This window comes from Carettochelys insculpta, chromosome 6 (genome assembly GCF_033958435.1).
Source record: "Carettochelys insculpta isolate YL-2023 chromosome 6, ASM3395843v1, whole genome shotgun sequence".
In the NCBI taxonomy this organism is placed as follows: Eukaryota; Metazoa; Chordata; order Testudines; family Carettochelyidae; genus Carettochelys; species Carettochelys insculpta.
Window position 1 is genome coordinate 121953897 of NC_134142.1, and position 67676 is coordinate 122021572.

At 63.5% G+C, this 67676-nt stretch overlaps 3 protein-coding genes across 7 annotated transcripts; all 3 read right to left on the reverse strand.

Annotated features, from left to right (window-relative positions):
• Positions 1-1228: 1228 nt before the first annotated feature.
• On the reverse strand, positions 1229-22922 carry PITPNM1 (phosphatidylinositol transfer protein membrane associated 1). Of its 2 annotated transcripts, XM_074996087.1 has the most exons (24): positions 22810-22922; positions 21248-21340; positions 20905-21119; positions 20424-20545; positions 19170-19385; positions 16984-17298; positions 16114-16209; positions 15812-15919; positions 15119-15180; positions 14748-14992; positions 14013-14202; positions 13658-13765; positions 11749-11909; positions 11221-11408; positions 9359-9529; positions 8988-9137; positions 7782-7930; positions 7466-7576; positions 6667-6783; positions 5270-5418; positions 3408-3557; positions 3128-3311; positions 2563-2691; positions 1229-2271 (listed from the first exon to the last, which is right to left on the reverse strand). In XM_074996087.1, the coding sequence occupies exons 2-24, from the start codon at positions 21323-21325 to the stop codon at positions 1999-2001; spliced, it is 3687 nt and encodes a 1228-aa protein (XP_074852188.1). In that variant the 5' UTR covers positions 21326-21340; positions 22810-22922; the 3' UTR covers positions 1229-1998. The 2 variants fall into 2 exon arrangements, with proteins under 2 accessions (XP_074852188.1, XP_074852189.1); XM_074996088.1 differs by lacking the exons at positions 20424-20545; positions 20905-21119; positions 21248-21340; positions 22810-22922 and having other exon boundaries at positions 19174-19193.
• Positions 22923-25167: 2245 nt separating this feature from the next.
• CDK2AP2 (cyclin dependent kinase 2 associated protein 2) lies at positions 25168-34806 on the reverse strand. Of its 2 annotated transcripts, none has more exons than XM_074996089.1 (4): positions 34569-34806; positions 28181-28281; positions 27966-28098; positions 25168-27107 (listed from the first exon to the last, which is right to left on the reverse strand). In XM_074996089.1, exons 1-4 carry the CDS (start codon positions 34771-34773, stop codon positions 27040-27042), a joined length of 507 nt encoding a protein of 168 aa, XP_074852190.1. In that variant the 5' UTR covers positions 34774-34806; the 3' UTR covers positions 25168-27039. The 2 variants fall into 2 exon arrangements, with proteins under 2 accessions (XP_074852190.1, XP_074852191.1); XM_074996090.1 differs by lacking the exon at positions 34569-34806 and adding an exon at positions 34168-34555.
• A 10303-nt stretch (positions 34807-45109) lies between these two features.
• Positions 45110-54908, reverse strand: LOC142014904 (calcium-binding protein 2-like). 3 transcript variants are annotated; one of them, XM_074998162.1, is made up of 7 exons: positions 54594-54908; positions 50867-51037; positions 48950-48980; positions 48412-48546; positions 47594-47703; positions 45625-45772; positions 45110-45175 (listed from the first exon to the last, which is right to left on the reverse strand). In XM_074998162.1, the coding sequence occupies exons 1-7, from the start codon at positions 54906-54908 to the stop codon at positions 45150-45152; spliced, it is 936 nt and encodes a 311-aa protein (XP_074854263.1). In that variant the 3' UTR covers positions 45110-45149. The 3 variants fall into 3 exon arrangements, with proteins under 3 accessions (XP_074854263.1, XP_074854264.1, XP_074854265.1); XM_074998163.1 differs by lacking the exon at positions 54594-54908 and adding an exon at positions 53115-53156; XM_074998164.1 differs by lacking the exons at positions 50867-51037; positions 54594-54908 and adding an exon at positions 53115-53156 and having other exon boundaries at positions 48403-48546.
• Positions 54909-67676: the final 12768 nt, after the last annotated feature.

A 67676-nucleotide genomic window follows, 5' to 3' on the forward strand; every position in this document is an offset into this window, starting at 1 on the left:
CATGCTGAGTAATTACCCAGTGGAACCATTCACCCCAGGGCACAGGCAGGGGGTGCTCTTATTTTTCCTACCCAGGTGCAGAATAAATTTTATTCTGTGCACAGAGGTCCGTGCGTGTGTGCACCACCCACAGACACACGCTGCCGGCTGCGAGTGCTTTGCTAATCCACTGGGTGGCCCCTGAATCTCTCCTGGGAGGCCGTCCCAGCACTCAGCTAACAGGGAATACCGGTCACGGTGCATTCTCCATGCTGGCTGTGTTTAAATCAAGCCTGGATGTTATTCTACAAGCTCTGTGCTAGGGGGTCGTTCTCTGGCTTGGGAGGGGGTGGGGCACCACAGGAGGTCAGAGCAGCTGCTCACAACCATCCCGTTTCCAGCCTGGGACGCTAGGATTCCTCCTCCTCTGTGCAGACAAGGGCTAATCAAGATTGCAGCTGCGTCGGCGGCAGCACCAGGAGATTGGCATCTATCATAGCAACAGATGCCACGGTGGCGTTATTCATGGCACTGCGCCCTGCAGCCTGTGGCGCTCAAAGCAAAGACCACCCCCCCGCCCCCAGATCACAGCCCTGCACCTGCTCACTCAGTAGCCAGCGGCACAAGGAGCAGGGTTCCCTGTCAGCTGAGTGCTGGGGCGGCTGCCCCAGAGGGGGTCAGGTTCCCCCAGCTGGTTAGCAGAGCGCCCTCTCTATGCATCTATGGGTGGTGCCCATCCGCACCTGCCTTGGTGCGCATAAAATTTATTCCGCCCCGGACGGAAAACACAAGAGGGAGCCCTGGTAAGGAGCCAGCCCTCCCATTAGCTTGGGCAGTTTTGTGACGGTCACCGACGCCAGTGAATACCCCCCTTGTGTTTAGCGGGACAGACGCTCTGGGGCAGAACCAGTTGAGAGCATTTCTTTCGGCCTTTGCACCCACTGCCATGACGGACAAGGCCCCTGAGCCAGTTAGAACCTTTGTGGGGGGTGAGGGGGTTACATTCCCGGCTCACACATTTCCTTCCCCTCCCCCCACAGGGACCTGCCACCCCTCCCCCTCCAGGTGCCCACAGCTGCCCCCTCCCCCCACCCCAGGAACCAGCCTAGCCTGGGCGTACCAGTCTCCGTTTATTTTTAATTTTTTTTTAATCCCACTTTTACATGATTTTTTTTGAAAAAAAAAACAAAGCTCCATAAATCCCTCCAGCCCCTCCCCCACCAGGCCCCGCCTCCTCTGGGCCTGGCCCCTCCCCTCCCACCTCACTCACTCGCGGACGCCGAGGGAAATAAATAAAGAGCCCCTGGGGGGAGGTGGTCGGCGCCCACCACTCAGGCCCAGCATCAGCCACAGGACGGGGCTGGGGGGCTGGTCTCTGCTCAGGGGACTGGCTCAGGCAGGGCACAAGGGGCTACCCACAGACAGGGCCAGCTGGTTCCTCCTCCCAGGGCTGTGATGCTGCCAGGAGGGTCCAGAGGCAGATCTGGGCCTGGTGCAGGGGCAGGCGGAGAGAGGTCCAAGCCCTCGTTGCCAGCCCTGACTTCCCCTTCCCCGGGGAAGCCAGCCCCAGGCCCCCCAGGGCAGCCACCTGCTCCCAGACAGAGCGGCCTGGGCCACGAGGGGGTAGCAGGGCTGGGGGAGCAGAGATCGGCGGGGTGGGACTGAGGGGCACCAGCAGTGCTGGGGCGTGGGGGAAGCCCAGGGCTGGGGAGCAGGGGGCTGTGGTGTGGGGAGGGGAGCGGGGAGCAGGGAGCTGCAGGTGTGAGGAGGGGGGGAGCAGGGGGCTGTGGTGTGGGGAGGGGAGGGGAGGGCAGCAGGGGGCTGCGAGGGGCAGGACGGCCTTGCCCAAGGAGCAGGGGGCTGCGGGCAAGGGCAGCCCAGGCCGTGCCTGGTGCGGGGGACCTGGCGCCCTGGGCACAGCTGGGGCCCTGGCCTGGGGCTGCAGCGCGGCTCGCGGTCCCGGCGGGCGCTGCCTCGTCTCCTGGTGCGGGCACGCAGCTGGCGCCGCTCGCTCCCGCCTCACTCCTCACTCTCCAGCTTGAGGCTGATGCTGCGGGCCTTGGCGCGGGGGGCGGCCGGGGCTGGGGCCGGGGCCGGGGCTCCCCCCTCACGCTCCACCTGGCTCTGCCCCCGCGAGCGCAGCAGCTGGCTCTGCTTGCGCAGGAAGTCGACCGGGGCGGGGCAGCCGTAGGCACCTTTGCCCAGCGTGGGCCGGGGCGTCCCCTTGGGTGAGTGCGCCAGCGATACCGCCTCCAGCTGGGCCAGGTGCGCCACGTAGCCCTCGGACAGGAACTGCAGACAGATGCACGGACCCCGCATGGGGACAGCTGGAGGTGGGAGCACGGGGGCCCAGCCCCCGCTGTCCCCGGTGCCAGACCCGCCCCCGGGGCCATGGAGACCTCTGCCCCACACCAGTCCAGCCACGTGGCTCTCAGCCCCCTGGAAGGGAAGGTCCCCAAGTCCCATTCCCCTCCTCCTGGCCAGGCTGGTGCCGCTGCCCCCTGCAGGGGAAGGGAGCATATCCCACCCTCCCCTCCCCTCCCGTGGGAGCTGCTTGCTGTGCCCTCCCCAGGGTTCGCCTACCTGGCACTGGTTCTGGAACTTCTTGACGGTGCGCCCAACAATGTAGATCTGGGCGGGCAAGAGCCCCAGGGAGCTGTAGACTGAGATGTCCTTCGTGGAGCCGTAGCCAGCCACGATGGTGACCTCCGCCTGCGGCACAGGGCTCCTCAGCCTCACGGCCCCTGAGCCCTGCCCCGCCCCTTGTGTGGCCAAACCCCAGCCCCACGCCCCCGCGCCACCAAACACCACCCCCGAGTCCTGCTCCCTCGTGCCACCTGAGTCCCACCCCCACACTAGCTCCACCCCTTATATTCCACCTAAGCCCCGCCCCTTCATACCACCTAAACCCCACCCCTTGCCACCCTAGCCACTCCCCCTCATGCTAACTCCGCCCCCTCGCGCCAACAAAGCCCCTCCCCACACTTTGCAAGCCCCATCCTTTGTGCAATCTGAGCCCTGCCCCCTCACACTGCCTGAGCCCCACCCCCGTCCCAGCACTGACTAAAGCTGCCACTTCCCACCCTGCCTGAGCCCTGGCCTGTCCCGTCCCATCCTGTCCCGCCCCAGCGCAGGGCGCGGGCCCCACCTCGGTGCGCAGGCTCTGCAGGAAAGCAGCCTTCTGGCGCAGGGGGTCGTGGGTGAGGCCGTCACAGAAGGAGACGACGCCGTGCGGGAAGTTGTGCTGCGTCAGCCAAGCCACCACCCGGTGCTTCTGCATGTCGGGGCGCCCCGTTACATAGATGATCATGTACCCCGAGTCCTGCCAGTGCCTGGGCGACACCACACAGCCATCACGGGGGGGGCGCTGAGGGCGGCTGGGGGGCGGGAACTGGGGAGGGGGGGTCCGGATGGGGCGGGGCACCTACCTCACCACGTCGACGGCGCCTGCCCGCACCTTGGGGTCGCTGCCCATGATGGAGACGCTGGCGGTGAAGGAGCCATCGATGCTGAACACCACCGCCTCGGTTCCGCGAGCCACCACGGTCAGGAAGGCCTCGGCGTAGCTGTGGTCCCCTCTAGTGGTTTTTCGATTTGTCCAAAGTGTTCAGTTAAGTCTGGGTCCCCACCAGGCCGGAGGAGGGGCCTTGGTGGATAGGCTTAGCCTTACCCCCACCCCACCCCACCCCACCCCAGCAGCACTCACAGCGCCCCACTGCGCAGCTCCAGGGGAACTTCCTGAGTCCCCCTCACAGAATCCCAGGGCTGGAAGGGACCTCAGGAGTCATCGAGTTCAGCCCCTGCCCAAAGTAGGATCAACCCCAACTAAGTCATCCCGGCCAGGGCCTTGTCAAGCTGGGACTTAAAAACCTCTAGGGATGGAGACTCCACCAGCTGTCTAGGTTACACATTCCAGTGCTTCACCACCCGCCTGGGGACGTAGTTTTTCCTAATATCCAACCTACATCTCTCCCTCTGTAACTTCAGCCCATTGCTCCTTGTTCTGCCATCTGTCACCACTGAGAACAGTCTCTCTCCATCCTCTTTAGAGCCCCCTGCAGGAAGCTGAAGGCTGCTATCAAATCACCCCTCAGTATTCTCTTCTGTAAACTAAACAAGCCCAAATCTCTCAGTCTCTCCTCATAGGTCTTGTGCTCCAGCCCCTTAATCATTTTCGTTGCCCTCCGCTGAACCTGCTCCAGCACATCCACGTCCTTTTCATACCGAGGGGCCCAAAACTGGACACAATATTCCAGATGTGGCCTCACCAGTGCTGCATAGAGGGGAACAACCACTTCTCTAGATCTGAAGAACTACTTCATCCATCCCCACATACTCTTTCCCGGGCCTCTTCCCAGCCGGGCTCCGGCTCTTTCTCTCTTGCTGCATAAGCAATAGCCAGTACTTGCCATTTCAGCGGTGACAGACACAGGGGTGAAAGAAACTTATTTCTCACAGGTCCTGCCCTATTCCAACCCGGGTCCCTGCCAGCTCTTTAAATGGCTCCCTGCTGGCTTTTGCCACAGCTCAGCCTATTCTCGCCACAGCTGCACAACAGCAGGCACCTGCCTACTTTCACCTCTAGATCAGTTCGAATTTTCACAGAGGAGAGGAGGGGGCATTTCTGTCCTGTGGAAAGTCCTGGGCGTTTGTTTTCACCAAGAGAATCTGGTGCTGCAATACACCTGGGCCAGGGAGTCTCAGGGACCCAGCGGGACACAGGAGCCCCAAGTACCCCCCCCCACATACAAGGATCTCCCCTGCCCCGATTGCAGGAGCCAGTTCCACAAGCTGTCCAGGGCTCAGAGCACAGGGGGGGGCCCTGGCTTGAGCCACGCCTGCTCCCCCCTTCCCAATCCCCACAAGCTGTCCAGGGCTCAGAGCACAGAGGGGGGGGCCCTGGCTTGAGCCACGCCTGCTCCCCCCTTCCCAATCCCCACAAGCTGTCCAGGGCTCAGAGCACAGAGGGGGGGGCCCTGGCTTGAGCCACGCCTGCTCCCCACTTCCTGATCCCCACAAGCTGTCCAGGGCTCAGAGCACAGAGGGGGGGGCCCTGGCTTGAGCCACACCTGCTCCCCCCTTCCCAATCTCCACAAGCTGTCCAGGGCACTCAGAGCACAGAGGGGGCCCTGGCTTGAGCCATGCCTGCTCCCCCTTCCTGATCCCCTTCCCAAGCCTAATTTCTGGGCCTTCCTCTCGGGGCTTCCTCGTACTGTCTCGCCCCTCAGTACGTCCTTCTCCTGAGGCCCCTCTCTGGGCTCACACGTCGGCAAGCAGGGCAGAGTCTCACCTGACCACCATGCGCACGGGGTATATACCGATGCCCAGCACCTTGTCGGGTGGGATAAGGAAGACCAGACGCCCGCTGCTGCTGGTCACCTCGGTGCCGTAATGCAGCCACTTCCCCGACAGCGGCTGTGTCATGATGTAGATGTCCACCTGGGGGGAGACGCACGGATGTGAACGTTGCCTGGGAAACAACAGCCACCGCGTCCCCGACCTGCCTGCTTGTTTGGGGTCCGAAATCAGCCAAAGGCCGAGCTTTCCCGGGGGGCCGAGACCTCTCGCCCAGAGGGCCTGGCTGCCAGAGTCTCTGATCCGGTCACAGCTCAGCTACACCAAAGGTGTCAGAGATCGGCGGCTGGGGGGAGCCCGCCCGACTGCAAGGACCTGTCAGGTTTGGTGTGTGCCCTGGGGGAGTCACCAGGGCTCTCGGGGAGCGGGTGGTTGAGAGATCCCAGCACCAGGTGTGACTCTGGAATATGAAGAGAGAGGATCCCAGTCTGGGCTAACTCTGAACCAGGCTGGGGGCCACCCCTCGCTCTCTGCTGTGGGGCCACCCGCCGCCGCCATCTCCTGAACACTGGCGGAAGCAGCGGGGGAACGCAGCAATTTAGAAAGCGGTCAAGGGAACCCATTCCCCCTGGAACTGGACATATCCAACCGAGGTCCCTCTGGGGACCCAGAGGTAGCAGAGCCCCCCCACCCCTGGGCAGCCTCTCTCCTCGGCCACGGGCCCAACACCAAGAGATGAATGAAGCCGCAGGCTCCCCAGCAGAACAGCCGCGCTCCCACCCCAGGGATGGCAGGAGTAGGGGTGAGCGTCCGTCTCCCCCTTGCAGAGATAACTGAGGCTGGACCCCCACCATGCCCGAAGAGCGAGCAGGTCGTTTGCACTCTAAGCTGCTGGCTCTGGGCCCCGGCTGTTCCCAGAACCCTGGAAAAACAAGCAGCTCCCGGGAGACCCCCAGGAAGGGGCGTCCAACGTGCAGGTGGGGCGGAAGAACTGAGGAGGCTGATCACAGGTAGGCAGCCCCAGGGGCTCTGCATCGACCCCAGAGGTGCGCTCGGACCGGAAGGCCGGCCGTGTCTCCGCTCGGGCGCCGCAGCCGGGCACTGGGAACAGCGAGCGTCCAGCTGGGAGAGACGCCCTGCGCGCTGAGCACCGCTGGAGAAGTCTCCAGGGGCTCAGGACAAGGGGCTCCCACGTTGCTGCCCAGCGGCAAACACCGGCTGGTAGATTTCAGCTTGACGCTCAAATCACCACCCTGGCGAACTCAGGACTCGGCGTCCTCCGTGCAGGCCGCACCCGCTGGGGTGGCCAGTCCCTCAGCCCCTTCTCCCGGCACCCCCCGGCACCAAGGAGTCACATGCCCAACCCCTGCCTGTGCCCCCCGGCGCCGGTACCTTCTCCCCGGTCAGCGTCACCACGTCCAGGGGGCCGTACATGAAGCGGCCGCTCAGCACCTGGGGCCGTCCCTCGCACACGACCACGTCGCTGGCCCGGTGGTTGGACGTCACGTTCTGTGGGGCGGGGTGGGGCGAGGGGTCAGTGGCTGACGCTCCCCCCCTCCGTGGGCTGCTGGGGTCCCTGCCCTGCGTCCCACCTGGAGCGACCACATCAGAGCTCCCTTCCACAGCCCCGGGTGCTAAGAGCCCAGCTCGGCCCAGCTCAAGGGCATCGCCGGGGCACCGCTGACTGGGTACCGGGCTGATAATGCACCCAGCCACCAACCTCAGTGAGTCGCTCGCCAGCTCCCAGCCCCTTCCCCGCCAGCCCCACCTGCCCCCCCACTCATCCATTATCCACTGCCCACATCTACCCTGGCATCAGCCCCTCCTGCCCGGATCCCTACAGAGGCACAGCCCAGTGCCCCCCCCGGCATCCCCTCCCCACAGCCCAGAACCCACCGGCATCCCCTCCCCACTGCAGGGGCACAGACCGGCTCCCCCCCGCAGCATCCCCTCCCCCCTGCTGGGGCACAGCCCAGCGCCCCCCCCGGCATCCCCTCCCCACTGCAGGGGCACAGCCCGGCTCCCCCACCAGCATCCCCTCCCCCCTGCTGGGGCACAGCCCAGCGCCCCCCCCCCGCCATCCCCTCCCCCCCTGCTGGGGCACAGCCCAGTGCCCCCCCCCCCGCCATCCCCTCCCCCCCGCTGGGGCACAGCCCAGCTCCCCAGTGCCAGGCCGGCTGAGGCCTCGCACCCGGATTTTCACTTGCGTGCGCTTGCGCTGCCACTTCTCTCGAGGGATGGAGGGGCTGTAGATGGAGCTCTCCTCGCACTCCGCCAGCTGTGGGCGCTCCTTCTCGATCACCTGCAATGCACAGCTGAACCTGCGCCCCCTGCCAGCGCCAGCCCTAATGCCACAGGGCGACCGCCCACCCTGCCCCGGGCAACTGCCCGCCCTGCCATGGGGCACCACTCCAAGACGCTTCCTCCTCCACACTCCCTATGCCCTCTGCGTGGCAGACCCTGACCCAGCCCGGTGCCCCCTCCCTTCCCAGCTCCCCCACGCCCACCTGGCGCAGGATGAAGGCCACCACGTCGGAGGACTCCCAGTAGCTGGCGTGGAAGAGGTGAGGCAGGGTGATGGTGGGGAAGGCGGTGAGCGCATCGGGGCAGTAAAGCGAGTAGTCAATGCGCTTTGGGCCCCACCACCGCTCCAGGACTGTGGGGAGACCGGCGTCAGGAGAGCCCAGACCCTGCCCCTCATCTGCCACCTGGGACCCCCCCACCCCAGATCAGCCCTGCACCCCACTCCCCCTGCCCTGGTACCCCCATCGCAGATCGGATCTGCACCCCACTCCTCTCACCCTCGTACCCCCATCCCAGACCGGCTCTGTACCCCATCCCCCCGCTCTAGTACCCCCATCCCAGACCGGATCTGCACGCCACTCCCCCCTGCCCTAGTACCCCCATCTCAGACCGACTCTGTACCCCACTCCCCCCTGCCCTGGTGCCCCCATCCCAGACCGACTCTGTACCCCACTCCTCTCACCCTGGTACCCCCATCCCAGACCGACTCTGTACCCCACTCCCCCCTGCCCTGGTGCCCCCATCCCAGACCGACTCTGTACCCCACTCCCCCCTGCCCTGGTACCCCCATCGCAGACCGGATCTGCACCCCACTCCTCTCACCCTGGTACCCCCATCGCAGACTGGCTCTGTACCCCACTCCCCCCTGCCCTAGTACCCCCATCCCAGACCGGATCTGCACCCCACTCCCCCCTGCCCTGGTACCCCCATCACAGAATGGATCTGTACCCCACTCCCCGCTGCCCTGATACCCCCATCCCAGACCGGCTCTGTACCCCACTCCCCCCACCCAGACTGACCATGAACCCCAGATCCTTTGCCCTGAGTACCTCCACCTTACATTGGCCCCAGACTCCGCACCCTCTGTCCCTCTCTCAGAGCAGCTCCATGTCCCCCATCCTCTGCCCTGTACCCCTACACCAAACCTGCACTACATCCTCTCTCCCCGCTGTGTGGCCCCAGCCCTCGCACCCAACGCCCCCGATCCTAGACCCTCTGCCTTAGAAGCCTCCCCAGACCTGCCTACCACCCTGACTGCACTGCCCTGCACCCGCCCAGTCCACACCTGCCCCGTACACAGCAGCTCCCACCCCAGACCTAGCCTGCGCCCCCACACCCCCTGCCTTGTACCCCCCCACATCCCTGGGGAGGGTCAGTGAGGAAATGGACGGGGCGGGGCCACCACTCACTCTTGACAACCTCGTTGGTACTAGAGGGAGCCAGGGGCTCCCCGGTCTCACTGCCTTTCCAGAAGCCCCCGAAACTGCTGGTCGGGGTGGTGGGCGCCGTCAGCTCCAAGTCGCCCAGGAAGAGGGTGGAATGAGTCTGCAGGGCCTCAGCTGTGCCGGGGGGGGGAGCAGGGTGAGCACAGCAAGGCCAGGGACTCTGCCCCCCACCAGACAACTCCAAGGGATCCCCCACTCCTCCCCCCCCTGCCCACCCCAATGGGACATTCCAGAGGGAACCCCCTAACCGGCAGGGCCCCTCCTTTTGCCCCACGACATTCTCACCAGCCCCCTGGGGCCCCTGCGCTGCCGACGAGCCTGCCCCCGCCCCTTACCCAGCAGTGGCGAGGTGCCGTCGCCCAGCGGGTATTTCTGGTAGCGGGGCACGCCCAGCGGGGGCACGGCGTGGAAGGCTTTGGCCAGCAGGGGCTCCAGGCGCGAGGCGCAGGGGTCGGCAGCGTGGAAGAGGTTGTAGATCTGCTCGCAGGCCGGGCGCATCTGGGCCACTGCGGGGGGGAGGGGGGAGGGGGTCAGCCCTGCCCCCCGGGGGTGGGGGGGGGTTGCGAGCAACGCAAGTAGGAGGGCAGGATCACCCAGGGAGGGGCAACCCTAACCCTTCAATAACCGCGGTGCACTGCCCTTTCCCCTGGGAAGGATCCCAAGTGCTTCTTATAACCATAACAATGGCATGAGAATCTTCTGTTCAAGATTTTGTATGAACATGCCGTGTGCCTCAGTTTCCCCTTGATGCCGCACTGTCGCCTCGGGGCTGGGACAGGGCAGTTTATTGCCTGTGGTGGCCTGGAGATGCAGACCCTAGATGGCCGCCTGTCTGGGGTCAGGCCCTGGCCAGCGGAGACTCCGTGAAGACAATGGCAAATCCAGTCAGTGGGATGTTTGGTACCTAGCAACTAACGAGGGTGGCTGGCCCATCACTCCACAGGAAGCCAGCTGTGTTTGGAGAACAAAGCCCTGTGGCAGCCAGCTGAGGAGCTGGAGTGAGGGGGGAGCCCAGGGGACGCACTGCTTGGTTGGGAGTCTGGGTAACTCCAACTTTCTTTTCTCCGCGTCTCTGGGCTGCGTTCCAGTTGACCACTGAACCCTGCTGGCTTGATAATGCTGACAGAGGAGTGCAGTGCTCCCGGGGGGCACACGTCTCCTGAGATCCACTACAGCAGGGACCGCAAGACGTGAAAGGGGGGAGCAGGTTGAGGGCTTTGGCATGCGGTACAAGGAGGCAGTGAAGCACCCCCCCCACGAGCAGGGAAACCCCTGGGGGTCTCTGGGACGGTTGCAAGGCTGGGGGCAGAGCTGGGGGCCTGTGGATCTGACAGTAAGCAGGGCCTGGCGGGGTCGGGGGGGGACCCGTCTCCCTCTGCTTGGTGCTGGGCGGAAGCAACCTCAGCTGGGCGGCGTGTCCAGTTCTGGGCAGTGCCCTTTGGGATAGCTGTGGTCAAGAGGGTGCAAATGGGCCTGCTTATCTGTGAGCAAAGGATACAATCAGGGCAGCTCTAACCAGGAGGGTAAGAAATTGCTGTCCACCTCCCCTGAGGCAGGAGAAGCCCCAGCAGCTGATTCAGCAGCAGGGGAGAGCTAGTGGAGGGTGGGACCTGGGTGGGCCCCCCCCGGCCCCCCCTGCCCAGCCCAGCCCTGCAGCAGGGGGGATGTGCCGGAGCTGGAGTGTAGCAGGGGCTGCCAGTTTCTGATAGGGATGAAAGGGTTACACTGCTCCTGGGACAGAGCAGACTCGGGGTAGGCCCAAGGACCAGCTGCAACCAACCCAGAGCACTGCATCTGATGAAGTGAGTCTGTGCTCACGAAAGCTCATGCTCAAAACTTTTCTGTTAGTCTATAAGGTGCCACAGGACCCTTCGTTGCTCTAACCCAGAGCACTGGCAGCCCAGGGACTGAGTAACCCACGCTGAAATGGGGAAACAGGGACCCTTTACCCTAATGGAGCGCTGTGGGACACAGGGCGGGTGGGTGGCTTGGGGGCCCCTCACCCTAAGGGATCTGCTGGGGGAAGCACTGCGGGGTGTAGGACAGGCTGGTCTGGGGACCCACACCCTGAGGGATCTCCCAGGGGGACTGCTGTGGGGCGCAGGGCAGGAGGGTGGCTGGGGGCCCCTCACCCTAAGGGATCTGCTGGGGGTGTGCTGTGGGGCGCAGGGCAGGGTGGTGGCTGGGACTCACTCACCATCCAGGGCTGGCATGACCGTCTTGCGCAGCGCGAGCACCAGCCCCAGCGGCGAGCCGAAGAGGAAGAAGCCGGACACCTTGAAGTCGAGGCGGGCGGCCGCACCCTCACCCCCGTCCGGCACCGAGCCCGAGGAGTGACTCCCACGCCGAGGCTCCCCCTCCCCGTGCGCGACGCTGGCCTGCAGGCTGCAGAGCACAGGGGCCAGTGGGCACCAGGCCGGATACAGGGCCTTCCCTCCAGCGCGCTGGCTGCGATCCGGCCCTAGGGCAGGGGGCTGGCTCGGGGGGCAGGCACTGGACATGGGGCCTTTCCCCTTCAGGGACGCTGGCTCCGACCCAGCCCCGTGGCGCGGGCTCGGGTTGTGCTCACGTCCACATCTGGCATCACATCCGGAGTCGCCTGCCCCGTGAGTGGGGTGAGCTGGGCCCTGGGGCCCACAGGCCTTGCACAAAGCTGGCAGGAGCCTCCTTGGGGGGACTGTCCCCCTCCTTTCCCTCCCCGCTCCGTGCCCCCCAGTGCACTCACCTGCACAGGAAACTATGCTGCTGGCGCACGGAGTCCGTGTCGCTGGGCTCGGGGGGCGCCGGGAGCGTTCCTGGCTCAGGGCTGGCCCGGTCCAGCCCCCCTGTGCCCTCGGCCAGCGGGTCCTTCCTAGCGCCCAGCTCCGGGGAGATGGGGTCCGTGGTCTGCGCAGTGAGAGAGCAGCGCCCGGCTGGGACGGTACCACCGTGGGCACCGCACCCACGCGGGGCCAGCGCCAGACATCCCCTGTGGGCACCGCACGAGTGCAGGGCCAGCGCCAACCACCCCCCCACCGGGGGCACCGCACCCGCGCAGGGCCAGCGCCAACCACCCACCGGGGGCACCGCACCCGCGCAGGGCCAGCGCCAACCACCCACCAGGGGCACCTCACGAGTGCAGGGCCAGCACCACCCACCCACCGTGGGAACCGCACCCACGCAGGGCCAGCGCCAACCACCCCACTGGGGGCACCGCACCCGCGCAGGGCCAGCGCCAACCACCCACCGGGGGCACCTCACGAGTGCAGGGCCAGCACCACCCACCCACCGTGGGAACCGCATCCACGCAGGGCCAGCGCCAACCACCCCACCGGGGGCACTGCACCCGCGCAGGGCCAGCGCCAACCACCCCCCCACCGGGGGCACCGCACCCGCGCAGTGCCAGCGCCAACCACCCCCCCACCGGGGGCACCGCACCCGCGCAGGGCCAGTGCCACCCACCCACCCACCGGGGACACCGCACCCGCGCAGGGCCAGTGCCAACCACCCCACCGGGGGCACCGCACCCGCGCAGGGCCAGCGCCAACCACCCACCGGGGGCACCGCACCCGCGCAGGGCCAGTGCCACCCACCCACCGGGGACACCGCACCCGCGCAGGGCCAGTGCCAACCACCCCACCGGGGGCACCGCACCCGCGCAGGGCCAGCGCCAACCATCCACCGGGGGCACCGCACCCGCGCAGGGCCAGTGCCACCCACCCACCGGGGACACCGCACCCGCGCAGGGCCAGCGCCAACCACCCCACCGGGGGCACCGCACCCGCGCAGGGCCAGCGCCAACCACCCACCGGGGGCACCGCACCCGCGCAGGGCCAGCGCCAACCACCCCCCCACCGGGGGCACTGCACCCGCGCAGGGCCAGCGCCAACCACCCACCGGGGGCACCGCACCCGCGCAGGGCCAGCGCCAACCACCCCACCGGGGGCACCGCACCCGCGCAGGGCCAGCGCCAACCACCCACCGGGGGCACCGCACCCGCGCAGGGCCAGCGCCAACCACCCCCCCACCGGGGGCACTGCACCCGCGCAGGGCCAGCGCCAACCACCCACCGGGGGCACCGCACCCGCGCAGGGCCAGTGCCAACCACCCCACCGGGGGCACCGCACCCACAATGGGCCAGCGCCAACCACCCCACCGGGGGCACCGCACCCGCGCAGGGCCAGTGCCAACCACCCCACCGTGGGAACCGCACCCGCGCAGGGCCAGCGCCACCCACCCACCGGGGGCACCGCACCTGCGCAGGGCCAGTGCCAACCACCCACCGGGGGCACCGCACCCGCGCAGGGCCAGCACCAACCACCCCCCCACCGGGGGCACCGCACCCACGCAGGGCCAGCGCCAACCACCCACCGGGGGCACCGCACCCGTGCAGGGCCAGCGCCAACCACCCACTCATCATGGGCCCCTTCCCTCCCCATCTCAGGCAGCCCTCGGTGCCCTGGACCCATCACTCCCCACCCCAGAGCTGTCCTCTGCAGGCCGCTGCTCCCTCCACACCACCTACAGGACCAGGGTCAGGGGCCGCCCAGCAGCCTGGGTCTGGGCAGGGTAGGGAGACATGGAAATGGGGGATCCCACGGAGGGGCCCCAGAGCCACCGCAGCTCCATGGGCAGAAAGGGGCCCAGGCACTCACCAGGCTGCCCCGGCGGCTGCTGCTCCGGCTCCCTGCGGCGCCCGCCCGGCTCTGGCACAGGGCGTCGAAACCCAGGATGCCCCCCACGCAGTCACCGATCAGCACCACCTGCCGGAGCGGGGCTGTCAGATCTGGGAGGGACCCCCCACCCCAAAGCCACAGCCCCCGGCTCTAGCCTGTCTCACGGCCCCCCCCCATGCCCTCCAGTCTGCCCCCTGCAGCCAGAGACCCCCATCCTCATGTCTTCCCTCCCTGTAAGCCCCCCGCTGGATCCCCACAGCTTCCGCCCCACTCGCCTCCCAGCCGGGCCTAGAGCCAGCGAGCCCCCACCGGCCTTTGCGAAGCTGCCCCCCACCTGGCCGCAGAAGCCGGTGCCCTCCGGGGAGCGCAGGAAGGCGCTGTGGGCCTGGTTGGCGCGGACGATGGTGGTGGCCACGGCGTGCTGGTAGCTCCCGGAGGACGTGGCCAGCAGGGGCAGGGCGGCCAGGGGGATGTGGTCCTGGCTGCTGGACAGACTGTCCCCGTCGTGGCTGTAGGGGCTGAGGCTAGGGGAGAGGGGCAAGTGGTGAAAGAGGGGGCGGCTGCTTGCAGACCCCCCTCCCAGTGTCAGTGTTCCCTGTGAGCTGCGCACTTGGACGGCCACGCGAGGGAGTTTCAGGCGCTGGGTTGCACAGTTCTACCGGTGGCGGTGCGCATTCGCACCTGCCACGGCGCGCAGAACAAAACTGATTCCACACGAGGACGGAAATAACTCCCCAGGTGGCTAATGAAGGCTGGGGGGCACCTCGCCCCTGCAGCCCCATGGCACGGCCCAGGCAGCTGGGAGGGGCTTGCTCAGGAGAGGGAGCTGGCGCACAGGGGCGCCAGGCGGCCGCTGGAGCTCTGGACTGAGCAGGGTATTTTGGGACCCATTCACAGGCAGAGGGGTAAACACCACGGTGCTCCGGTAAGAGCCAACGTATGGGACGAGGAGGGGTCAGCCTGCAGGCCGGGCTCCCCGAGATCACAGGGGGGACAGACAGATTCCGATAAGGCTGGGGCATCCCCCCCCGCCCCCAAGACGCCCCCAGCGGCTGGCGAGCGGACGCACTTGGAGACCAGGGCGTAGGCAGCGGCGCAGATGGGCGGGCAGGGCACCAGACGCAGAGCCACGTGGCCCAGGGCCTCGGGGAAGTGCACGCGGGCGACGGCGTCCAAGGTGGCAGCCAGGGTCTGCACATCAGCCTGCTTGGAGCCCGGCTCGCCCGCCCCCTGGTCCAGGATGTTGCCACTGTGTAGGATGAAGAAGAGGGCGTGGATCCGGCAGGCCTGCGCCACGTTCTCCACGGAGCCGCCCTGCGGAGACACGCGTCAGTGGGGGGCGCCCGCCCGGCCCCCTGCAGCTGGGCTGGGAGCAGCCAGCTCTGCCCCTGCAGGGTCGGGGCTGTGTGGGGAGGGCAGGGCCGGTGGGTGGGCACACACCTCGGCGAAGCTGGCCCGGGTCAGTCCACCGCCGTTGGGCTTGGCCGAGCCGGTCCCGTCCCCTGCATGGAGGAAAGCGGGTCAGCGTGCCAGCAATGGAGATGCCCTGGGAGCTGCGCCCACTGCCCGGCCCTGCGCGTCTCCTGCCACCTTCACGCCAGCCTGGTCTGCTCCGCTAACCCCGCCCCCCCGCCCCCGTGTGCCCCTGCACCCCCACCCCCCCTCCCCACCTGCCTGCCCCCATGTGCCCCAGCACCCCCACCCCTCCCCCACCCCGCCTGCCTGCCCCGTGTGCCCCAGCACCCCCACCCCCTCCCCCGCCCCACCCGCCTGCCCCCGTGTGCCCCAGCACCCCCACCTGCACCCCCTTGCCCACCCCACCAGCCTGTCCCCATGTGACCCTGCACCCCCACCCCCTCGCCCGACCCACCCACCTGCCTCTATGTGCCCCCAGCACCCCCACGCTCCCCTCCCCCAACCCACCCGCCTGTCCCCATCTGCCCCAAGCCCCACCACCCTCCCCCACCCGCCTCCATGTGGCCCAGAACCCCACACTCCCTTCCCCCGACCCACCCGCCTGCCCCCATGTGCCCCCCACTTCCCCTGCCTGACCCCACTCTCCAGCTGCCCTACCCCATCCTACCCACTTGGCATCCTGCCCCCCGCTCCTAATCTCCTCCCATCCCCGCTCACCCAGCCCCTCGTCGAGCTCGCCCGGCCGCTCCAGCGTGTCCAGGAAGTCGTTGGAGTTCCACTTGGTCATCTCCTTGGCAAAGACCTCGTCGCTGTCCGACAGATCCTCTGGGGGGAGCAGGGTCGTGAGCCCAGGCCACCGCCCCCAGCACGGGGACGTCCCAGACAGACACGCCCCAGCAGCGGGGGACCCCCAGCACAGACACCCCAGGAAGGCCGGACCCCCCTTGCACACCCATCGGCGGAGAGAAACGGGGGGGCCCCACGTGCACCAGCCACCAGGAACGGGGTCCCCCCTGTACCGTGCGCATCAAAGAACTCCTCCTCCGAGCTGTTCTCTGAGTCCCGGGCGATGTTCTGCATACGCCACTCCGAGAGACTCTGGGGCGAGACCCCCCCTGCGGGGCGGGGGCTGGGTCAGATAACTCTCCCGCAGTGGCCAGCACCCAAAGGGAGCCCCCGTCCCGCCCTTCCCCCTGCAGCGGAACCACCAGCACCCCCAGGGAGACCCCGTCTCGCCCCTCTCCCGCGGCGCCGCCGCCAGCACCCCCAGGGAGTCCCCGTCCCGCCCCGCTCCCTGCAGCGGCACCGCCAGCACCCCCAGGGAGCCCCCATCTTGCCCCTCCCCCCACAGCGGCACCGCCAGCACCCCCAGGGAGCCCCTGTCTCGCCCCTTCCCCCACAACAGCGCCGCCAGCACCCCCAGGGAGCCCCTGTCTCGCCCCTCCCCCCACAACAGCGCCGCCAGCACCCCCAGGGAGCCCCTGTCCCACCCCTCCCCCACAGCACCGCCGCCAGCACCCCCAGGGAGCACCCCGCCCCGCCCCTCCCCCACGGCGCCGCCACCAGCACCCCCAGGGAGTCCTCTGTCCTGCCCCTCCCCTGCGGCGCTGCCACCACCACCCCCAGGGAGCGCCCCCATCCTGCCCCTCCCCCAAGCACCCTGCCCCCAGTGCCTGTCAGCTCCTTGCCCCTCCCCCACAGTGCCCCCATCAGCACCCCCAGGGAACACCCTGCCCCTCCCCCTCCCCCACAGCACTGCCATCAGCACCCCCAGGGAGCACCCTGCCCCTCCCCTAAGCATCCAGTCCCCCAGGCCTGTCAGCGCCCCTGCCACTAGCCCCTCCCTGTTCCCTGCAGCACCCCCGGCGCCCTCCCGCCCCGGCCCGCACCTCCGTGCTGGGAGGAGTAGGAGGAGCGGGAGGAGGTGGACCACTGCTTGGCGAAGGCGTCGTCGGGGGAGGCGTCCGGGGGGCCCTGCCCCTCGCCTCGGTCCTGCCCATTGGGGCCGCCCGGCTCGGCCCGGCCCTCACCCCCGGGGGCCGCCGCCGCCACCTCCTCGGCCTTGGCGCACTTGGCCATCTTCTGGGCCAGCATGCGGGCCGTCTCCTCCTCCAGCTGCCGGATGTCCTCCATGGTCAGCTCCGTCCACTCGTCCTGCCAGCACCAGGCCTGGCGGTGGGCCCGCAGCATCACCTTCCGCAGGCCTAGGGGAGCGGAGGGGGCGGGGAGTGCGGCGCACGGCAGCCCTCCCACACCGACCCCCCCAGCCGCAGCACCCCTCCCCCGCTGCCCCCCCAGCCGCAGCACCCCTCCCCCACTGCCCCCCCAGCCGCAACACCCCCCCAGCCAAAGCACCCTGCCACAGCACCCCTCCCCCACTGCCCCCAGCCGCAGCACCCCTCCCCTGCCACACCCCAGCCACAGAACCCTTCCCCTGCCACCCCCAGCCGCAGCACCCCTCCCCCGCTGCAGCACCCCACTGCCCCAGCCACAGCACCCCTCCCCCACCACCCCCCAGCAGCAGCACCCCTCCCCCACCACAGCACCCCTCCTCCACTGCAGCACCCCTTCCCACTGCCCCAAATACAGCACCCTCCCCCACTGCCCCCGCCACTACAGCACCCCTCCCCTGCCTCCACCCAACCACAGCAACCTCCCGCACTTGAGATAGAGTAGCGGGTGCAGGGCAGGGCAGCGGGGACAGAGCAGTGGGCGCAGGGCAGGGCAGTGGGGACCGAGCAGTGGGCGCAGGGCAGGGCAGCAGGCGCAGCACAGCACAGGGCAGAGAAGTGAGGATGGAGCAACGGGCGCAGGGCAGCAGGCGCAGCACAGTGCAGGGCAGGGCAGGGCAGACGCAGGGCAGGGCAGGGGGCACAGCGCAGGGCAGGGCAGGGCAGGGCAGGGCAGGGGGCACAGCACAGGGCAGAGAAGTGAGGATGGAGCAACGGGCGCAGGGCAGCAGGCGCAGCACAGTGCAGGGCAGGGCAGGCGCAGGGCAGGGCAGGGGGCACAGCGCAGCGCAGGGCAGAGCAGGGCAGGGCAGGGGGCACAGCGCAGCGCAGGGCAGCGCAGGGCAGGGCAGGCGCAGGGCAGGGCAGGGGGCACAGCGCAGCGCAGGGCAGAGCAGGGCAGGGCAGGGGGCACAGCGCAGCGCAGGGCAGGGCAGCGCAGGGCAGGGCAGGCGCAGGGCAGGGGGCACAGCGCAGGGCAGGGCAGGGGGCACAGCGCAGCGCAGGGCAGGGCAGGGCAGGGGGCACAGCGCAGCGCAGGGCAGAGCAGGGGGCACAGCGCAGCGCAGGGCAGAGCAGGGCAGGGGGCACAGCGCAGCGCAGCGCAGCACAGCGCAGGGCAGGGCAGGGCAGCGGGCGCAGGGCAGCACAGGGGGCACAGCACAGCACAGCGCAGGGCAGGGCAGGGGGCACAGCGCAGCGCAGGGCAGGGCAGGGCAGGGCAGGCGCAGGGCAGGGGGCACAGCACAGCGCAGCGCAGGGCAGGGCAGGGCAGGGCAGGCGCAGGGCAGGGGGCACAGCACAGCGCAGGGCAGCGCAGGGCAGGGCAGGGCAGGGGGCACAGCGCAGCGCAGGGCAGGGCAGGCGCAGGGCAGGGGGCACAGCACAGCGCAGGGCAGGGCAGGGGGCACAGCGCAGCGCAGGGCAGCGCAGGGCAGGGCAGGGCAGGCGCAGGGCAGGGGGCACAGCACAGTGCAGGGCAGGGCAGGGCAGTGGGCACAGCACAGTGCAGGGCAGGGCAGGGCAGTGGGCACAGCACAGCGCAGGGCAGGGCAGGGCAGGGCAGGGCAGGGCAGCAGGCGCAGGGCAGTGGGCACAGCACAGCGCAGCGCAGGGCAGGGCAGGGCAGGGCAGTGGGCACAGCACAGTGCAGGGCAGGGCAGGGCAGTGGGCACAGCACAGCGCAGGGCAGGGCAGGGCAGGGCAGTGGGCACAGCACAGCGCAGGGCAGCGCAGGGCAGACACAGGGCAGCGGGCACAGCACAGTGCAGGGCAGGGCAGGGCAGTGGGCACAGCACAGCGCAGGGCAGGGCAGGGCAGGGCAGGGCAGCCGGGGCAGCGCTCACCTACGTCGTGGATGAACTGCTCGATCTTGGACTGCATGCCCCAGTAGCGGAACTCCACCTTGCAGAGCTTGTAGGCGCACATGAGGGGCCCGGCCGCCTCCAGCCAGTCCTCGCCCAGCGGCCCCCGGCCCGTCTTCGCCGAGCGGTACAGCCGGGGGTCCTCCTCCGCCTTGTACTCGTTGGGCGAGATGGGGTCCCGCACTATGTCAATGGTGTCTGGGGGCAGCGGGGAGTCGGCACCCACGCTCTGTCCCCGCCTGCCGCAGCGCCAGGGGCTCACTGCCCAGCCCCCTTCCCACAGCCCCCTGGGGGGGCATTTCCCACAGTGCCCCAGGCTCCCCACAACTCCCCCGGGGGGACCCGCTCCCCACAGTCCCTGGAGGGCCCATTTCCCACAGTGCCCCAGGCTCCCCACAACCCCTGGGGGGCCCACAAGGCCCTGGGGGGCCCCATTCCCCACAACATTCCAGAGGGGCCCCACAAGGTCCCAGGCTCCCCACAACTCTCCAGGATCCCCATTCCCTACAACACCCTGATGGAGCCCCTGTTCCCCACAACACCCCAGGGAAGCCCCCATTTCCCACATGGCCCCACATACCCCACAACGCCCCAGGCAGCCCCCATTACCCACAATGCACCAGGGGGCTGTTCCCCACAAGGCCTCAGGTACTCCACACACTCCGGACAGCCCCCATTACCCACAATGCCCTGGGGGTATCCCTGTTCCCCACAAGGCCCCAGGTACTCCACACACCCTGGGCAGCCCCCATTACCCACAATGCCCTGGGCGGGTCCCTGTTCCCCACAGCCCCCACCCCAGGGGAGTCCCTGCTTCCCAACTCTTTTGTTGCAGAGCAACAAGACACGGGGCATGGGAAAGTCTGCGGAAGGGTCCAGAAGGGAGCGAGATTAGTGGGAGGAGGAGATGGGGAAACACCCCCCAACGGCTCTGCCCCCCCCGGCCCCGGGCACTCTGGGACAGAGGACACGTGGGTTTGAGGACGCCCTCGCCCCGCTCGAGCCAACCTGACTCAGGAGCAAGCCCTGGCAGCTCCCCGCTGCCAGCAGGCACCCGCCCACCAGCCCTGCTGCAGCGCTGAGCTCTGGTGCGACTGAAGGGCACGCGAGGCAGGCCTGTGCCGAGAGCAGCCGGGGCAGGTCCTGGTGGAGCGCAGGCGCCCTGTGGGGTGGGACGGGACAGGCTGGCTCACTCATAAGGGGCCTGGCGTGCCCTCGGGGGCCAGCCGGGCGTACCCAGAATCCGCTGCCTCTTCTCAGTCACCGTCAGGTTGAAGATGTTGGTCTGTTCGCCGGCGTCCGGCCGGTAGTAGGTCTCGATCTCGATGGAGAACTTCTCCACGAAGGGGCAGGTGTATCTGGGAGGGGGCAGAGACAGGGCCGTGGGGGGGATGAAGGGGGCAGCTTCTGCCCTATTCCCACCCCTACCCACCTTCCCCTCTGCCTCCCTCTCCCTGCAGCCCCACCCCACAACCAGCCCCTGCTACTTCTCCCCTGTGCTCGCCCCCACCCTGCCCCCTGGACACCTGCCTGCCCCAGGGCTGTCCTTGCAGCATGAGGTGAGACCCCCAGAGCCAGGAGCCCCAGGACGAGCACACAGCACAGCCAAGAAGGCAGCCCCCCGACACGACCACCTCGGTTCCCCCAGCTCCCTAAATCCACCGCGGCTGCCGCTCAGCCGGCCTGGCAGCCCCGGCCCCCGCCGGCCGCACAGCACCTGGTGCGTGTGTAGGGGTAGGCGTTCCACGACTCCTCTTCCACCTGCAGGGCAGCCTTGGGCAGCAGCGCACGGAACCAGCTGGGGATGTGGGAGCCCACGTGGTAGATCTTGTGGGTGTACTGGCCGCTGCCTCCCGGGCCATCGCTGTAGGGCCGGTTGGCCAGGATCTCCACCCCGCTCCCCTCCCCACTCGACTCCTCCCGGCTCTTCTTCTGCAGGGGAGAAACTGAGCCGTTGGCTCCCGCCTGGCTCCGGCCCCCCACCCCGGGCAGGTGGGCACCACCCCGGCTCTGCAGCCAGAGCCCCCCCCATGCCCGGACAGACGGTGCCAGCCGCTCACCTGGATCATGTAGAGCTGGGCCACCTGGTACTCCTCCAGGCTCATGGGCAGCAGGATGTGATACTCCTTGATGAGCATGGCGGTGGGCGGGGCCTGAGGAGAGGGGCAAAGAGTTGGAGCCCCTCTGCTCCTCCCCTGCACAGACCCTCATCTGCCCCCCCCCCCGTTCCCTCCTGGCCCCCGGGGTTGGGGGATGGGGAATCGGGAGCAAATCCCCATGTGACCTGCTTAAAACTCCATCCTGCCGGGTGCGTTTCCATGGCGATGTGCGGAGGGGGCGGGGGGAGCAAGAGGCTGGGGGGGGTGTTCCCCCCCCCACTGTCAGCTCCTCTCCCATCCGCATCGCACCAGGGGGTGGGGGCCAGGCTCCTGGGTCCCGTCCCAGGCGAGGTTGGGCCCCTGCCCAGCTGCAGGCCCCAAACGGGAGGGGAGACAGTTGGCGGCCCAGGGCCTGGCGAGGGGCTGCTCCAAGGCCAAGAGAGCACGGCCACCCCCTCCCCCCAGGGCCTGAGCACCAACCCCCAACACCAACCCCGGATCTGGGCATCAAACCTCTCCCCGGACCCCAGGGCTGCTGAGGCCATGAAACCTCCAATTGCCTGGGTCTGGCACACCAACGTCCCCTGCCCCCCAACCCTGCCCCCTTCCCCCCTACCCTGTTCCACCCCAGGCAGCGGCTAACCGGTGTCCAGCAGTGGGACCCACAGCCTTCCCCTGGGGACAGCTCCCAGCCAGGCAGTTACATCCCATTTCCTACCCCTCTGAGCCAGCCAGGCCCTCGTGCAGGGGCTGGATCAGAGCCAGCACCCCTAGAAAGTAAAGGCCCCAGCAGGACACACCTGGTGCCCCCTAGAAGGGCACAGCCCCCCCCGGGGTTAGGGTGCAGCTGGTGCCTCCTACAAGGGTATAGCACCCCCGTCAGGGCACAGCTGGTGCCCAGTGGGGTCCAGCCCCCCCAATGGGTACAACCCCCAGGGGTCAGGGCACAGCTGGTGCCCCAGTGGGGTACAGCCGCCCCCGGCAGGACACAGCTGGCTCCTAATTGGGTCCAGCCTCCCAGGGGTCAGGGCACAGCTGATGCCCCAGACGAATACAGCCCCTCCCCAGGCAGGACACAGCTGGCCTCCAATGGGGTCCAGCCCCCCGGCAGGGCACAGCCCCCCCCCCCCCCCGGCAGGACACAGCTGGCCTCCAATGGGGTCCAGCCCCCCGGCAGGGCACAGCCCCCCCCCCGGCAGGACACAGCTGGCCTCCAATGGGGTCCAGCCCCCCCGGCAGGGCACAGACCCCCGCCCCCGGCAGGACACAGCTGGCCCCCAATGGGGTGCAGCCCCCCCCCGGCAGGGCACAGACCCCCGCCCCGGCAGGACACAGCTGGCCCCCAATGGGGTGCAGCCCCCCCCGGCAGGACACAGCTGGCCCCCAATGGGGTCCAGCCCCCCCGGCAGGGCACAGACCCCCGCCCCCGGCAGGACACAGCTGGCCCCCAATGGGGTGCAGCCCCCCCTGGCAGGGCACAGCTGGCGCCCCAGAAGCCGAGGCCCGCGCTCCGCTGCCCCCACCTGCTGGCGGCGCTCACTGCCCCCGCCGGCCGAGCCGGGCCCTCGCCGTCCCGCCGCTGCTGCAGCGCCGCCCCCTCCCCGCCGCGCTCTGGAGCATCGCGGGGCTCGGCTGCTGCAGCCCGGCCGCCGCGCTCGGCTCGGCTCGGCTCGGCTCGGCGCCTCCCGCGTCACCGGCCCCCGCCTCCCTCCGCGCCCGGCTCCGTGCTGGGGGGCGGGAGGAGCCGGCGAGCCGGGGGAGGGAACCCTGGGGGGGCGCCGAGGAGAGGGCGGGGGCAGCAGGGGGCCGCTGGCAGAACTAGAGCGGGATAGGGGAGGGAGCGGACGGGAGAGGGTCTTGGGGGGCAGTGGAGGGGGAGGCAGCTGGGGGTATGTGGGGCAGTGACCGAGGGGAGGCAGCTGGGGAGCAGCGGAGGGGGAGGTAGCTGCGGGTATGTGGGGCAGTGACCGAGGGGAGGCAGCTGGGGGGCAGTGGAGGGGGACCAATGAGCTGGGGAGCAGTGGAGGGGTACTGAGGGGAGGGAGCTGGGGGGCAGTGGAGGGGGAGGTAGTGGGGGTATGTGGGGCAGTGACTGAGGGGAGGCAGCTGGGGGCAGTGGAGGGGGACTGAGGAGCTGGGGCGCAATGGAGGGAGAGCTAGGGGGCAGAAGGAAGGGGAAGAAGCCAGGGGTGCCCAGGCAGCTGTTCCTGGCTAAGTTGCTGGTGATGGAGCTGTCGCTGCTTCCTTAGCTACTGGGTTGGGCTGGATTCCGATTCTCCCTGGGAGGCAGCAACCCCCTTGGCCCAGGGACAGCCCCCCAGGTGCTGAGTGGGGGGCAGTGGGAGTGCAGCCCAGCCCTAAAGACACCTGCCCCCCATGCTCCAAGCAAGTGACACACGCGCTCCTTTAAGAAATCAGTGTGCCATCCTCTCTGCCTGTGACATCACAGCTGGCTGCCATGGAAACAGCTGTGACATCACAGGCCAATGACATCAAGCCCCAAAAGGGAATAAACAGCTCTGAGGGGTGGGGGAAGGACGCAGAGGAGTGACTCACAAAGCGTCAGCGCCCGTCCTTGCCGCCGCAGTCAGCGACCTTCCTTGCTCTTAGCTGCTCCCCAGCTCCGCCAGCACCCCTTAGTCCCAATCCACAGGCCCCTCTACCCCAGCTTTAGGACCTCCCCCCACAGCTGCCCCTCAAGCCTGACTCCCATACTGCTAGCTGCTGTTCAGAGCATGGTGGCACACGGCCCAGCCCATTTCCTGCCACAGCAGGGACCCAGCACCAGCTGCTTGGTGGCTGGCTCAGGAGCCGTACCCTGGCAGCGATAGAGTAATTAGGCACGGCTCTGGCACCTAGCAGTCCTTTCTCTGTCCCAGCTGCCAAGGTAAAATCCCCTTCCCCCCCCGCCCATCCCCCAGGATCTCCAGCTGCTTTGCCCTCTGCAGTGCCCAGACCGAGCTGCACTCTGGCTCAGGACACGCCAGGCAGAGCTCTCAGGATAAGGCAGGAGGGTTGGAGCCCAGAGGTGCTGAGGCTGCATGGCCTGCCATGAAGGAAGGGTGAGACCAGCCCACTGAAGGGCTCCTGCAAAGGAGTGTTTTAAAGCTCGCATCTATCACTGCTCCTGGGGATCCATACCAAGCCTCTCTGCCCAATCCCCAGCTCCGATTCAGCCCATCATGCCTAGGGCTGCTCAGCAGGAGAGACTCGGTCCTGGCTGCATTTCTGGCATCAGCGATACCAGAGCAATTCTCCATGCATCAGCCAGTTCCCACAACCCACCCCAGACTCGCCAGGCATCACAGCCCTGGCAGAGGGGTAGATGTCAGGGGACAGAATTTCTCAAAAGGGGCCCCCTGCCCAGCAGCCAGGAGAAGCCTGTAATGCAGAAACCATAGGCTGCCAGTACAGCGCTCGATCCATTCAACAGCATGGAAGCATCTGGCTCGGCATGGCTCACAAGAGAGCTGCTGAGGCACCAATCAGTGGCAGAAGGACTCAGCCTCAGGTAACTGCAGTTTCTGACTGGGCATTGATGTCACTAAATAGCCAAACTGAGACCAGGCTAGGGGGCAGAGCTCCCAGTTTTCCCTCACCTGGCACCATGGAAGAAAGTAGACAGAACCAAAGCAGCTAATGGGGCAGGGGGAGACGGGATCTCTGCATTTTCCCCAAAAAGTCTACTCCAGTCGCTGACGTGCGGCATTTTAGAGCACTTCTGATGAGGTTTTAGAGCTTTTTTTTTTTTTTTGGGGGTGGGGGGAGTAAATAAAGGACTGTGATGAAGAGAAAACCACCACTACCACCGGGGTCACCACATGAAATTAGAGGAAACTCTTTCGTATCCGGAACTCTCAAATAACCAGCATTTTAAGGGTAAGTCAATTTTAGTTACGTTTTCCACAAGTACAGTCGAGTGAAAGTAAATACAAATAAATATGGCAAATGCAGTATAAGATTAGCGTATAATACTGCTCTTGCTAAATAAAGTACTCGGCCTACACTTTTGTTTCTTGATATTGAATCATTTTTCTTTCGTGTTATGCACTGCGAAGCGTACTTCTCTATTATCCAGAATATTTGAGTATCTGGCAACCTCCCGGTCCCAAGACTGCTGGGTATGAAAGAGTTTACTGTAATAGGCAATGAACAAAAAGAAGTATTTCTTCACAATGCACAGTCAACCTGCAGAACTCCTTTCCTGAGGATGTGGTGAAGACGAAAACTGTAAGAGGCCTGAAAAGAATGGGGTAATTTCCTGGGGGGATAGGTCCATCAATGGCTATCAGACGGAATGGGTCTCTAGCTTCACGTCTGCCAGACGTTGGGAGTAGGGGATGGGATCGGTCACTGGATTACCTGTTCTGGTCACTTCCTCTGAAACACATGGCACTGACCACTCTCAGAAGACAGGGTATGGAGCTAGACAGACCTTTAGTCTGACTGTTCTTGTGAGGGGAGGCAAGAGCCAGGAAGCCCCTTTAAGCAGATGATGGCAGCCGGCACCTTGAACAACCCTTGGCCTGGACACGGAAGCAGATGCTTTTTGCAAAACATTTCATCTAATTACAAACTCATTTTTTTCCCCATCACAACTGCTGCCGCCCTGCAAGGCCCTTAGAATCTTAGGAGAAACGTCAGAAGGAACCACGAGATCATCTGGTCTGACCAGAACATTACGGGTTACCAGCAGGGCCCAGCCTTGCTCAAACCCCTCCAAATTTGGATCAATACCCCTGGCTTCCACAGGACACAGCACAATTCAAGCCGATCCAGCTATGAATGTGAATTTCTGAGCACTCACAAATAACGGGCTGATAACCAGTGAGAGTCTCACTCTTAGCTATCACCCGCTCCAGGAAGAGCTGTGTGTTCCCCCCCTCACTCCAATGGAACATGCCCTCGGACTGGGATTTGAACCCTCCAGGGCTCCAAGGACACGGCCAGGTTCTGGACCCACTCAGGGTGCTGGCAGGCTGGTCATGTTGAGTCCACAGGTAGCTTGGCTGAGACAGTGGGGACAAAGCACCAGGCTGCAGCCCAGGCACTTGAAACGCAGGGGGTTGAGAGGCACAGGGGTCACCAGCGCAGGGTCACAACAGCCTCTCCCCAGTGCCGCTCAGCTGCTTTCCCATCAGCCTCAGCAACTGAGCCATGGGCCCCAGGCACACTCGCAACACCAGCTGGAAAGCGTAGCAGGTGGCACAGCTCTGCACGTTGCAGTTCCAGGCTCCAGGTGCTGCGGGCTCTCTCCAGATAGCCAGGGCATACAGCAGGGCCGCTGGCTGGGCTGCGTCTCCGGACCACGGTGCCCGGCAGCCTCCTTCCTGTGAGCTGCTGCTGCTTCGAGGCCCCGAGAGCCAGGGGAACAAGCGGTGGGAGGGGTTTGCTCTGTCTCGTCGCTGGGGGGCAGCACAAACCACAAGGGCCAGAGCAAGGTCAGAACCCCAACGCTTTCTTTTATTGAGTTATAAAAACAAACACGTTATAAAGACGTGAGAAGAGTCGCTGGCTCCTCTTCCTGGAGATCCCTGAAGCATGGCCCAAGCACCAGCTTCCCCAGTGCTGACTGCTGGCAACAGCAGCGCTCCTGCAGGGCGTGCTCTGGCTTCGTGGCTGCCGGTTGGCTGAAAGGTCTGTGAGGGTTATGGCAGAGCCAGGTCTCAGGTGGGAAAGTCTGTGGGAGGGCAGATCTCCAGGTTCTCCCGATGGTTTTTGGTGGGAAGGTCCATGGGGCAGGACAGCAGCTGTTACGTACGAGCGTTGCGCTCTGTTTCTGCCAGACACTCTCGCACCAGCGCCCGGGCATGGATAATGCCTGCAATGAGAAAGCCCCAGTGAGTCTCAGACCTGCCAAAAGGCCTCTGAACCCAGCCAGGGCCACACGTAGGACACCGCAGGGAATCCCAGCTCTGCGAGGTCTGGCACCAGCTCACAGCCAGGACAGAACGTCTGCAGGCAGGTCTGGAAGGAGATGGGAGCTACAGCCTTGTGGGACAGGCACCAGCCAGCCCCCCCCCCCCCCCCCAACCTCCTGTACCCAGCACAGGAGCATGGAGGGGATCCCAACTCCACAGCCTTTATCTCCTCTCTCAGGGCACCGCAGCCATCAGCAGAGTAGGCACTGGAAGAGAGCTTCAGGCGGCTGCACAGGGAGAGTCAGGGCTTTTGCCTGTGGGGTCATCTCCTTTAGGCTCTTTAGAGGGCCGGGATGGCAGGGGACCAACACAGGCACTCCTCTTTCCCACCCCTGGAATTAGCTGCCCCCACAGCCGTTCACCCCAGTATCTGACAAGCCTGCAAAAGCAATGGACATGCCCACAAGATGGGGCTGCCAATGTCCCTGGCAGGAAATAACGCTGACAGCCCGGCTGTGCTCATGGGGTTTGGCAGGAACCGCCACCAAGATGCTGGGAACAACCTGTTCCCCCCGCTGCAATGGGCTGAGACTCAGTCTACGTTGCTGTGTCAATCACGGCCACGGCGGCTTCCCCATGCCCAACCCAGGAACGAGCTCAGGCGCTCTGTGAGCTCAGGTAGACTCACTGGCCTGGTCACAGCTGGGGCAGCTCTCCGCCCCCTTGGCCACACCCATGGCAGCCCAGGCCGGCAGCAGATGGCTCAGACTCTGTGTACATTCAGGTTAGGCTGCTGTGTCAGTCCCAGGGCCTCGTACCTCGTTTCAGCCGCTCCATGGCACTCTTGCTACCTGCATAGGTGGGTCGGATCTCTTTGCCCATCTCCTCAATGACAGAGAGTAGGTCAGTGTATGTGCTCTGGGAGCCCTGGGAACCTGGTGGCTTCATGGCCTGCAAAGGGCAGAGAGACCATGAGGAGCTGGACTTCCTCAGGCCACGCTAAGCCAGCCAGGCAGCAAAGGCAGCAGCTCACCTGCACGTAGCCCATGGACGGGGGGCCAAAGTCGTTGAAGAGGGGCCGGAACGGGGCAGAGGCTCCAGGGATAGATCCAGATGGCGATGGGACACTCGTGGCTAAAAGAGAGGGGAAGGGAGAGGACAGGTTACCCGGGAAATATCAGCCCTGGTCTGCACCAGCCAGCACGCAGGGCCCTCCCAACCTTGTTGTGGGCTAAAGCGATGCCAGTGAGGAGGCGATATCCTGCGTGTGATGCACCAACTTCCACCCACTGCTGCATCAGTGGGGGGGTGGACCGGCTACATGTGGGTCACACCTCTAGCCCTGGTGCTGCTCCACGATATCTGGCCTGTGCCATTCGCGGTCACCATAAATCAGGGGGGAAACAATCTGCGGCTCATTCCCTTTGCTCCAGTGTCCCCAGATCTCTCGGCCAGCTGCCTACGCAACAGCACGCAGGCTGTGTCACTTCTAGCGCTTCCCCCTTCCTCTGACACTATGGCCTTTCCCTGCAGTGGTTCTGCTTCATGAAGGACTCAGGTCCATTTTCAGCCCAACCTGTCTTCCTGGGGCTGACAGGCCTGGGCACAGGGCTGGGAGGGAATCACAGCTCTCACCCTCTCGCAGCGCAACCGTACTTTACAGAGTGCCACTGACCTAGCTCTGCCAGGTGCATGGAGCAGCCACAGCTGATAGCATTAACCCAGCAGCTCACAGCTGCCCCATGGGCTTCTCTCCCCACACTCCCTGCTGCCTTTAGCCACAGAAAAACTTATTATCTCAGCTTCCTGCAGCCAAGTGCTGCAAAGGAACAAAGGCCATCTTGGCAAGAGCTGCCCCTGCCCCACCTCCACTGCCTGTCCTGCTCCTGGCTTGCGCTGTCCACAACCTGGGGATTGTCAGCAACTCTTAATTCGCTCCCCCACACCCCGCCTTAGAGTCTGCAGATTGACCCACCCCTTCCCCCAGGCATCCGGCAGCCACTTCCTCTGGGCACAAAGTAGCACGGGTACTTCCAGCTCCCACAGCTCACTCCAAATCACCCTGCTCTGTGGAACCCCCTCGCTACCACTCCAGCCTTCCACACTGGTCTGCTATCGCACTCAGATGAGCCAAGTCTGGCCTCCTGCATAGCACAGGCCAGGGAATCCATCCAGCCCACACCGTGTCGTCGTCTCCTGCCTTCCCCTCACAAAATGGTCAGCGTGAAAGCTCCCCCCCAATCACCCACCAACTTCCTTCTCACTTCCTGTCTCAGCTACAAGTAGCTCTCTATCTGCCTCAAGCCTGCTGCGGTATCAATCCCAGCCTGGAGAGATCCCTCATGGAATAGCTGAACTGTTCTGGCTTCACAAAATACCTTCGCTTCCAGGCACTGGCATGAGACAAAACGAGATGTTTTAAAGCTGCTGACTAAGGCCTTGTCTACACATGGGGGTTTGTCTACACTAGCCCCCTCCTCTGAAGGGGGCATGTAAACAAGCTCTATTGGAGAATAGCAATGAGGACCTGCTCTGCATATGCAGGACCTCATTAGCATAATTTTCACAGCGCAAACTTTGAAGTTGCTAACTTCGAAGCACCAGCAAGCAGTGTAGCTGTGGGCACTCTGAAGCACCCGCACAGCTTCGAAGTGCCCTTCCTGCCAAAACATAAGGGAAAAGTAAGGGCACTTCGAAGCTGCATGGGTGCTTCAAAGTGCCCACGGCTACACTGCTTGCCCGTGCCTCAAAGTTAGCAGCTTTGAAGTTTGTGAAGCGAAAGTTATACTAATGAGGTGCTGCATATGCAGAGCAGCATCTCATTGCTACTCACCGATAAGGCTCATTTACATGCCCCCTTCAAAGGCGGGGGCTGGTGTAGACGAGCCCATGGTGCTGTTTCAGAAGAGCTGGTCCTTATGTGCATGCTCTCACTCCAAATCAGCTTAACCCACTTCCATTAAACTAAGTCAGACCCAGCCACTCTGGGTCTGGAATAAAAGCATCCACACATGCTGCTCCTACTTCCGGTTCACATCCCAGCTTCTTCCAGGTTGACTTTTATGCCTAGATACATCTCAGAGAGCTGGAAGGGACTGTGGGAGGTCTGAGTCCAGTTCCCTGCTCACACAGCAGGGCCTGTCACCACCCCAGACAGATTTTTTTTTCCAATTTAACCTGCCCTTGACCAGCCGCTTGAAGGATTGAACTTGGGTTTACAAGGCCAATGCACTAACCACTGAGCTATCCCTCCCCCTCAAAGTTTTGAAGTTCCCTTCCAAGCCCCACAACCGAGGATCCGCTGATTTCCTGAGGTCCCAAGACTACAGACTGCCTGTGCGGGGCTGGACAGTCTTATCAGAGAAAAATGGAAGATGCGCTCTGAATATCTAACATGAGTCCAATAAGCAGATCAAACCACCACCACACAGTACAGCTTAAGACATCACAGAGCAACAAAAGCCAACATCCCTCCCCCCAGCTGTGACATTTCCTGACTTTTGCACGCTTGACATGTGCACCATCTACTTCAGAGGGAAGTGCAAGACACAGTTATGGAAGAGCCAGTCCTAGAGCAGATAGAACAGTACAATCAAATAGTAAGAGGTGGTTCCGGCGGGGCTACCCGGATGGAAAAAATCCCCACCTAGAGACCTGATCTTTTTCTGTATCTAAATAGACAGAGGCCTCCATGATCCCCCAGAGCAGGGAGTTCTACAAACTTTAGCATAGATTCCAGGGGTTAAAGCAGTAAGCCTGATCTGCAGACATTCCAATGCCCGTGTTCCTTGGGTTATGTCACAAAGGAACTACATGGTCCTGTTCTACCATCTCTGGTTCATTCAGTGTTTTGCACCCTTTCATCAAACCCTGCCTCTGCCAAGCTGAGCCATCCCAACCTCCTTCCATCTCTGAAGCCCTTCTACAGCGATGGGCTGACCAGTACTGCACCTCATCCCCAAGGGAGGGCGCCATGCTGATTGAAAGAAGGGCACGCCAAGGATTTCAATTGTATTCTTCCCAGCCACTCCTCACCATCCCGCCTGCCTCTCTCACCATTGTTGAGCAGCAGGCAAGATAATCACAGAGTGGGAGGCAGCAGCGGTGGGAATGGGGACAGTTAATATACAGCCCAGTGAACTGGAGAGCGAGTTCAGGTTAGTCCCTCCAACGTGCATTACTTAGCATCGGTCCCCCTGGAATCCCACCTATCACAGTGTTGCTTTTATCCTTACCAGAGTTACGACTCTCAGACACGCCCTATCAACATGAGATTTTCACCCCAGGGATGGAATCGGCCCGTCTAGTGGAATTTATCACCAGTTCCCAATGCAGCTTTTCTGCATTTAGTCTCCTAATTCCTTAGGAGGGAGCGCACAAGGTTGCAGTTAATGGGACAGAAATCAGGAGTCATAGAACACTAGGACTGGAAGGGACCTCGAGAGGCCATCGAGTCCAGCCCCTGCCCCAATGGCAGGACCAAGTACTGTCTAAACCACCCCTGTTAGACATGTATCTAACCTGTTCTTAAATATCTCCAGAGATGGAGATTCCACAACCTCCCTTGGCAATTTATTCCACTGTTGGACCACCCTAACAGTTAGGAGCTTTTTCCTAATGTCCAACCTAAACCTCCCTTGCTGCAGTTTAAGCCTGTTGCCTCTTGTTCTATCCTCAGAGGCCAAGAAGAACAAGTTTTCTCCTTCCTCCTTATGACACCCTTTTAGATACCTCAAAACCACTATCATGTCTCCCCTCAATCTTCTCTTTTCCAAACTAAACAAGCCCAATTCTTTCAACCTTTTTTCATAGGTCACATTCTCTAGACCTTTAATCATTCTCGTTGCTCTTCTCTGGCCCCTCTCTAGTTTCTCCACATCTTTTTTGAACTGCGGTGCCCAGAACTGGACACAATACTCCAGCTGAGGCCTAACCAGCACAGAGTAGAGTGGAAGAATGACTTCTCGTGTCTTGTTCACAACACACCTGTTAATGCATCCTAGAATCATGTTTGGTTTTTTTGCAACAGCATCACACTGTTGACTCATATTTAGCTTGTGGTCCACTATAATCCCAGATCCTTTTCTGCTGCAGTCGTTCCTAGACAGTCTCTCCCCATTCTGTATGTGTGAAACTGATTGTTCCTTCCCAAGTGGAGCACTTTGCATTTGTCCTTATTAAACTTCATCCTGTTTACCTCAGACCATTTCTCTAATTTATCCAGCTCACGTCCCAATTTATACTCAAGTCCCAGCTGGCCGTGCTACCCTAACCCTACCCTGTCCCCTGCAGACAGCATTACGAGAACAGGTCTGATTCGACAATCAGAGCTTGGCCCTTCCAGCTCAGAGGCTTGAAAGGTGTGCAGCATCTGCTGCAGACCAGCAGGCTTTCCAAGCCACTGAGCAGAACACGCAGCCAAGCAGCTAAAGGACCCACAGCCAAGAAAAGCAACTTTACAGCCAAGGGGGGACCTCCTCCTCTGTGCTGCACTCTAGAAAAGCCATCTTGAGGTTTGAAAAGCAAATGCCCAGGCTCAGGCTGGTCCAGAGGAAAAAGCCCTTACCCAGGCGTCAATCAAGAGACGCAAGTTCCATTCCTAGCTATGCCAACAACCTTGGAGAAGCCAAATTCTCCCCCCACCACACTCCTCATTTCCCCCTCTGTACAACAGGGAGCACTTGTATTTACCTTTCTTAACAAGGCACTCTGAGGCCTCAGAAGAGGAGTGCTACCTAGGGGCTGAGCTGACAGTTCACAAAGAAAGGAGAATACGCCATCTGCCAGCAACCGCATCCGCTTCTCAGACACAAAGTGCCCATATGTTTTCCACTTCCCTTCAGGGAGATATCCCCAAGTGACACTGAAGTACATGTCACACACAGCCTGTGACAACGGAGCAGGGTAGGGGAAGGGAAGGCCCTGTAGATGACAAGCTGTGGCACTATCTGGCAGGGGTGGGGGAGAGACTTTGGAGGTTGACAGGAAATAGCTACTGTGGGAGGGGAGGTCCCCAGTAAGTTGTGCTCAGGGGCCCTTGGAGATTTGGTTCAGGGGTTGGCTGAGCAGGAGGTGAGGGAGGGCTCCTCTGGGGGTGGGGGGGTTCCCGTGTGTAGATCTGTCAAGAGCAGGTGGGGAATCAATGGGGGGTCAATGCAGCTGGGCTTCCCACGCAGGGAAGATCAATAGTGTTCTTTGGATGAGGGGGTAGGGGGCTGGTTCAAAGGGTTCCCTGGGGAGAGGGCAGGGCTGGCCACTGCAGGGGTGGGTCTCTCACTGGCAAAAAGAAATATGGGCCATCACGCAAGGGGAGTGGAGCTTCCAAGGAAGATGGGGGAGGGAGATGAAGACTGGTCTTCCTCTGTTGAGTGAGTCACTGGCAGGGTGTCGCTGGCACCCATAGGGATGGGCCATTTCTGGGGGAACGGGTTGCTCCTGGAGGGCTGAGACTGTTCAGGCTGGGGGAAGGGGGAAGTCCCAAGGAGAGGAATGGGAGGGCCCTCGCTCATAGAGCTTTTTCCTGGAAAGGTCATTCCTGGATGGAGGAACTGACCCTGGAGAGGAACCTCACTCCTGGATGAGGGGGCCGGGGGGAGGCGGGGCTCCCTGGAAAGATTATTTCTGGGGGTTGGTGCAATGCCCCCAACAACTGGAGGAGGGGGTCCTTGCTTGGGGGTGGGCTGTTCGGGGGGGGGGGGCTCGCTCTTGGGGGGGGGAAGGGTACGTTCCCAAGGGGGATTCGCTCTTGGTGGGCTGCTCCAGGGGGGGCTCACTCTTGGGGGGACTTTTCAGGGACTCCTGCTCTTGGGGGGCTGCTCCCAGGGATGGCTTGCGCTTTGGGGGGACACGCTCGGGGGGGGTCCGGGGTGGGACTTGCTCTTGAGGAAGACGCTGTTCCTGGGGGGACACGATCTTGGGGGGGGCTGTTCCCGGGGGCCCCGCGCTTTGGGGGGGAGACACCCTATTGGGGGGGTCGCGCTGGGGGGGGGGCCTGTTCCCGCGGGTCCCTCTGTGGCTCACCGGCGGGCGGGGCCCCGGGGGCGGGGCTGGCGCTGCTGCTGGTGCCGGCGGCTCCGGAGCTGGCGGGGGCGGGCGCGATGGGCTTGTAGGACATCCCCGAGTCCCCTCCCTGACGCGGCGCGCGGCTCCTGGGCGCTGATTGGCTGCGACTCCGGCGCGGGGCGCGTCGCCTCCCGGGCTGGCGGGAGGATCCCGCACGTTGCCGCTGATTGGCCGGCCGGCTAGACTCCTCGCGCCGATTGGCCGGCCCCGCTCACCCCTCGCCGCTGATTGGCCGGAGCCTCCCTGTCCCGCTGGGTCCCGACGCCGCTTGTCCGGCACTGTCCTCGCCTGGAGGGGGGCGCGCGCGCGGCCCCTTCCCGCTCCCTCTCGAGCGCGCGCGCGCGCGTTCTGGCGCTCACCCCTCCGGCTCGCGCCCCGTCCCCCAGCGGCCTGGGCCCCGCCCGGCCCGGCGCGCGCCGCTGCCGCCTGGTTCACTCCGCTCGGACCCCGCAGCGCCCGCTCGTGACGCCAGCCTCCCTCCCGCCTTCCTGCGCCTGCGTCCTCCGCCCCCTCTGTGACGTCTGCCTCGCGCGCCGGCGCGCCCTCGCGCGATCCCGTCTCCATGGAGACGCGTGAGGCGCCCCGAGGCCTAGGCGCCCTCGGCCAGCCCGGCCCAGCGCGCAGGCCCGCGGGGAAGTGGGCCCGCCGCTCCCAGCCCAGGCGCGCGCCGGCCTCCGCAGCGAGCCGCTGGCTGGGCCGGGGCAGACGGGAGCGAAGGCCCCGCAGCGGGGGGGCGCAGGGGCCCGCGGGGCGCACCCACAGGGGTGGGTGTAAGGGAGCGCCACTGCCCCCCACCCCCGCCTGGAACCGGCTGCCACCGTCCGCACCGTTTTCAGTTGGAGTCAACGGCTCTAGGCATCCTGATCCCCCCGCCCTGATCCCGCCCCCGCACTGATCCGCCCCCCGACCTGATCAACCCCCCGACCTGATCCCCCCGCCCTGATCCCGCCCCCGACCTGATCCCCCCCCGCACTGATCCGCCCCCCGACCTGATCCACCCCCGACCTGATCCCCCCCGCCCTGATCCGCCCCCCGACTGGTCCCCCCGCCCTGATCCATCCCTCCGCACTGATCCCCCCCTGCACTGATCCCTCCGCCCTGATCCGCCCCCCGCCCTGATCCCCCCCTGCACTGATCCACCCCCCGACCTGATCCCCCCCCCGCCCTGATCCGCCCCCGACCTGATCCGCCCCCCGCACTGATCCGCCCCCCGACTGGTCCCCCCGCCCTGATCCGCCCCCGACCTGATCCCCCCGCCCTGATCCTCCCCCCGCCCTGATCCACCCCCCGACCTGATCCGCGCCCCCGACCTGGTCCACCCCCCCGCACTGATCCGCCCCCCGACCTGATCCGCCCCCCGCCCTGATCCCCCCCCCGACCTGATCCCCCCCCCGCCCTGATCCGCCCCCGCCCTGATCCTCCCCCCGCCCTGATCCACCCCCCGACCTGATCCGCGCCCCCGACCTGGTCCACCCCCCCGCACTGATCCGCCCCCCGACCTGATCCGCCCCCCGCCCTGATCCCCCCCCCGACCTGATCCCCCCCGCCCTGATCCGCCCCCCGACTGGTCCCCCCGCCCTGATCCCCCCCGCCCTGATCCGCCCCCCGACTGGTCCCCCCGCCCTGATCCCCCCCCCCGCACTGATCCGCCCCCCGACCTGATCCACCCGCCCGCCCTTATCCCCCCCCGCCCTGATCCGCCCCCCGACTGGTCCCCCCGCCCTGATCCGCCCCCGCACTGATCCGCCCCCCGCCCTGATCCCCCCCCACACTGATCCGCCCCCCGCCCTGATCCGCCCCCCGACTGGTCCCCCCGCCCTGATCCGCCCCCTGACCTGATCCCCCCGCACTGATCCACCCCCCAACCTGATCCACCCCCCCGCCCTTATCCCCCCCCCGCCCTGATCCGCCCCCCGACTGGTCCCCCCGCCCTGATCCCCCCCCGCACTGATCCGCCCCCCGCCCTGATCCACCCCCCCGCCCTGATCCCCCCCCACACTGATCCGCCCCCCGCCCTGATCCGCCCCCCGACTGGTCCCCCCGCCCTGATCCACCCCCGCCGCACTGATCCGCCCCCTGACCTGATCCCCCCGCACTGATCCACCCCCCAACCTGATCCACCCCCCCGCACTGATCTGCCCCCCGACCTGATCCCCCCCGCCCTGATCCACCCCCCGACCTGATCCCCCCCTGCACTGATCCACCCCCAACCTGATCCCCCCGACCTGATCCACCCCCCCGCACTGATCCGCCCCCCGACCTGATCCCCCCGCCCTGATCTGCCCCCCGACCTGATCCCCCCGACCTGATCCGCCCCCCGCCCTGATCCACCCCCCAACCTGATCCCCCTGCACTGATCCACCCCACACTGATCAACCCCCCGACCTGATCCCCCCGCACTGATCCGCCCCCCGACCTGATCCGCCCCCCGACCTGATCAACCCCCCGACCTGATCCCCCCGCCCTGATCCACCCCCCGACCTGATCCCCCCCTGCACTGATCCACCCCCAACCTGATCCCCCCGACCTGATCCACCCCCCCGCACTGATCCGCCCCCCGACCTGATCCCCCCGCCCTGATCTGCCCCCCGACCTGATCCCCCCGACCTGATCCGCCCCCCGCCCTGATCCACCCCCCAACCTGATCCCCCTGCACTGATCCACCCCACACTGATCAACCCCCCGACCTGATCCCCCCGCACTGATCCGCCCCCCGACCTGATCCGCCCCCCGACCTGATCAACCCCCCGACCTGATCCCCCCGCACTGATCCACCCCCCGACCTGATCCCCCCCACTGATCCCCCCCACTGATCCACCGCTCGCACTGATCCACCCCCTGACCTGATCCACCCCGCAACCTGATCCTCCCCCTGCACTGATCCACCCCCAACCTGATCCACCCGCCGCACTGATCCCCCCCACTAATCCCCCCGCACTGATCCACGCCGACCTGATCCCCCCGCACTGATCCACCCCCCGACCTGATCCAGCCCCCCTGCCACTGATCCACCCCCCCGACCTGATCCCCCGACCTGATCCAGCCCCCCCGCCACTGATCCACGCCCCAACCTGATCCCCCCGCACTGATCCCCCCCACTGATCCACCCCCAATCTGATCCCCCCGCACTGATCCACCCCCCGACTGATCCACCCCCGACCTGATCCCGCCCCCGCACTGATCCACCCCCCCGACCTGATCCCCCCGCACTGATCCGCCCCCGACCTGATCCACCCCCCGACTGATCCACCCCCCACTGATCCACCCCCCCGACCGGATCCACCCCCGCACTGATCCACCCCCCATCTGATCCAGCCCCCCGACGTGATCCCCCCAACCTGATCCACCCCCCATGCATTGATCCACCCCCCCGCACTGATCCGCCCCCCGACCTGATCCACCCCCCCGCCCTGATCCCCCCCCGCACTGATCCGCCCCCCGCCCTGATCCCCCCCCGACCTGATCCCCCCCGCCCTGATCCGCCCCCCGACTGGTCCCCCCGCCCTGATCCCCCCGCCCTGATCCACCCCCCCCGCACTGATCCGCCCCCCGACCTGATCCCCCCGCACTGATCCACCCCCGCACTGATCCACCCCCCCGCACTGATCCGCCCCCCGACCTGATCCCCCCCGCCCTGATCCACCCCCCGACCTGATCCCCCCCTGCACTGATCCGCCCCAACCTGATCCCCCCGACCTGATCCACCCCCCCGCACTGATCCACCCCCCGACCTGATCCCCCCGCACTGATCCACCCCCGACCTGATCCCCCCGCCCTGATCCGCCCCCCGACCTGATCCGCCCCCCCGCCCTGATCCCCCTGCACTGATCCACCCCACACTGATCAACCCCCCGACCTGATCCCCCCGCACTGATCCGCCCCCCGACCTGATCAACCCCCCGACCTGATCCCCACGCACTGATCCACCCCCCGACCTGATCCAGCCCCCCCGCCATTGATCCACCCCCCCGACCTGATCCCCCCCACTGATCCCCTCGCACTGATCCACCGCTCGCACTGATCCACCCCCCGACCTGATCCCCCCGCACTGATCCACCCCCTGACCTGATCCACCCCGCAACCTGATCCTCCCCCCGCACTGATCCACCCCCGACCTGATCCACCCGCCGCACTGATCCCCCCCACTAATCCCCCCGCACTGATCCACGCCGACCTGATCCCCCTGCACTGATCCACCCCCCGACCTGATCCAGCCCCCCTGCCACTGATCCACCCCCCCGACCTGATCCCCCCGCACTGATCCACCCCCCGACCTGATCCCCCGACCTGATCCAGCCCCCGACCTGATCCAGCCCCCCCGCCACTGATCCACGCCCCCAACCTGATCCCCCCGCACTGATCCCCCCCACTGATCCACCCCCAATCTGATCCCCCCGCACTGATCCACCCCCCGACTGATCCACCCCCGACCTGATCCCGCCCCCGCACTGATCCGCCCCCGACCTGATCCACCCCCCGACTGATCCACCCCCCACTGATCCACCCCCCGACCGGATCCACCCCCCCGACCGGATCCACCCCCGCACTGATCCACCCCCCATCTGATCCAGCCCCCCGACGTGATCCCCCCAACCTGATCCACCCCCCACGCATTGATCCACCCCCCCACACTGATCCACCCCCCGACTGATCCACCCCCGACCTGATCCCCTCGCACTGATCCACTCCCCGACCTGATCCCCCCCCTACTGATCCAGCCCCCAACCTGATCCCCCCGACCTGATCCACCCCCCCGACCTGAATCCCCCGCACTGATCCACCCCCCCACTGATCCAGCCCCCGACCTGATCCCCCTGCACTGATCCACCCCCCACTGATCCACCCCCCGACCTGATCCAGCCCCCCCGACCCGATCCACGCCCCCACTGATCCACCCCCCTGACCTGATCCCCCCACACTGATCCACTCCCCGACCTGATCCACCCCTGATCTGATCCAGCCCCCCGACGTGATCCCCCCAACCTGATCCACCCCCCCACGCATTGATCCACCCCCGCCACACTGATCCACCCCCCGCACTGATCCAGCCCCTCACACATTGATCCAGCCCCCCACTGATCCACCCCCCCTGCACTGATCCACCCGCCCACAGTGATTCATCCCCACACTGATCCAGCCCTCTGTACACTACGATCCCCCTCAGACGCATTGATCCAGCCCCCACTTCCCTCTGTACACCCTGATTCAGCGGCATCAGGCTACTCCAAGTGTACTGGCCACGCTGGTGCTGTCACTTCATCCCAGGCAGGACTTTGTTCTCCTGCTCCCTGCCCAAGTCAGCGCTCGGCTTACACTGAACACAGCTGGGGCCCCCCAAGCCCCTGACCCCTCCAGGCTAGGCTGTGTCTCACTGCTTGGCACAACACGCAGCAAACCCCTCCACGCACAGTGCCCCTTCAGGAGAGCTCTGTGCAGATACAAAATTTGTGTCCACATCTATGGCTACAAAAATGACCTGCAGGTATCCACATCTGTACTCCCAGATGCAAGTACCTGCAGCTATCCAGGCGGTTTGAGCATTGGCCGGCTAAACCCTAGGCTATGAGTTCGATCATGGGGGGGACCTTTTAGGGATCTGGGGCAAATAGGTTGAAAAACCAATAACCCAGGGATGGTGATAGGTCCTTCCAAGAGGGCAGGGGACTGGGCTTGATGACCTTCCAAGGTCCCCTCCAGCTCTGTGAGATAGGTATATCTCTGTATCTGCATCCATGGCCACGGATGCAGGTACCTGCAGATATAAAGCAGATATCAGTAAGTGTGCAGGGTTCTAGATACAAAGTGGGTATCCAGAGCCATATCTGCAAAAACGAACCATGGTGGAAAGCTGCATCCACATACTGAGATCGTCGGGGCTCTATCCCAGCACAACAGCTTATGGAGCACCACCCATCCAGATTCCATGAATGCTCCTTGAGCCACGCAGGAATCACGCAGCGAAGGCATCAGCCAGCCTCCCTCAGCTGCCAGCCTTGTGCCATAGGAAATGCATTAACGGGTTTACCAATTCATCAGTGGAAAGTGTATAGACACCAGCCTTTGTGAAACCTTTATCCCTCACTTCAGCCGGACTTGCTGGTAAAGATAAACCGTAAAGCAAGTTTATTGACTGTAGAAGAACGTTTGTAAATGACGATAAAGCTAGATAAAAAGTTAGTTACCAAAAGAAAGTAAATCATAAACATACAGTGTAAACCAGGGGTGGGGAAGCTTTTTGGGCCTGGGGCCATGGACCCACAGTAAAAGCAGTTGGGGCCACATGCAGTCGAGAAGAAAAAAAAACACAAACAAAAAAACTTCACAGATATTCCCCCCGAGAAGCTAAAAAAAACCCATTCACCTCACTACCCTCAAGCTCCGCTCTAGAGCCTAGTGGGACCCCCCTAGGCTCTGGGATGGGGGTCAAAACTGCGGGATTCAGTGCATGGGAGGAGGTTGCAGGGCAGTGGGCTGTGGTAGGACTGTGGGACCTGGGCAGAAGGTAGGGCACAGGATTGGGCTGAGGATGAGGGCCCTTGCAGGAGCATGCTGGAGTGGGGGAACCTGGAAAGGAGATGCAGGAGCAGGGTGGGGGTTTGGGCAGGAGGGAGGGGGCAGGAACTGGCTAGGGGTGTGGAGTCTGGAGGGGAGGTGGGAGCAGGGTGGGAGAGAGTGGGGTCTGAGTGCGATGGGACCACAGGTGTCTACCTGGCGCAGCTCAGGGGCCGTAGACCACATATGTCTCCACCTGGCTCTGCCCCACCCATTGGCTCCATGGCATCCCCCCACCTCACCCCACATCCCATGCGGCTGGAGCACCAGTGCTGGCTCATGTCCCAGGGGAGGGTTGAGCCCTGAGCCTTGTGGGCTGGATCCAGGTAAGACACAGACTAAATCTGGCCCCCAAGCTGTAGGTTCCCCACCCCGGTCTAAACTCAACCCTCTTAGACTGGGTGACAACTAGATCAGAGATTTTCTCTCTGCAGTGGCTAGTGCAGTTCTTGGTACACAAATCTGCCCGTCAAATCTGGGCCTGTCTCCTCTGTCAGAGTCTTCAGTCTTTTCAGCGTCCTCATTGCTCGTGGCATAGGTAGGGGCAGCAGAAAGGTGCAAGGGCTTTTCTCTTTTATACACTTAGTCCATGTGCTCGCAAAACAGAAGTGTAAACAAGTCTGGTGGGGATTGCTGAGTCCCTGGGCAAGGCTGAGCAATTCCCCTGCTGTGGCCTGCTGCAGGTGAGTCATTACACTGTAACTCCCTTGGCTATTGATAGTTGTTCAACACCTGCCTGCCGTTGGTTATTTTCCAGGCTTTGGTCTCCGGGGAGCTGATTTCTGGCTGATTTCCCAATTTACAACACAGCCGAGCGTACAAAACAATCTCACAACTTCATATGCACTCAAGTATCACAGTTATCCAGAGGCGCCGGGTCCATGGGTGGCTGGGGCTGGGGGTGGGAGGTGGCTGCAGGTTTTATACGTGTACTCTGCAGTTCGTTTCCAAGTCATTGGTGCCGATAATGAATAGTACGGTGCGCAGGGCTGACCCTGAGGATACTACTCAGTGCATCCCCCCCATCTGACAGTGAAACATTGGCAACTATTCTCTGGGGGTGTGTCTATAGTTACATTCCTCTGTTGCAAGAGGTATGCAAATGAGGTAAATCGAAAATGCGAATAATGGATTAATTTGTGTGTTTGGTACCTCATTTGCATATTCTACTTTCAAAAGAGCTTCTTTTGAAAGAAGAAAGCCGGTGTAGACGCTTCCCATTAAATAAAGGGAAGAAGGATTCTTTCGAAGATGGGTTTACTTTTGAAAGAGCGGCGTCTACACTGGCTTTCTTCTTTCGAAAGAAGCTCTTCTGAAATTAGAATATACAAATGAGGTGTCAAATATGCAAATTTACACCTTATTTGCATTTTCAATTTGCCTTATTTGCATGGCTCTTTCGAAAGAGGAATGCAAGTGTAGACGCACCCTGAGCAGTGTCTTAACTGGTTGTGCACCCACCCTACAGCAAGTTCCTTTAACCCCATTTCCCTGCTTTGCCCATGGCTGCTGAGGTCCAGCATAACCCACTGGCGGGGAGCGCAGGGCTGTGAGACATGATGGTTGGGAGAACGGAGACATCTCCAGTTTGCAGCTTCTCCCCAGCCATTGTCCGCAGTGGTGAGCAGGAAGGATTGGTCCTAGCCAGGAGAGATGAGGATGGCAGAGCTCCAGCCATGCCTTCGGAGGGGGTCTGAGGCCCAGCTCAGGGGATGTTAATTCCCCCTCCACTCACGCAGCTGCAGCCATTGGCGCGGTGGGGAATGTGTTGCCTCTGTCTCCTTTTCGGGTTGGGCTGGAGGGAATTCTACAGAAGTTGGGCAGATGGATTCCTCCTCCCCCCCTAGAACTACCTGTGATGGGGTTCTGGGGTCCCCCAAGCTCTGCACCCCGTCCGCAGGCAGGAGAGTCTCTCACTTAGCAGGAAAACAGCAGGTTTATTAGCCGACAGGACACAGCACCGTACAGAGGAGTCAGTACAGCCGGCAGAGACAGCCAGTCCCATCCATGTTGGGGAGAGGAGGCCCCGAGGGGCCCCCAGAGCTGGGGCCTTCCCCCTCCTTTGTCTCTCTCTCCCTCAGCCCAGACTAACTGCTTCCAACTCCCAGTTCCAATTCAAACCCCTCAGGCTCCACCTCCTCCTTTGTCTGCAGTACAAAGGTGTTACCTGGTCGTCAAGGTTACCCTCAGCAGGAGCCCCACACCCTCTGTGAGCCACACACTCACACAGGTATCCCCCACTTCATCACACTACCCACCCCTGAACCCTTCACCCCAGTGACTGACAGCACCTGACAGTGATGGATTTGTGCTGCAAGCCTGGTGCTTCCTATGCCTCGGGCAGAAAACACGGCTGGCTGTGGGATTTCTCTCATCGGGCACCATGGCTGACATGCCCGCAGCTGTTTTCCGCACACAGCAATGGCCTCAGTCTCTCTGCAGACTCAGGCAGCGTTGCTGGGTTGCTCCCACCCTCTGCAGCTTCCCCCGTCTTCCCCCACAAGCCACGGGCTGGGGATCTCTAGAGAGTCAGGCAGCTTTGCTGCCTCAGTCACACACAGAGGCCATGGGAACACCTAGAAGGTGAACGATAGGGAAGACGCCAAGGGCACCGCCATACAGCAGCTGCTGACTGAGCACAGCCCCCAGAGGCCCTGCGAGGAATCTGATGTCCCAGTGTCAAACGGATGCAGCCAGACCAGTGGTTGCTGGGAACACATCAGAGCAAGCTCATAGGAGGGACCAGCTGGGACCTCCAGGCTCTTCCTTCACCTCCCCAACACCCTCAGGGATGGCTGCAGCCGATAAGGGGCACCTGTGCTTCTGACCAGAACCCCCAACTTGCGACAAAGTGGGAGGTTTTGTTGGTAATATTTCTACGAATCCTCTGGGTGCCTCAAAATCTGCTCCAAAATCTCCATTAGTCTATAAGGTGCTTCTTGTTTTTGCAGCTACAGACTAACATGGTGACCCCTCTGGTACTGTGTACCTCAGTTTCCCCTGAGGACAGCAGGGGGAAGGATTAAGTTTATTGTCAGGGCAGATTCAGAGACATAGAGGTGGGGGCCACCTCCCAGTCTGGGTGGAAAGAAGAGAGTGGCTGAAACTGACCCTGACCTAGGAGATGCGAACTCATCTGACTCCTACGTCCACACTGACCAGCAGGGAGCCCCAGCCAGCGAGCTGTGACCTCAGCAGAAAGACAAGGACAGATCTGTCCACCCAGAACAAGGAAGGAAGGAAGGAAGTCAGAGAACCCCAGACTCTGAATGTGGAGTTTGGTCTAAGCTGGGGGCAAGTTGAGTGCTTGGAGGGCAGTGCTGAGTCCCATGCTCAGGGGAAACTGAGGCACACAGCACCAGAGGGATTGCTGTGTTAGCGCTGGCTGATCCTTTAACTCTCACTTCTCTCTGCTGGCCTCCAGCCACCCTGGTGCCCAATAAACCTTCCTGGTTTGAACAGGTTGTCGCACGTCACTGCAAACGCTGGCTAGGGGCCCCCGCCCCAGGCTCCCTACTCAGATATCAAAAAGAACAACACTTTATTGGAACACCTAGGGGCCTCACGAGCAGGACACTGGTGTGTGGGGGCGGGGGAAGAGCCAAGGGGCACCGGCTGCTCCGGCCTTGGCGGAGGGGGGGCACTCAAAACCTACTGGGAGAATTGGCCAGGTCCAGGGGGCAGCCGTGGGTCAGTGAGTGGGACCAGGGTGCAGCACTGGAGCTGAGGGGCAGCATTGGGGAAGGGGTAGGTTGCGGGGGACACAGGCCGTTTGCAAGGACCCAGGCCAGGGGGCAGAGATCTGCACTGGGGTGGGTGCTGGGTGCAGGGGCCGAGTTGGGGTGCAGGGGTCAGTGAGGGGGCAGGAGGTGGGGACGAGCTCCGGCTGCAGAGGGCAGCATTAGGTCTGGGGTGGAGTCGGTGCGACGCAGGGGCGAGGTCGGCCCTGGGGCAGGGGGGAGTGTTTGAGGTGGGTGCTCAGCACGGTCAGGATGGGAGGCAGTGTTAAGGGGGGATCAGGAGCAGGGCTGGAGGTGAGGAGGCTGGGGACAGCACTGTCCTGCAGGTACCATGCTCCAGGCACTGGCCTGCTCCAGGAGTTGGGGGCACAAGCCAAGCTCAGCAGCAAGGGAGGGCGTAGTGGGAGGTGCAGTGGAGCAGGCCAGGGGCCCCCGGCCAGCACGTGGAGCAGGCAGAGCTCAGCGGCATGGGGGCACCGTCGCGCAGGCAGCACTAGAGACAAGAGATCCCTGCTTGGTGCTTGTGTCTTGTGCTGCTCTGGTGTCCGGACCCTCCGAGCGGCAGCTGGAGCGAGCGGTGTGCAGCCCCCCAGCTCCATAAGGCACAGCAGGGCTCCTGTCCCACACCCTGGGCTGGCACTTGTTGCCTCAGCGTGACATCATTCGCACAAACTCTGCCAGAGCAACCCAAGGACATGGTCAGTACAGAGAAGCCAAACCCAGGAGGCCTGGTAACCCCCAGCCCAGTGGCCCTCCCCGTCCCCCCGAGCGGGGGAAGGAACCCAGGAGTCCTGGCTTCCAGCACCGAGCTCTAACCATTAGACCTCACCCCTTCCCCGAGCGGGGGATGGAACCCAGGAGTCCTGGCTCCCAGCACCGAGCTCTAACCATTAGACCTCACCCCTTCCCCGAGCGGGGGAAGGAACCCAGGAGTCCAGGCTCCCAGCACTGAGCTCTAACCATTAGACCTCACCCCTTCCCCGAGCGGGGGAAGGAACCCAGGAGTCCAGGCTCCCAGCACCGAGCTCTAACCATTAGACCTCACCCCTTCCCCGAGCGGGGGAAGGAACCCAGGAGTCCTGGCTCCCAGCCCCCTTATCTCCCTGCTGTGCCCTCCCAGTACCTTCGAAATCCACCAGGCCGTCCCCATTGAGATCCACGTCCTTGAGGATCTCGTCCACCTCGCGGTAGTTGAGCTGCTGGCCCAACAGCTTGCGCATGGCCTCCCGCAGCTCGGCTGTGCTGATCCGCCCGTCCCCGTTGGTGTCGAACTGCGGGGAGAGCGCCAGGATGGCTGGGGTGGGCGCAGAGCTCCCTTGTCCCTGGGCTGCCCCAGGCCCGGGGGAAGTGAGCCGGCGCAGGCTGCTGCGGTGCTCTGGTAGGGACTGGCTGTCCTGCCAGCCTCCACACAGCTAACACCCCTGTGCCCCGTCGGCAGCTCCGCTGGTAGAGCCTGCCAGAGCTGCTGGACCCCACTGAGAGGGCACTGACGGGGACAACGGCGGGAGCAGCTGCCCTGGCGCCCGGTGATCAGAGCTGCCTCGTGCATTGGACGGTTTATCCCACCACCCCGCACTTTGGGGGGCCCACAGGGGCTAGCGGGGGACGTGGCACCAGCAGTGGCTCACTGTGGGTGGTAGCAGTGGACTGGCCTGGCCCCAGCCTGCTCCAGTCCCCGGGCTCCCAGCCGTGTGGCTTGGGAAGGAGCGAGGCCCATTCCCGCGCTGGCTGGGGGCAGCGGGCGGCGGAGCGAGGCAGCCGGGACCTGGGGGAGTGGAGGGGGCTGGGGCCGGCTGCGGCACTTCTGCGCCTGCCAGTGGGCCCAGCCTCTGCTGCTGGCACCTGCCCCCCCCACATCCCACGGGCCATGTTGCTGGAGGGAGGAGGTTTGGGGGAACGGATGGAGTGGGTGTGAGGAGGGGGCGGAGCAAGGGGAGAAGGGGCGGGGCCTGAGGCAGATGTGGTGGGAGGGGCCCAGACCCCTAGGGACAGCCCTGCCAGGGATGTAGAAGGGCTCGGGGCGCTCAGCCATTGGCTGGGAAGGACCAGCAGAGGGAGGGCTCTGCCCTAGCTCCACCCCTTCCAGAGGCCCAGCCCCTTCTGGGGCACACGCACTCTGCCTTGCTAAGGACGCTGGGCCTGGTGCACAGCGCACTGCTAAATCCCAGTGTCCATTTTCACCCCACCCCCAGGGCTCCCCTGTCCGCACCTGGGCCTGTCCTGCCCCACCCCAGCCGCCCCCTCACATCCCATCATCCATGGATCTGTCCCACCCACCCCCTCACATCCCCCATCCATGGGTCTGTCCCACCCACCCCCTCACATCCCCCATCCATGGGTCTGTCCCACCCACCCCCTCACATCCCCCATCCATGGGTCTGTCCCGCCCCACCACCCTTCTGAGCCCACTGCCCCTTACTCCCAGTCACGCCCCTGGCCTGCCCCAATGGCCTGGCCCGGGGTGGGCAATCATTTCTAATGAGGGGGCCACTCCAGAAAATGGGCAAGGGCCGCACCCTTCCGTGTTACTAACGGAGGGGGCGCAGGGCTTGGGAGGGAGGCTGGGTGCAGGAGGGAGCTTGGGGTCAGGGCCTGGGGTGTGGGAGGGGGGCTGGGTGCAGGAGGAGGGGCAGAGGGCTGTGGGGAGGGAGGGTCTGGAGTGCCTGAGGTGGACTCCGTCCGGGAGACCTACCTGGGCGCCTCCCAGCCAGCAGCCCTCAGAGCCAGGCTCCCAGCCTGCTGTAGCCCTGGACCGCTCAGACCTGGTGCTGCTCCGGAACCTGGCCGCCCCCCTGCCCGCCCAGCGCCGAGAGCTGCTTAAAGCAGCCTGCGGCAGCACATGGATCCGCTGGCTTGGCAGGCCGGATCGGGCCTGCAGGCTGGCTCTGGGGGCGGATCTGGCCCTCCCCTAGCCTAGCCTCTTACCTTAGCCACCCACCCCTTGTCCTGGCACCTGGCCCCCACAAAGGCAAGGAGCCAGTTCAGCTTTCTTGGGCTGGGACCCTGCGCCGCCCGGTGAGCTGCGGCAGCAATGGGGCAGTGCCAGGGGGGTACCCAACTGGGCACCACCGGCCGCCGCGTCTGGGCCTCACCTCGCGGAAGGCATCTCGCAGCTCCTTGACGCCGATCATGTCAGCCGTCTCCGCCAGCATCTTGGGGCCCATCAGCTCCACAAAGTCCTCAAAGTCCACCTTCCCCCCGGCTGTGGGACACCGACGCTGTTACTGGGGGGTGGGGAGGTGGGGAAGCCGTGCCCGGTTTGGGGTCCCGTGGGATACTGTGCCCCACAGGAGGCACGGGCGGTTAATGGAGAGGGACCTGATGGGGTCTGTAACTAGGGGGGAGGGGAGGCCTGCGTGTGCTGTGACCCATAGGAGGAAGTCTGGGGTGGGGGGGTCTCTGCTGTGGAGCACCTGATGGGGGCATTGACCCATGGGAAGGAGGTTGGGGGTGGGTCTCTGTCCTGGGGTACCTGACAGGGGCGTTGACCCATGGGAAGGAGGTTGGGGGGGGTCTCTGTCCTGGGGTACCTGACAGGGGCGTTGACCCATGGGAAGGAGGTTGGGGGTTCTCTGTCCTGGGGTACCTGACAGGGGCATTGACCCATGGGAAGGGGGTTGGGGGGGTCTCCGTCCTGGGGCCCCTGAGGGGGGCATTGACCCATGGGAAGGGGGTTGGCGGGGTCTCTGTCCTGGGGCCCCTGAGGGGGGTGTTGACCCATGGGAAGGACGTTGGGGGGGGTCTCTGTCCTGGGGCCCCTGAGGGGGGCGTTGACCCATGGGAAGGGGTTGTGATGGGGGTTGTCCCCAGAGCGAGGGGCTGAGGCTCTGCAGGGGCTGGGCTGTGCCGTGCCTGGCAGGGAGCTCCCCAGGTGGGGTGCTGCCCCTCCCCGGGCGGGCACAGCACGTACTGATCTGCTGGGACATCTCGATGAGCTCCATCTCGGTGGGCATGTAGCCCATGGTGCGCATGCACTCGCCCAGGTCCTTGTAGCTGATGTAGCCGTCGCGGTCCTTGTCGAACTCCCGGAAGGCTTCCTTCAGCTCTGCGCAGGGGAGACGCCGTGACGGCGCGGGCATCCCCCAGCACCACAGCCGCCCCTCAACAGGGCAACCCACGTGCCAGCCGCTGACAGGGACCCAGAGGCACAGGAAGGTGGGCTGAGAGCCGCCGAACTCGTGACATGCCTTGCGGTGTCCTATGGGGTGGGATACTCCAAGGCAACTCCTAAGGGGAAAGCCCCGGGTGTCCCAGTCCCTTCCCGCTACGCACTGGCCAGTCTCCTGCTCTGGGGCTGTATCAGAGCCAGTGCCCCCTAGCAGGGCACAGCCCCAGGGCCCCATCCCTGGGCATGGTGGGGTGGGTGCAGCTCTCGCAGGAGCCTAGTGGCAGGGGGATCCCCAGCGGGGCAGGCTGGCCCCGTCCCACATCCCTGCTCCCTCCTTTACCTTCGATCTCCTCCGGCCGCAGCTCTCGGTCCTGGGGAGAAAGAAGGGGGAGCAGTCAGAGGGGAGCCACCCCTGCAGCTCCTTCCCCCAGCCAGGGTCCCGGCCCAGCCTGCCTGAGGACGCCCCGGCTGCGTCTACACGTGCACGCTACTTCGAAGTAGCGGCACCAACTTCGACGTTAGGCGGCGAGACGTCGAAGTCGCTAACCTCATGAGGAGATAGGAATAGCGCCCTACTTCGATGTTCAACGTCGAAGTAGGGACCGTGTAGACGATCCGCGTCCCGCAACGTTGAAATTGCTGGGTCCTCCATGGCGGCCATCAGCTGGGGGGTTGAGAGATGCTCTCTCTCCAGCCCCTGCGGGGCTCTATGGTCACCATGGGCAGCAGCCCTTAGCCCAGGGCTTCTGGCTGCTTCTGCGGCAGCGGGGGATCTATGCTGCAGGCACAGGGTCTGCAACCAGTTGTCAGCTCTGTGTATCTTGTGTTGTTTAGTGCAACTGTGTCTGGGAGGGGCCCTTTAAGGGAGCGGCTGGCTGTTGAGTCCGCCCTGTGACCCTGTCTGCAGCTGTGCCTGGCATCCCTATTTCGATGTGTGCTACTTTGACGTGTAGACATTCCCTCGCTGCGCCTATTTCGATGTTGGGCTGAGCAACGTCGAAGTTGAACATCGACGTTGCCGGCCCTGGAGGACGTGTAGACGTTATTCATCGAAATAAGCTATTTCGATGTTGGCTGCACGTGTAGACGTAGCCCCCCTGAGCCCAGCACTTGGGACCCATCAGCCAGACCCTCTCAGGGGCTGCACAGTGCAGGACTGGGCAACTCCGTGGGCAGGGCAGGGCAGGGCAGGAGAGGCGTGGGGCACTGCAAGGCGGGTGCTGGATGGAGGTGGGGGATGCAGCGGGGATGAGACACTCACGGAGCTGGGCATACCTACCACTGAGCTGGGCGCCGGGGGTGGCGCAGGAGAAGGGTGAGGAGGCCGGGGCAGCACACACCATGAAAAATGTGGGATAAATGACCGGCAGGACTCGGACTCTGCCCCTGCCCCTTGGCGTCACTTGTCGCTGCCTGGCTGTGAGACATTGCACCACTGGGGCTGTCTGGGGGAAGCAGGGGAGGGACCGGGGGATTCCCGCCCACAGCAGGGAGAAGGAGCCAGGATGGCTTCTTCAGCAGCCTGGCTCAAGGGGCCCCTGGCGGTGTCCAGGCTTCACCCTGGCTTCACCCTTGGTGCCCTGTGCAAACCTAAGGCCTCTCAGCCGGGTAGCTAACACCTTGCTCTGCGAAGGCTGCCAGGGCTCGGCTTGGCTGCACTCACTGCAGGGAGCTCTGGAGGGAGGCAAGAGAGCTGGTACCTGCAAGCCCATTTCAGAGCTGTAGGGGCCATGGGCTTGCCTCTGTGGAGCTGTGGGATCCTCAGCACCCACCCGGCCTGTTACAGGGGTGGCCCCCCAGGGTCTGGTGCAGGCTGGGACGTAGAGCAGCCCCTGTGGACCTGTGATGCCAGTGTGGGGAGGTTGGCACCAGGGCTGTATGGTGTGTTCCCAGGTGGTGGTGGATGGGGACATGGGGTATGTGAGATACAGCTGGGTGATAGCAACGCTCTAGCACAGGAAGATGCAGGCGTAGGAGGGAGGTTCCATGGCTGGGTGGCCGTGTGGAGGTGGGCGTGGGAGGAAGGTGCCGTGCCCGGGAGGCTGTGTGGAGCGGTGGGCGTGGGAGGAAGGTGTTGTGCCCGGGAGGCCGTGTGGAGGTGGCCATGTGGAGCGGTGGGCGTGGGAGGAAGGGGCCGTGCCCAGGAGGCCGTGTGGAGGTGGCCGTGTGGAGCGGTGGGCATGGGAGGAAGGGGCCGTGCCCGGGAGGCCGTGTGGAGGTGGCCGTGGGCGGAACGGGAGGTGACGTGGGTACGTACGAGCTGGGTGATGGCGATGCTCTGGCGCAGGAAGATACAGGCCGGCCCCACCAGCCCGTGCAGCACCGAGTAGCCTTGCAGTGGCGGGCTCTGTGCAGCGGTGTCCAGGTCGTTGGGGTCATACCTGCCGGAGGCCGGGACGCCCAGGGCCCCCGCGTGCTGCTTGCTGTCCTGCGGCAGACAGGCGGTTAGCAGCAATGGGCCGCAGCCTGGGGCAGAGGGGGCTGTACGGAGTCACAGCCAGGGGAGCAGGAGTCCGGAGCCAGGCGGATGGAGGAACATGGACGGGTCCGAGTGAAGATCCCATGTGCCTCATTCACCAGTGACCCGCTTGCTGTACCCGCGCCCCCCCCCCCCCGCCTGGCACCGACACATCCGCACCACTGCCTGGCACCAACACACCCACACCCCCGCCTGGCACTGGCACACCCACAACCCGGCCTGGCACCAACACACCTGCATCTGGCCTGGCACCGACACACCCACACCCCAGCCTGGCACTGACACACCCACACCCCCGCCTGGCACTGGCACACCCACAACCCGGCCTGGCACCGACACACCCACACCCCGGCCTGGCACCGACACATCCGCACCCCCGCCTGGCACTGACACACCCGCACCCCAACCTGGCACCGACACATCCACACCCCGGCCTGGCACTGACACACCCACACCCCGGCCTGGTACGGACACACCCGCAGCCCCGGCTGGCACTGACACACCCACACCCCAGCCTGGCACTGACACACCCGCACCCCCGCCTGGCACTGACACATCCACACCCCAGCCTGGCACTGACATACCCGCACCCCCGCCTGGCACTGACACACCCGCACCCCGGCCTGGCACCGACACATCCGCACCCCCACCTGGCACCGACACACCCACACCCCAGCCTGGTACTGACACACCCGCAGCCCCACCTGGCACTGACACACCCACACCCCGGCCTGGCACCGACACACCCGCACCCCCGCCTGGCACCGACACATCCACACCCCAGCCTGGCACCGACACACCCACACCCCAGCCTGGTACTGCCACACCCGCACCCTGGCCTGGCACTGACACACCCACAGCCCCAGCTGGCACTGACACACCCACACCCCGGCCTGGCACTGACACACCCACACCCCGGCCTGGCACGGACACACACACACCCCAGCCTGGCACTGACACACCCAAACACTCCTGCCTGAAACCAACACTTGCATAGCCCCGCCTGGCTCCAACGTCCCCACACTCCCATCTGGAACTGACACACCAAAACCCCCAACCTTGAGCCCAGCTCACGCCCCCATCCGTCCCCACACTCCCTGGAGGCCAACGCTGAGGGCGCATCGCCACAGCAGAATCCCTGCTGCCCCCCCACACCTCTGCCCCCACAGGCACGACCCACGCCGGCCAGCACTGCAGCCCCCGCTCCCACCTGCGGCTACGCGAACCCAGAGACCCACGATCCCAGCCACATGCGGCTCAGCCAGCCGGGCTTGGAGAGATGCTCCCCCGGCACCCCACCGCCACCGGGGCACTGGCATGAGGACGTGCTGGGCGGGCCCTGGCAGAGAACAAGCCCAGGCACGTTTGATTGGCCTGGTGGCGGGATCTCAGGCGCCTAGCAGCAGACAGGTGTGGGGCAGGGCAGGTGGGGCAGGGAGCCATGTGCAAGTTGGGAGGGGTGCTGGCGTGGAACGCCTGGCAGCCGGCGTGGTGGGTGGCTTAGGGACTGAGCCCCGGGAACAGCTTGGAGGAGGCCGTGGAGAGGCTGTCGCCTGTGGGCGGGTGCGAGGCAGGAGCCCTGCCCCGGGCCTGCTGGGATGACTCACTGCCCCTGAGCAAAGCTTTCAGGGCAGCGTCAGGCTGTGCCTCCTGCAGGGCTGGGCTCCCATCCCCACCCCAATCCACCCCACCCAGCTGGCTCCAACAGGCCCCACTGAGGCCTCAGGGAGCATCACGTCCCCCCTGCTCCCTGCAGCGGAGAGCCCGCCAGGGCCCCGGCACGCAGGAGGCGCCAGCTGGCACCAAGACACAATGGGAGCCTTGGGAGGCAGCATCACCGGGTCCCCTGCCCTGCCCCTGGGGTGCAGGAGTCTCCGGCAGCACCAGGGGGCGGGGGGGTCTGTCCGGGTGCCCAGAAGGCCGAGCGCAAGGCAGGGCAGGCGGTTGGGGGGGGGAGGCGCCTGGGGACGGACACAGGAACCGGTGCCCAGGAGCCCCTGCCCACCCCGCTCCACCCTGGCCTTACCTTGGAGACCCTCCTCTCCGGGGTCTTGGTGCAGTTCCCCATGGTCTGGGCCAGAAAGCATGGCCTGTGTGGGGCCGGTGCTGGCGCTGAGCCCGGCGCTCTGGCCAGGCGGGTTTTTTATAGCAACAGGGGCCGGTGGCTGCGTGGGGATTGGAGGTTTTTATTGAATATCTCAGGATATGCAGGGCCGGGGTGGCGGGGGGGGGTTGGTCTCTCACACACATAATCCTGGGATTACTCCCCTCTCAGGCACGCTGCTCCCAGCTGGTCCCCACATGGCTCTGCTCTCCCCACCCGGCACCTGAGGGGCTCCCGGCTCCTCCTGCTCCCCCAGGGCCGGCCGGCTGCCGGTTAGGGGGCTGCCGAAGGGGCACTGCTCCCCCAGCTGGGCCGTGGCCCTAATCTCCAGCGACAATCACCGAGGATTTACACATCTCTGCCAGTGGGGCTGCCACCCCAAGCTCTGTGCAGCGTCCCTAGTGGTGGCTGGAGGGGGGGGCAGGGCGCTGGGGGGCAGCTGCAGCTCCCCCCAGCAGGGGGCAATCGCCATGGGTCCGTGCAGCGTGGGGCGGGTGGGAGCAGCTGGCGGTGGGGTCAGCGCCCCTCGCATAAGGCTGCTGCACCCTCCCTGCTGCTGGGGTCCCAGCACGGCCCCCTGCCTGCGTGGCAGAGCACCTGGGGCAGAGGCTTTACCGGGCGAACGGCTCCCCTTGCGCCCTGGCGGGTCTGGCCCTGCCTGGCATTTAGCAGCAGCTGCTCAGGGGCCTGGGCGTCTGGCCGGCGGGGAGCAGCCACACTGCGCCGGATCTGGCCCGGCTGCGCCCACCGGCAGAGCCGCGGAGAGGGGCTGGGTGACAGGCACCCACAGGCCTCATGTCGGTGCCGGGGGGGCTGCCGGCTGCCCCAGGGAGCTGTGGGGAGCCTGGGGGTTCGGCCTGCTACAGGGGTCTCTCCCAGGGCAGGGCCTGTGCATCCATGAGGGTGCCAGTGGGTCTCACCACATGGCCCAGCTCGGGGAAGGTGGGGTAGGTTGGCCTGGCTGCTGGCTCCGACACCTGGGGCGCCGGAAAGCTGCCAAGCCGCCCAGGTGGCCCCAGAGGGGAGGGCAGAGACCACCCAGCTGTGAGAGCCCAGCCCAGCCCAGCCAGGCCTGAATCCTCACCCTGGAAGGGCCAGGGAGAGCCCTGCTTGCCCCAGCCTGGCTCCCCCCACGCCTGGCCCGGCTCCCCCACTGGCAGGGCCTGGCTCAGCCCTCCCCAGCGCCCGGCCTGGCTCTCCCACCGACAGGCTCCCTGGAGCCCGGCAGCTGCCCATACCGGCCCGTCCAGCTGGCTCAGGTGACCACCGGGGCAACTGGCTGGGGGTATTTGCAGGACACCAGCCCAGGGCCCCCAGTCTCAGCCCCCCAGTCTCCCACCCTGCCCCCGCCAGCCCTCTCCCACTGCCCCCCGCCCACCCACCCCCTTCCCGCCCAATCACCTGCCCAAAAACGGAGCTGAGCATGGGCACCAGGTCCTCCGCACCCTGGGGCTCGTCCGCGGGCGCCTCCCTGGCCGTGCCTGGCAACGCCCCCTCCTCTGGGCCGCAGGCTCCACCCGGGCCCATGGCCCCCTTCCCCGTGGGCTTTGGGGGTCCAGGGGGCTCCTCCCCCAGCGGGGTGCAGGCCCCCCTCCGGTGGGAGCCCCGCTTGCTGCTTGGCCGCCGGCGGGAGCTGCTCCGGCCGGCAGGAGTGGGGAGCCGGGGCGCGGGCGTCTCTCCACTCAGGCGCTGCGACTCGCGCAGGACAAGGAACATGCTGGGGGCCGGCAGAGCTCCCTCTTCCTGGTCTTCCTCCCTCCTTCTCCTCTTCCTCCTCTTCTTCCTCCCTCCTCCTCCTCCTCTTCTTCCTCCCGCTGGGCTCCCTCCTCTTCCTCCCTTCTCCTTCTCCTCCTCCTTCCTCCCGCTGGGCTCCCTCCTCTTCCTCCCTCCTCCTCCTCCTCCTCTTCTTCCTCCCTCCTCCCTTCTCCTCCTCCTCTTCTTCCTCCCACTGGGCTCCCTCCTCTTCCTCCCTTCTCCTTCTCCTCCTCCTTCCTCCCGCTGGGCTCCCTCCTCTTCCTCCCTCCTCCTCCTCCTCCTCTTCTTCCTCCCTCCTCCCTTCTCCTCCTCCTCTTCTTCCTCCCACTGGGCTCCCTCCTCTTCCTCCCTTCTCCTTCTCCTCCTCCTTCCTCCCGCTGGGCTCCCTCCTCTTCCTCCCTTCTCCTCCTCCTCCTCTTCTTCCTCCCACTGGGCTCCCTCCTCTTCCTCCCTCCTCCTCCTCTTCTTCCCTCCTCCTTTCTCCTCCTCCTCTTCTTCCTCCCACTGGACTCCCTCCTCTTCCTCCTTCCTCCTACCGGGCTCCCCGCACCCTGGTGCTGCCCTGGCAGTGCCGGGCGGCCCTGGCTCCTGGCTTGCTGCGACTCCAGGGCAGGCTGTGGGATGTGGCAGCTGGCAGTGGCTTTCCCCCCCACCCCGCCAGAATCAGGTTCCCTCATTGCTGGGAGTGCTCGGGCAGGGGGGTGGAGGGGGAAATTGGATCGGAGGGGTCAGACATGCGACCCGGCCCCTCCTCTGGCAGGTAAAACTACCTGGGCAGCCCACAAGCCGAGCTCCCCGGGGGCTCCCAGGGATGGGGCCGGGGTGCCTGGCTGCAGCACCTGGCCTCTCCCAGCAGGGGGCTCTGGGGGGGGGCAGGGTGGGGGGGGTGACCAGATTCCCTGTTCGAGGGCCAGAGCTGAGAGATGGGGCGTTGTCTGACCCAGGCGCCTGCTACCCCCGCCCAGCCCAGCCCAGCAGTGGGGCATTAATGCTGCAGCTCCAGAGGGGTGCTGGGGCGCTGGCTGTGGGGCATTAAGGAGGTCGGGGGGGGGCTGGCTGTGGGATTTTGTATTGACAGGTAGTGGAGGTGGGGGCCCAGCCTGAGGCAGTGGCTGTGGGGCTGGCTGCGGGAGGGTGGGGCTGAGTGTGGGGTTCCCTGGCTGTGGGTGGGGGCTCAACGGGGGGGTTCCCTGGCTGCAGGAAGGGGGCTGAGTGGGGGGGGGGTTCCCTGGCTGTGGGAATGGGGCTGAGCGGGGGGGTTTCCTGGCTGCGGGTGGGGGGGCTGAGCGGGGGCGGGGTTCCCTGAATGCGGGAAGTGGGCTGAGCTGGGGGAGATTCCCTGGCTGCGGGTGGGGGCTCAGCGGGGGCGTTCCCTGGCTGCGGGAAGGGGGCTGAGCGGGGGGGTTACTTGGTTGTGGGAAGGGGGCTGAGTGGGGGGCTCCCTGGCTGCAGGAAGGGGGCTGAGCGGGGGGGTTACTTGGTTGTGGGAAGGGGGCTGAGTGGGGGGGTTCCCTGGCTGCGGGTGGGGGCTCAGCGGGGGCGTTCCTGGCTGTGGGTGGGGGCTCAGCGGGGGCGTTCCCTGGCTGTGGGTGGGGGCTGAGTGGGGGGGTTCCCTGGCTGCGGGTGGGGGCTCAGCGGGGGCATTCCTGGCTGCGGGTGGGGGCTGAGTGGGGGGGTTCCCTGGCTGTGGGTGGGGGCTGAGTGGGGAGGTTCCCTGGCTGCGGGTGGGGGCTCAGCAGGGGCGTTCCCTGGCTGTGGATGAGGGCTGAGTGGGGGGGTTCCCTGGCTGCAGAAAGGGGGCTGAGTGGGGAGGTTCCCTGGCTGTGGGTGGGGGCTGAGTGGGGGGGTTCTCTGGCTGCAGGAAGGGGGCTGAGTGGGGAGGTTCCCTGGCTGTGGGTGGGGGCTGAGTGGGGGGGTTCCCTGGCTGCAGGAAGGGGGCTGAGTGGGGGGGGTTCCCTGGCTGCAGGAAGGGGGCTGAGTGGGGGGGGTTCCCTGGCTGTGGGTGGGGGCTGAGTGGGGGGGTTCCCTGGCTGTGGGTGGGGGCTGAGTGGGGGGGTTCTCTGGCTTCAGGAAGGGGGCTGAGTGGGGGGGTTCCCTGGCTGCAGGAAGGGGACTGAGTGGGGGGGTTCCCTGGCTGTGGGTGGGGGCTGAGTGGGGGGGTTCCCTGGCTGTGGGTGGGGGCTGAGTGGGGGGGTTCTCTGGCTGCAGGTGGGGGTGTGAGGCAGGTGCAGCCCCAGCCAGCTCCTTGTGCAGCCGTAACTGGATTCCTCCTGCCCAGCGCCGTGAAACCTGAGACAGAGGCACCCACCCAGCGTGTCCCCATCCCTCCCTGCTGCTCCCCCCACAGCTCCCCTGGCCTGATCCCTGCCCCCCGTCTGCACCTCAGACCACCAGCCCTAGCCCCCCACAGATTGCCCCAGCCTGCTCCCCTCCAGGCCCCCACCTCCCTCCCCACAGCCTGCTCCACCCAGCTCCTGGGCTCCCCCCATTGCAGCCCCACCCTGCCCCTGTTCCCCATAATCCCACCACCCTCCAGACCCCCTCACCCTGCACAGGCCCCCAACAACCCTCCCTCAGCCCCCTGCCAGCCCCCTGAGCAGTCAGCCAGCCCCCTAAGTTCTCACAGAACCCCCTGCCCCCGCCACCCACTGCATCTCACCCAGCCCCATCAGATGGGTGCCGGCTGTGGGGAGAGGGGGAAAGTTCCCGAGGGAAAGGGCCAGCACAGAGATCCCCCAGCCCTGGGGTTGGGGGCGGGGGCGAGGATGGGTTGTGGGGCTCATGCCAGCCAAGCCAGGCGTTTGCTTGGAGGGAATTGGAAGCAGTAGGGGTGACCCAAAGGCCCCCCACTAGCCCTGCCTGCGTTAGCCACCAAGCATACAGAGTGGCTGCTGGGACCAGTCTGGCCCCTGCTATATCTGCGAGGAATCAGGTCACCCCCAAGGGTGTGGAAACTAATACCAGGGAAGCTGATAAGATAACTACAGCCAGGAAGGAGGGGGACACCCCCCATCCGCCCCGCAGCGCCTGATGGGCTGGGAAGGTGTCACACAACCCCTGAGCTGGGAGCCGGGGCTGTGTGGGGGAACAAAAGGCCACGCCAGGGGACTGGGGGATCAAGCCTTGTCCTCCAGAGAAGCTGAAGTGAAGCTCCAGGAGGCTCAGGCCCTTTTGTGCTTTGCCCATGGGGGATCCTGCCCTCCCGCATCATCATGTGATACCTTCCCCCTCGCCATTCCCAGGTCCCACTTCCCAGCTGGCCTGCTGTCAGGGGTGGAGCCGCTGTGGATTGGGGTGGGGTTCAGCTGCTCTTCAATGGCCCAGACAAGGAGGTGATACCCATCCAGCTGAGAGCAGACCTAGCCCTGCAAGGCGTCGGGGGGAAACTGAGGCACGCATGGACATCATCAAAATGACAGAACCCTCCCTCTTTGTCACAGACGAGTGCTGGCTTGCCAGCCGAGGGCTGATCAGGCCCATGCGTGAAGGAGGGAATCATGCAAAGTAACAGCAGAAATGCTGTCCGGGGAATCAACCAGCCCAGGAAATAAATCAAACATACCTTCCTCCTGCTTCCACACCCCTAGAGAAGGGGGTTGGACCTGGAAGCCAGAGGGGGAGGACGAAAGCCCTGCAACGCCTGGTGTGGGGTTACAGTGGACAAAGCAAAGAGGCCAACATCACCTGGTGTGAGGGGTGATGTATGGGTGTGGGCCTGCCCCAGAGTGGGGCAGGGACAGGTGGGGCCCAAGCCCAGCCTGACTCAGGGGGCAGGAAGGGATGCTGGAGGTACAGAGTGAGCCTCATTGTGGGGTGGGACAGATGTTGGTCAAGGACCCAAGGCCCAGCCCATCCACAGGCAAGATCTGGGCTGGGGCTGTGGGGCACTTTCCCAGCAGGAAAGAGAGAAATTTGGAGCCGTGCTCTGTACTGCCACACCCAGTGCTTTTTTTCCTAGAAAAAAGCTGCCGAACTCAAGTCTGATGATTCCTCATAGGGGTTGCAGTGGTCAGTTTTAATGCCCCGGTCCCTGCGCCGCTGCGGGACCAGCGCTGAACATTTTCCTGGTGTTCTAACGGGGGAAACATGCCGGAACGCTGTTCCCGCACGTTGCACCAGAACCAAAGACCTGGACACACCTAAATTAATGCTTCAGGTTTGAAAACTAGAAGACAATGTTATTGGTAACCCAACTGACTAAAGCCCTTTTCTAATTAAAACACAGCTCAAGATAGGAGTTTATTGGGGTGAAGAAAAAAAATACACCTGATGGAATTCCCAGTTTAAAACATTACTCAGAAAGCAAAGCAAACAGAAAAAAACGTAACCATCCCTTTTTAAAAGAAATCCAAAGTAAAAATTATCTTCCTAAGAACAACCCTGTATGTTTGAAAAATGCAGCCATTGAAATAAATCAGGAACCTTTTCCTTTTCTCTAGACACATGAGTTAAAGACTGGAGCGATGCCAGATAAAAGTTGCTAGTGAGGCTTAAAAGTCAGAAATGGTGATGAGAAAAACATTTATTAGTATCTGCTTAAGAAACCAGCTTAGTTGCAAACCAAATTTTCTCACTGCATGTTCCAGCAAACTACCAACCAACTTCCGAGTCAGGACCCTTCCATGGGTATTCAGTTGTATTCTTAGGTGAGCAAATTAGTTGTGAGTGGCTGGGTGTTTTAGGGGGGTCTTGAAAGCCAGCACCCATCTGTGACAAAGGGGGAGGGTTCTGTCATTTTGATGATGCCCATGTGTGCCTCAATTTGCCCCCTACACCTTGCAAGGCTAGGTCTGCTCTATAGCCTCACTCTTGAAAAACATCCCCCCTGGAGACCGAGGAGATAAAGTGTCTGCATGAAGATGATGGAGAAGCGCTGGAGAAGCAAAGCGATTAGCTTAGGAATGAAGCTGAGCCGCTTGAAAACGTGGGTGTTTGGCAGCATGTTGTACGGATGTGAGACACGGGTGATAATGAAAGAGTTGAAGAGAAGGATATTGGCGTTCAAGAGGAGTTGTTATAGAAAGGTCCTGAGAATAGGATGGATGCAGAAGGTCACCAAGGAGGAATTCTATAGGAAGATACAGCTGAAAGAGAACCTGCTGCAGAAGGTTATACAACGGAAGCTACAGCTATTTGGGCATATTTGCAGAACGAACAACGAACAAAAAAATCAAGGCCTTGGTATTCGGCATAACGGACGGTTCGCATAGGAGAGGCAGACCCCACTGAGAATGGGTAGGTAACATAGCAGATTGATGCGGAGCTGGTCTACAGAAACGACGCCACTCTGCATGGGACAGGGAAAGATGGAAGGAAATCATGAGAAAGGCATCGGACACCAACGGGCACGGAGCCCACATTGCTGATGTTGACAAAAGGATGCTATCGGCTGGGGTCATCTGTTTGAGCTTCCTTTGTTTCCCTCCCTGCTTGCTGACAATGCAAATGAAGGCAAGTATAGATTTCTTTCTCGAGGACAGACCTGTTTGCTGACTTCTGCTTGGGTAGGGCCGTGGGCCTGGAACACCTGTCAGCACCACCATTGAGGAAAACCTTAAAAATAGGCATGACTGCACTGTATGGGAAATTATATCAGGGCAATGCCGAGTGATAGGTGAGCAGACATAGTCTGTGCAAAGATTATTCACAACAGCACGTAGGGTGTGAACACGAAGTCTATCACACACTGTTGGGAACAGTAAATAAAGTTAGCCACATGCTCATTACTACAGCAGCCAAGCTATGAAGAACAACATCATGTGTTCTCCAGAGCTGAAGACGTGGGTCTGTCCCACGGCAGCTCATCACCTAGGATGTTCGGCTTTAAAGTGCTCCAGGACCGCTGGGTCGGTTTGGTAGAATCCAGACTAACATAGCCACCTCTCTGCACTCACACCGTTGTGCCTTAGCTACTCCACTGTAGAAACGCAGCAGAACCGGGGTGTGTTAGCAACAGCACATGACAAACTAGGTGAGGTCAGTGGGAAGGTTCCCACCTGGGAACTACAATACCACTGAATCCTCTGACCCCACAAGCCTGGGCTCTGTTCCTCTCGCCTTCACTTACCCACAGATCTGGGCACACGTACATCTCCTAGAGCTGGAAGAGGCCTCGGGAGGTCATCTAGTCCACTCCCCTGCCTTCTTGTCCTGCTATTTATTTGCCCCAATCCCTAAGTGGCCTCCTCAAGGATTGAGCTCCCAAGCTGGGGTTTAGCAGGCCAATGCTCAAACCACTGAGCTACCCCTGCTGTGGTATAGTCAGGCTGTCTCACCTGCCCCTGCAAGGAACCAATAAGAGAAAGGCTACAGCTAAAGCAACTCCAAGCTGCCCAGCGATGTTCCCTCTGTTCTTCCCCATCCATGGGCTGAATAAATTTTGTTGTGAGCACTGAGGCTTGTGCAGATGCGTACCACCCATAGAAACACAGGCTGCCAGCTGTGGGCACTCTGGTAATTAGCTGGGCAACCCCAGACTCTCTCCTGTGCCTCTTGGGGATAGAGAGGTGCATGACAGAGGATTCTCCAGTCCTGTTTCCAGCTTTGCAAAGTACCGGTCCTGGAATGCTTCTGGAAATGAACACTGTCTCTTTAACACCGGATTGGGACCCTCTCCTAGAGAGTCCTTGCCAGTGCTAAAACAACAAGCCCTGAGACTTGCCAATGCTAATGATCCACCTGAGAAAGGGGAGGAGGAATCAATTTCCAGGGGAGCAGGAGGTTAGATACAGCAAGCAGCTAAAGAACAGCTGCTGGAGGATCACAGCACTTCCAGGAAAAGGTGTAACGTGTGATTGTTGGAAGAACCTTTGACCACGCTCGAAGCGGTGTCAGGGAAGTCCTAGCAGGACACTGCTTCTCAGTTACCACCTGGAACCAGGATTAGAGCTCGGCACAGCAGAAAAAGCATGACAAACCTAGTCGGCTGTGTGGAAGGGGAAACTGAGTCATGCTGTCTGATGGGGTTGGGGGCTAAATGCCAAGGCACCTACACGCCACAAAATACTGATGCCTGCATTGCGTTAACCCTGCGACGCACAAGAATGCTTTCAGGTCTGCTGGGCAAAGAAACGCACAACTTTGTGAAGACACCAGTGGGTGGTACAACCGTGCTCATTCCCGCGTGGGCACTGCGTAGCTAAAATCTAAAGAGAGCCTGGGGCATCCTGCCTCTTCGCGAGTCGGTGACTAACCCGCTGGCAGGAATTTAAAGGGGGCGTGTGAAACAGAACTTCCCAGGGCTACTAGGAGATGGTTCTGGCATAAGTATGATGCATTTTGTACACTTAAGTCATGTGAGCCGTCATTGGAGCAGTTAGGGTTTGCCAGATAGGTGTGTTTTGATTGCAGGTGCAGACCAGTTTTGTAGCTCAAGTTCTGACAAGTTAGTTAGTTAAAGCCTGTTATGCCCGCTGGTGTGTAGGGCAGCTACGAAGGTCCTCCACTCCCATCTGCCTTTGGCCATTTTCTCCAGTGCGTCCCAGTTGTAGTTCATTCGGTTCAGATCTGCCTTAGCAGTGCGCCGCCCTGTTGTCTTGGGCCTCCCACGTTTCTGTCGTCCTTCAGGCGTCTGGTGAAGGGCTGTCTTTACAGTGGCGTCTGCCTCTCTTCTCATCATGTGCCCTATCCATCACCAGTGTCTTCTCATGAGGACAGCGGTCATGTCCTCCTGGTGGCACTGCAGGAGCAGGTCCTGGCTGGAGCTTGTCTTCGGCCAGAAGACGCGAAGCATCTTGTGAAGGCGGGTGGTGTGAAAGGACAAGAGCTTGGCGAGGTCACACTCTGTCATCCGCCAGCCCTCTGAGCCATCGAGTGGTGTTGCTATGACACAGGCCTGGGACAGCTGAAGCTTGGTGTGGACATTGTACTGCGTAGATCTCCCTATATTGTTCATACTTCTGAAGACATTTCTGGCCTTGCTTAGTCTGCTCTGGGTGTCGTTCTTGGTGCCTCCACCATGGCAGATGATGCCACCTAAGTCCGTAAAGCTGTCTGTGCTGGGTAAGTCTGCACTGTCTGTCTTGAAGTTCTGTCTACGCACCTGTGTTTCAGGTGTGGTTACACCTGGGCAGCATCCACTGGGCACGGTGCTTTCAGTCTAGGTAGCTGGATGGGAAGGGCTTAAGGCTGGTAATGGGCCACGAGGGAAAACCACAGGTCTTAGGAGAAGTTTATCCACCACCTGAGCCGTTCTGAGAATACGCCAGACAACCTGGGAGTAAAGGCTGCTGTGATTCAGCCAGGGCCTGTATCCAGACCACGTGATTCCAGACACCATCTTGCGATGTCAGCGTTTTTCCACAGACCAAGCTGGGGACAAAGGCTTCCCACCATGGATGTAAGCCAGGGAACGACATCTTCTGTGGTTCCCCTTCCCACCCAAGGAGACACCTGGAAACATCTGAGGAACACAGAGTGAAGTGGGGAAAATGCTGGACCCAGGCTAAAGGGGTTTTTAGGGACCTAAGTCCCAGCTTGACAAAGCCCTGGTGGGGATGATTTAGTTGGGGTTGCTCCTGCTTTGGGCAGGGGGCTGGACTCAATGACTTCCCAGGGTCCCTGCCAGCCCTTGGATTCCGGGAAAGGCCAGCCTGCCCTTTTAAGGCTCTGCAGCCTGCCTCTCCCATCCGTTAGCGCGAGACTTTGCTAATCCAGATCCAAGCTGGCCAGTATATTAAGCTCCATTTGCATTTTTGTTTCTTTGCTAGGTAATCTGCTCTCTACCCCTGCTATCACTACAAATCTCTCCTTTGTAGGTAACAAACTTGCTCTTGTCTCGTCTTCACCGGCGAGTCAGAGCGAGGAGAGCAAACACGGCGGCATAGTCCTCTCCACATTGAGGGAGGCGGTGACCTTTCGGAGCTGACACTGGCGGGATCCCTGCGCAGCCCAGAACGGGATTCTTTGGGGGTCACGCTCCAGAGGAGGCGCGTGGGAGGACACCAGGTACACAGCAGCCTCTTAAAATCCGAGCCACAGGCTGGGTGATGGGGAGCACAGACCGAGCCATTCTGCTCTGGACGACTCCCCGCCAGCCCATACGTGAGCACCAAGGCGACGTCCCGGTCCTCCCACTAATTCCTCTGCCGGTTCCTGCTCTGGGCCCTGCTCTGAGATACAGGCCTCGGTGCTCTCTGCAGTGGAATTGGGCCCCTGTCCATCTGTGACGAGCTGGCAGCTAACAGCAGGTGCAAGGCCCGGCTCCGGCAGCTCCACCGCCCTCCCCCACCCCAGCGGTCCCCCCTTCCTCTAGGCTTCCCTGCACGACCCGGCTCCCGCTGCAGCCCAGAGGGAGGCCTGCCCCTTGCTTCTCTGCCCCCTGCTAGCCATCAGCAACGGGGTCCCTGGAAGGCTCCTCGCCCCCTTGCTGGGTAAATGTCACCTTCAGCTGCTGTGCAGGAACTGGGCTCAGCCTCACCCGCGCCGGGGAGGCGCACCAGTTCCCACGGCTGCAGGGGAATTAAAGAGACAGCAGTACCTGGCATTTTACCTTTCTCCTCCGGGGTCTCAAGCGTAATAACAGGGGGCAAGAATTGCTGGGCAAGGTGTGTGGGGGAGGGGCAGGGCTGGGCGCTCGCCTCCCCCCCACCAGCCCTTCAGAGGCACCTGGGCCAGGCTAGCTGGGGCACCAGTGGAGATTTCATTTGCAGCAGGACTGATACGCCCCCGATTAACCTGTGCAATCCTTTGTTCCACCCAAATCTTCCACCTGCTTCTGCCAGGCCCGTCCCTGCCAATTGTGACGCCCTGGACAGCTTCTGCCCCTGCAGCTTCCCACGGGGGGCAGCCCCTCTGGGGTGGGGCTGCCCCAAGCAGAGGGCTGTGGAGGCTGAAGCGGTGGGGGGGCAGACCCACAGCCGCAGGAGCAGGTGGACGCAGGGCCAGGAGGCTTTTCCAAGGTGAGGGTGTGAGCCTGCAATGGAGGATGCAGCGGGGACCGTTCAGCTGCACACAACTCTGCTCTGGCAGGGCCAGAGGGGAGAATGGTACAGGGCCTCCCCTCCCTCCCTGGGCCAACACCTGGTGGACAAAGCCGGCAGCCTACGCCCTTAGCAACCAGCTGGGTCCGGGGTGCTGCTCCGCTTCCAGGGAAGTGGGGGGGGCACTTACTGGTACTGTTGAAACAGGGGCAGGGAGAGGTGCCTGAGCGTGAAAAAACAGCCCCTCCCTGGGGAGCTGGGCAGCAGCTCGTCCGGAGTAGGCTGGACATTGTCCTTCAGGTGGAAGAGCAGCCCCTGGGTGCAGCCTGGGGCTGGGGCTGGCCATGGAGCCGACACCAGCACGCAGCTGCCTAGGGCATCCCGCAAAGTGGGGCAGTTCGTTGTTCTCGGTGGTGTCAGATGGCAGAACAAGGAGCAATGGGCTGACGTTACAGAGGGAGACGTGTAGGTTGGATATTAGGAAAAACTACTTCCCCAGGCGGGTGGTGAAGCACTAGAATGTGTTGCCTAGAGAGGTGCTGGAATCTCCATCCCTCGAGGTTTTTAAGTCCCGGCTGGACAGGGTCCCGGCTGGGATGACTTAGTGGGGGTTGATCCTGCTTTGGGCAGGGGGCTGGGCTCGATGACCTCCTGAGGTCCCTTCCAGCCCTCGGATTCTATGATCTCTATTGCTGGATCTCCATTGCTTCCGCACCGCCGCAGACAGGAGGCCAAAACTCGCCGGCGCTCAGTTCTGTGCCTTGCAGCTGCTGCTTTCGTGACTCGCCTCTGTCCTTCAGTTACTTGTTTAGTCAAAGTTTGATCTCCAGCCGCCTCGGGCAGCATTTCTCACCTTTTCTTCTAACGCACCCCTGGACCCTTTCCAAAACACAGCACCCTCCCGCCCCACCCAGGAGCTACAATTTTCAGACATGCGCATTTCTTCTCCTGCTCTTGCTACGGGTTTGTTCTACTGCGTCCGAGTGAGCAGCACTGCAGGGTAGTGTTACTGGTACACTAGTCCCGCGGCTTACGCGAGGGTTGTGCTCCCACGCACCAGGCATAACTCGCATTTCGTGTAAGTCGGGGCAGCATTTTCCCCCCAGCAGAACACACGTTCTGCAGCCAGGGAAGCAGCAGGAGCACCCGAAGCTCCTTTTGAAAGGAACGTGCTGGGGCTGCGGGGTGGGCAGCTGGGAGGGTAAAGCTTGACGGTGGGTTAGGGCTTCAGGGGGGTGAGCCATGCAGGCCCTTGGGGTGTTGAGCCAGGGCTGCACGGCCCTGCAGGTGGTTGAGCCAGAGCTCCATGGGGCGGGGTGGGAGGGGGCAGCCGGGTCCCTGTGGGCCAAGGGAGGGTTGAACCAGGGCTGCAGGGGGCTGGGGGTGAACTGGGGCCAGGGGGAGCAGGATTTTGAGTTGCTCTTAATGAGTTAAGCGCAATACAAAATCGTACATCTCGAGGGATTACAGTATGTTTATCAGAGGGGGAGCCGTGTTAGTCTGATACATCTGATGAAGCCGGTCTTTGCCCATGAAAGCTGATGCTCCAAAATATCTGTTAATCTATAAGGTGCCACAGGACTTCTTGTTGTTATTACAGAGCCGTGGGTCTCACCCTTTCCAGGATAGCCTCCCAGGAGTCTGAGGGGAGCACGCAAGACCAAAGTTTCACCTCTCTTTTCAAAACAACTTCCATCCAAAAATCAGACCTTAAAATACACACTATTTCCTGCCAACTTGTTTTCCCTTCTCGGAGTTACCCTACATGTGTGAAAGAAACAAATGAGAATATAAATATTGCATATAATCTGGGTGTGTAAAACAGAGACCTACAAACAAGTCCTTGTATGAAATTTTTCCTGGACCGACCTCGATAATTCTTTTTCTGTAGCCTGTTGTGAAACTAGGCAAACAGCTAGGTGCATTACTGTACCCCCGGAAGACCTCTGAGTACCCCAAGAGGACAGGTACCCTGGGGTGGGAACCACTGGTCTATGGAGTTTGCTCTCTTTTTCTTCTGCTCAGCTCCAAGTTCCCAACCGCTCATCTTCCTGCTTTTCTGTCCCTAACTCCCTGTCCCAAAAATCAACCAGAAGACACAGCAGCTCTCTGATGGCTCTCAGGCCACTCCACTTCAAATCCCAGCCCCTGTGTAAAGTACAGATCTCACTCAGGTCTGCGCTTATCTTGAACATCGACGGCTGCTATGCAATTTTAGGGGCGCCCATTGCGTACCAAAAATCGATGTTGCAGTCGTCGATATTCGTCCCTGTCTTCACAGCAGAATGCCGACGGGAGAGTTCCGTGGTCGGCACAGACCCTGGAATGTGCGCGAAGCGGCACCCCGGCAGATGGAACCTAAGCATTCGATCTTCCACGACAAGTATCGACCCAGCCTCAGAGCAGCCAGCTATGCACATGATCCTGCTCAGCTAGGCCACTGTTTCCCCTGGGATGCCCCCTGGAACTAAGGTATCATGAGCCCCCCGACCCGCCAGCCTGGGCTCTGTCTCCCACTGGGCTTCTGTGACAAGCTGCAAAGCTCCCCTGGCCTGCAGACAGGCGGGGACATGCTACCTGGCTGCAGTCAGGGCAGGCTGTTTGACCAGCCCCTCCCACGAACCAACAGCAGAATGACTCCAGCTGGGGCAACACCCAGTTCCCCAGGTGCCCACACCCTCAGGAGTATAACCCCCACACAGTACTCCCTTGTGCTGCGCAGGGAACCGTGCACCGTAAGCTCAAAGTTCAACCCCTCCGCCTCCGCCCATGGTGAGGACTAGGCCACAGCCTTGGACGCTAGGGCTAA

Excerpts from the sequence above, each read along its gene's own strand:
- PITPNM1 (XM_074996087.1), bottom strand. The coding sequence starts at position 21,325 with ATGCTCATCAAGGAGTATCACATCCTGCTGCCCATGAGCCTGGAGGAG. Across the intron at positions 14,203-14,747 it reads GCCTACGCCCTGGTCTCCAA|CCTCAGCCCCTACAGCCACG; the intron begins GTGCGTCCGCTC and ends CCTCTCCCCTAG. Across the intron at positions 11,409-11,748 it reads CAGCATAGTTTCCTGTGCAG|CCTGCAGGCCAGCGTCGCGC; the intron begins GTGAGTGCACTG and ends TGTGCTCTGCAG.
- CDK2AP2 (XM_074996089.1), bottom strand. The coding sequence starts at position 34,773 with ATGGAGACGGGATCGCGCGAGGGCGCGCCGGCGCGCGAGGCAGACGTC. Across the intron at positions 28,099-28,180 it reads CGTCCATGGGCTACGTGCAG|GCCATGAAGCCACCAGGTTC; the intron begins GTGAGCTGCTGC and ends TGCCCTTTGCAG. Across the intron at positions 27,108-27,965 it reads CATGGAGCGGCTGAAACGAG|GCATTATCCATGCCCGGGCG; the intron begins GTACGAGGCCCT and ends TTCTCATTGCAG.
- LOC142014904 (XM_074998162.1), bottom strand. The coding sequence starts at position 54,908 with ATGTTCCTTGTCCTGCGCGAGTCGCAGCGCCTGAGTGGAGAGACGCCC. Across the intron at positions 51,038-54,593 it reads TCAGCTCCGTTTTTGGGCAG|GACAGCAAGCAGCACGCGGG; the intron begins GTGATTGGGCGG and ends TGTCTGCCGCAG. Across the intron at positions 48,981-50,866 it reads GCATCGCCATCACCCAGCTC|GACCGAGAGCTGCGGCCGGA; the intron begins GTACGTACCCAC and ends CTTTCTCCCCAG.